Below are 72,089 nucleotides of genomic sequence, written 5' to 3' on the forward strand. Positions count from 1 at the left end.
AGCAAGGAACATTCTGATGGCCTCAAGTCTAGCAACGGGAGCAAAAGTTTCTTCAGTCTATTCCCTCTTGTTGAGAATACCCTTTACAAACAAGTCTGGCCTTGTTTCTAATCACTTCCCCATTTTCATTCAACTTGTTTTTGAAGATCCATTTTGTCCCTATGACATTCTTATCTTTTGGTCTAGGAACCAACTCCCAAGTGTTATTCTTTTCGATCTGCTCAAGTTCTTCATCCATTGCCTTGACCCAACATTCATCTTTGCATGCCTCTTTTATGGTTTGTGGTTTAGTGGAGGAGAGCAATGCCAAATAGCTTGAGGCTTTAGCAATTTTTCTTCTTGTTTGTATACCTGCCTCTTTCTGCGCCAGAATTTGAGTTTTTGAACGATTATTTTGAACGTATTTGGATGGAGTCTTCTCTTCTATCCTTATCTGTTCCTTTGGTGCCTCTTGAGCTTCTTCTTCATTATAAGTCTGATTTGATGTTGAAGGATAGTCCTCATCATCTTCGAAATTTTCAGAATTTACTTGCCTATGAACGTTTCCTTCTTCATCAACTACTACATCAATGTTGTCAACAATTCTTCCAAGTCTTTTATTGTAACACTTATATGCTTTGCTATGGGGAGAATAACCAAGGAGAATGCCTTCATCTACTCTAGGTTCAAACTTGCCAAGATTTTCGTCATTATTTTTAATATAGCATTTTCTTCCAAAAATTTTGAAATGTTTTACCGTAGGAGTCTTACCATACCAAAGCTCAAGAGCAGTTTGAGTGTTGTTCACCCGGACATTTGTCTTATTGAGAATAACAACTACAGCAAATGCAGCTTCTCCCTAGAAAGTTGCAGGAGTTCCAGACTCATCCATCATAGCACAAGCCATTTGTTGAATTGTTCTATTCATCCTTTCCACTACTCCATTTTGCTGAGGAGTCCTTGTAGTAGAGAATTCCCTTCTTATTCCATGTTCTTCACAAAAATCGAAAAATTCATTTGAGGTAAACTCCCCACCTCTGTCAAACCTAAGACATTTAATTTTGTGATCTGATTCGTTTTCAACCAAGGCTTTGAAAGATTTGAATTTTTCGAAGGCCTCGTCTTTGTGCTTCATAAGTCCTATCCAACACATCCTTGAAAAGTCGTCAATGAATAATATAAAGTATTCTTCTCCTCGAGGTGACCTTTTCCTAGATGGACCACATACATCAGTATGGACAAGTTCAAGCGACCTGCTAGCTGATCCTTCCTTCTCAGGGAAGTTTGTTCTGGTTTGTTTACCAAACTGACATGATTTGCATATTGTATTATCTGGAATTTTGATGTCTAGAAGACCACGAACTGTCTGGTATTTGCATGCTTTCCTTATCTGTGAGAAGCTTAGATGCCCCAATCTCCTATGCCATAGCCAGTGTTCATCATTCTTGCTTAGATAGCATCGATGTTGTCCTTCTTTGAATATGTATAAATTATTTGGAGTTCTTATGCCTTTGATCACTGTTTTTCCTGTATCAAGATCACGAACACTACATCCATTTGATCGAAATATTACCTCAGTTCCTTGATCGCACATCTGACTGACGCTCAATAGATTATGCTTTAAGCCATCAACATACATAACATTTCCAGCTTTGACCTTTTCTTTTAACTGAACAGAACCTTTACCTTTTATGAGCGCAGGGGTGTCATTTCCAAATGGGACCTTCTTCTCCTTCTCTAAGGCACTATATGACTGAATTTTTTCTTTATCGCCCGTCATATGTTTCGAACATCCACTGTCGATGTACCATTGATTTTCTTACCCTTCCGCATATAAAGCTATACCACATCTCTCTGATTGTGGTTCCTTCATTCTCCATGTTTTGGCACTTGAGGCTTGCTCCTTCTGAGTTGTCTGCCGAAACCTGCTCCTGCATTTAGAATCCTCATGACCGAAATTGTTACAAATAGAACATTCTATTTCATTTTCAGGAGAAGAAAAGTTATTGTAGGTTCTTTTCATGATCCCAGACATACTCCTCTGTTTTTGAGCTTCTCTAGTCATGATTGCCTTATAGGTAACACATTGAGCTGCTTTGTGACCAAAGTTATGACAAGAGAAACATTGGCCATTGAAGAAACTCCTGTGATTATCAAATCTACCAGCCAAATGATTGTAGTTTCTATTGACATCCATTCTTGAGGAAAATTGAGAAGGTTTTACCTGAGGCTGGTTGTAGCTTCTTAAAGTAGATTGCCCCCGATTTACCTAGTGATTTCTATTAGGCCTTTGCTCGCTCCTCCTTGCTGCATCGAGATAACTTTTGGAGGTGGATGGTTTCTGCACTTGAGATGCTTCTTCATTATATCCCAGACCTGTCTTGATTAGTGGAGAACGCTGCACATTGATAATCTCATCTAGAGTTTCAGATCCTTTAACAAATCTAAGATTAAGAGCTTTTGTTTTCTCAATCTCTTTTCTAAGACCCACAATTTCACATTCTAACTTTTCATGATGTTTTTCCCTTTCAGCCAGTTGGAATTGCAGAGTATCAATAATCATATTTTTCTCTTCTAAACAAATTTTGAGTTTAGAAATCTCTTCATACAGACCTTCTTCATCTATAGCATCCATGAAATCATCATCTTCAAAAGCCATTAAAAGTCTATAATTATTACTTTGTTCAATCCATCACTATTTGACAATCCATCACTGTCTTCATGAGTGTAATAGCTTTTCTTATTTACATTCTGTTTCTTGTTCCATCTAACAGGTTCCTTACCTTTGTCAAGCTTATCTTTATGAGGACACTTTGCAGCATAGTGACCGACTCTTCCACAAGCAAAGCATTTGAAAGGTAACTTACCTCTGAATCTTCCAGCACCCCGTTGAAGGTTCTTGACAAAATTTAATTCTTCCTCTTCTTCTGATATATGTCCTGACTCATAGTAATCTCCTTTGCCTGAAGCCTTGAATGCGGCTTCTCTCCTGTCTAATGGTCCTCCTTTCCTCATTTCGTAAGCAGTTAGAATTCCATGCAGTTGTGACATGGTAAGGTTTTGTAGATTCTGTTTTTCTTCTATTGCAGAAACTTTTGATTGAAACTTAGAGGACAAAGATCTTAGAACCTTTTCAACCACAACAACCTCTTTTATTTCTTCACCCAAGTTTTTCATACAATTAACAATCTCATCTATATGTAGGAAATAGTTAGCCACACTTTCACCATTTTACATTATGAGATTTTCATACTGAATTATGAGGGTTTGAATTTTTGCTCGTTTTACCTGTTCATCTCCTTCATAGCTCAGAACGATCTTATCCCATATTTCTTTTGCAGATTTGTACTGCATAACCTTGATGAATTTTGATTGAGATAGACATCCTAATAGAGTATTGACAGCCTTTGCATTTGTTTCATATTGCTTCTTACCAGCCGGATCTGTAGGAGTTGCTGAAGGAAAAGTGTATCCTATATCTATGATATCCCAGACTTCTGTACCAAGAGATTGAAGATAGGTTGTGACTCTTACCTTCCAATAGACGAAGTTGGTCCCATCAAAAATTGGTGGCCTGATCGATGCTTCTCTCTCATAGTTGCTCATGATGATAGATCTTCCTTCAAGCGATCAAGCTTCTTCTGAAGGACCTATTCTGATACCAATTGTTGGAAATAATACTGATAGGGGGGGTGAATCAGTATTATCAAATTCATTTCAATATACCTTCTAGATTTGTAATTTAATTTATTCTTTGGATGTTGACCATTAATTTGTATGTCAGTACCATATAATAATGAACATGAACAAGAAAAACAGACAGTCACACCAAAGAACACTAGATATAAGGTGGAAACCCAATGTGGGTGAAAACCACCTGCTGCAATATGTCTCTATCTTCTTTCAATTAGAAACTTCTTTTTACAATGATTTTGTACTGGTGCAGTCCTTTACCAGTACGCAGGCTGCAACCTGCAGAGAGCTACAACCCTCTCTCGTTTTCCAAACTCTCCTGGAAGGGAGCTACAACCCCCTTAGCTCTTGTACTAGCTGAGCTACTAGTACGTAGGTGTTCACCTACTGAAGGTTTCAACCTTCTCTTTTCTTCCAGGGACCACGTTTCATAAATTTTCAGACTGGATCCATGAACATCAAACAAACATCAAGTACATGTGTATCAACCAATCTCCTTTCCATAATCAACTACTGAATCAACCACTATCTTCTCAGAATGCAGTAACCAGAAAACAATACCAGTAACCAGACACCTATTTTGAACCCAGAAAATGGCAGTAATAGACAAAAGCAGCTAAAATAAGTTTCAAGAAAAGTCTGCAACTTCACCAATATAAACCTGCAGATATCCGCACTTTGTCTATGTCGATCCTACGGACCTCTGCACCTGCACCTATCGTTGAACTGCGCACCGCTGCAACTGAACCCGTGTCTGAACTACGCACCTCCACACTAAATCCGTGTCTGAACTGCGTACCTCCGCACCTTTTCCTTGATAGACCTGCGGATCTCCGCACTTTCTCCTTCACTGGCCTGTGGACCTCCGCACCTGCACCGTGTCGCACCTGCGGTTATAGAGTTTTTTAGCCTTCAAGTATACCCCAGACTATCAGATTTACAGATCTGATCATGCGCCAAGGAGATCTCGACCCATCAGTAGATCTGCCTTATAAAGCTCAGGTTTCTCCTTGATTCAGATCCAGCTATTACTCACCAACCGATCACCAGAATTTCAGATCTTTCTCACCTTTATATATTCAATGCATGAGTGTGCCCAGCCAAATGATCTCCTTTCCTTTTTATAGACTAGCCCTTACTCAAACCATGGTCCAAAACCATAGAATTCCAATACAAGGGACCCAAAACCTGGGTTCAATACTTTAGAAGCAAAACCACGGACGAAAACCATAGGATCAAAAACGTCGGACTAAATACCATGGATCACCCGTAAGTTTTCCCACATGCATGCGCTTTTCTCTGCATGAAAGTCTGTGAACTTTAGGTCTGCACCTTTTATTCAGAACACCTGCGAACATGTCCGCACCTTTTGAACGCCGTACCTGTGGACCCAGCCTAAGGCCGCATCCTTGTGAACAGGAACCTGCGGGCCTTTCATTTTCTACATTCTTTGTAGACTGATCATCAACTTTTTGCTACCGCCCTGCTGCACTATGATTTGTCATCTGTGTGAGTTGCCATCAAGGACAATACTTGTATCATAATGCCAACAAAGAAGAACCTACAGTTAAGGATGACTCCCCTAAATCCATGCCTCATCCGCTCTATCCTGATATCCCTTCTTATTTTACCACTTTTGATTCTCCCTATGAAAACTCATTTCTGGAGGTTTCTAATTCTGATCATTCACAGGACACACCAGATGTCAGGGTATCATTACATTATAAAGAGGACACATATTCCTTTAAAAATTTGTCCCATAGGTCATCTGTCATTTCTGAAAACACAAAGGGTGAAAATCCTTGTTTCTCATCTACCCATCTGCATGATTCATCAAATCATGAGGATGGCGATGAACAACCTAAATTTTCTGATCGTGGTTGTAATGATCTTTGTACTTCTTCATCTGATCGTGATGTTGATTCACTCGCTGTTAATTTGTCTAAGCCACTAGTCTTTGATGATCTATCTATTGACAGAGTGGAAACCCCACAGGTTGTCGAGGCACTTCAATCTGGGCTGTTGTTTATGCTAGGCCCTCACTTTCCTGAGGTTAGTTCCACTTCCGATCAAAAAACTTTCGAAACACCCAAGGCTCCTCATCACTCTCTGCTTCACATTGAAGATCAACCGAGCACATAGATTTTTCTTCCTCCACTCGAATCACATGATCCCATCGCTTATGCACTGGAGGAATCATACACAACAAGCATACTTGTAAGGCGTGATTTCATATACATATACATTGATGAGACATGGCGCGATGATGAACAGGATGAGCAAGGAGCGGATGCTAAGAGACATGTTCATGAACAGATGAACACATGAAGCATTCCAAGTACCAGCGAAGGGGATACATGCATGTGCAACATCAAGTGAATGTCACCAATACTATTGAAGACTCGACACCCCTTTCCATGTGGAGGTGAAGCTATGATACATGAAGAGCACACTCATCACTCAGCAACATAGCAGATCGACATGAACAACACATCCAACATGTGCATACCTGCAGCATCATGTCAAGTTGTCATGATTCACCTCGGCCACATCACTACATTGGGTCATAACTATGTAATCAATGTAATGTAATGTGGAAGTCCAAGAGACCCATAGATGAAGTCAAAGAGATATGTAGGTTGAACAGACATGTAAGTCGAACAGTCATGAGGGAAGTCGAATAATCACAAGGGTTAGTTTCACCCTGGGCTATATATACCCCTCATTTGTACATGCAAAAGACTTTTCACCTTGGCTCCTCCCACACAGCCTTGAGAGTTTGTAATATTTTCTTTGAGGAGCGAGCAGCAGCTCCAATGCCCCACTATCGAGGTTAGTGATGTAATGGTGTACGGATGTGTCTTGGAACTTTTGCTTAATTCAAAAGCTTGTTGACATTGCCGACAAGTTTTCATACATGTATTGTATTTGTTTGTAAGACTATTCTTTGGACGCTTGTAATGCATGTTGCTTTAACCTATCTTAAGATAGTTGAATTATTTCAGTTGTTTTAGTACATATGCTATTGGAAATGTGTTGTATCAGTTGTAAACATTGTCTCACCCATGTGGACTATTCCACTTAACGCTCGATAGGTTCATTCTCGTAATATTTCTATAACAATCGTCGCACTCGTGTGGACTATTCTACTGGGTTTTGTATGTGTTATATATTCACTTTGTGTTTGTGACTGCTACATCCGTGTGGAATACTCCACTGGAAACTATGCATGTCTTGATGTGTTGTGTGTCTCTAACAGAGTTGGGACTATTCCCTTTCAACTTGAGACTTGCCTTCACCCTCTCCCTCTGCAGTGAAAGAACCTTGACACAATTGAAACTAAGCACTCACCAGGCATGCGAACCTCACTATTCGAAGACTAGGTAAATCACTCTCATGTGCTGACAAGCAAGAGCTAAGGCATATCTTTTAAGATAATGGCACTCGGACCATCATACCAGATGGGACTCCTACACCAAATGGTGTGAGGTCTAGTTGGGACTTCATATCTGGGAGATGCCCTGAATGTTGGAGGATCCAACACCGTCAACATGTTTATATATACATATGTATGTATGTTGACTGACTAGATCATTATTATTTTATGTTGATTTTTATATGTATGTATGTGTATATATTCATATCGTTGTCTGACAGGATCACGATTGTTTATGCTAATGTTTATGCATATGTATGTATGTATCCATGCATCTATGTCCCTATCTGATAGGGTCATCGGGGATCATTATTGTGGAAGAATGATTTCTTATGTGGGTGAATGGAATGAAGAGGTTCCTGGTATTATGAGGAATCAATTCGGAGGAGTAGCCCTGAAAAATATATGAGGTTAGTATCATGTTGTTATGAGTTGAATTATTTTATTATATTATGTCTATGTTATGGGAAAGATATATTGAGGGATACATCAGCGAAATGAAAGCGGTGTGATCTGTGACATGCTAGGACAAGCATGGATAAGATAATGAAAGCAAGGTTGCTAGGTAGAGACAGTGTGGTTTTAGATGTGTCGTACTATTGTTGTGCATATGTTGTATATGTTGTACATGTTGCATATGTGATTTTGTGCTCATGCAGTGTCATGTATATATAGTGTTTGTACATGTTATTTATGCAATCTTATATACAGGGTGGTACAGATAGTGTTGTGTGAATATTGCATATGCAATGTTGGGTAAGATGGTGCTATGTACATGTTGGATATGCAGTGTTGTGTACATATTGTATTGTGTGCATGATTGATATGTCGTGTTGTGTGCATGTGGTGTTGTGCACATGTTGGATATGTAGTCTTATGTGTATAGGGTGCCATGTACATGTTGTATATGCAGTGCTATGTACATATGGTGTTGTGTGCATGTTGTACATTTGGTACTATGTGCATGTTGGAACGAGGTCCCCTGGATTAGATTTTGTTAGTCTTGTTAAGTTTTTAAAGATATTGTAAAATTCTCTACATTTTGAGGAGCAAAGCACAAGTAGTGTAGGTCAATAGGAGACAAAGGGGCTTTAGGAAGGTCAAAGCCCCTTAAGTTTGTTAAAATCAAGTTGTTTTGATACCCGCCAATGCTTCGCAGACCATGGTATTCTAATGAAGAAGAGTATAAAAGGAAGTCATAGAAGAGTCATATATAAGCTAGGAAGTAAAAAAAATTGCATGAGTTGAGTTTGATTTTGTCTATTTTGTACTTGGGCGAAAGGGAACGCTCCTACAGTTGTGTACGTAGAGACCTTGGTAAGTCGGCATCTAAGTGCGCAGGCCCCTGCAGCTATGTGTGCAGGGTTGGAAAGAGTTTGTATCTGATAATCTGAGCATAATAAAGACATATTTTGAAATGATTTCTATGTAAATGTGTATTACTGTTTATTTATGAAGTTGTTGTATTTATGAACTATTGAATGCATTTAATCAGGAAAAGTACTTAATAGATTCACCAAGACATAGATCTTCATATTTGTATGATGTTATGTGTGTTTAGCGCAATCGGCGAAGGACATAAATCTGTTAACTGTTATTTACTGTAAGTTCTGGATTTCAAGGGTTAGGTTTCGTGAAGGTCAAGGTAAGCCCTAGATCCATAGAAAACACACCATATGGCCCTCTATATGAAAAAAACTGGTTCTAGCATCCTCCAATACTGCCTCGGGTGAGATTATAGTCTGTGTTATGCATTTTGTTGTCGAAAGGGCCGATAGTGTAGGGGAAGAAGGAGATTGAAAAGTGGATAGATAGGAAGCTGCACAAGTTTGCATCACAAGGAAATAGGAATACGTGTCGAAATAAGAGTGGTTGTAGAGATATCTATATACAAAGGAACACAAAGTTTTCTTCTACTCTTTTCCGTGTGAACTATACAAATGGTTGCCTAAATTGGCGGATGGTAAACCTACCTAGAAGCTGAATAACCCCATTGTGTGGACTCCAGAGTTAGTGAAGTGCCTGGAAGGATCACAATACAAGGTTGCGAAGGCTTTCAATCACTAGATCGATAGTATTTTGGGTGGATTTATAATTGAGTTCGCGATTGATATGTCTGCCAATTATAGCGAAGCTGAATGCTGGTTTTTCAAAGGACCAAGAGGTAAGTATCTGAAGCCTCTGAAAAACCTGGATTAAAATGTTATTGTGAGAGAAACAATTCATGCCGCTGAATTGATGTTTAAAAGAGGCTCGACGGGAGCTACGCGAAGTGGGAAATAATTTAGAAAATATCTAGATACAATTGTTGAGTACAGTCCTCTGTTGGGAGCATTTGATAGACAAGGATAAAGTAAGAGTCCAAAGATGCCCAAAGGTGCACTGCAGTCGGTAGATCAGGGCACTATGGGAATTCCACATCCATCCACTCCACCTCTGCCATCACCTCCACCTCACACACCTATGCCTCCACCTCTGCCTCCACCTCTCTTGTTTAGTATGGAGAACACTATGAAGATGCCTATATTCAGGGGTCTAGGGACAAAAGACCCTGTTCAATTATGGTTTATAGCAAATGCTGTGTGGAAGTCACGACAGATAATGAATGATGATATGACAAAAGCGCAGCTAGTCACAAGACAAATGTTTTATCTTGTGATTTACGTCGAAGAATTTCTCTTAAACAACTAATCTAGCTGTGTCATTGAAAGACACAAAATATGCGCTGAATAATGAATTTAGAAAGCCAAAGTCTCAAGACCAGTATGTGACTTATGTCAAAGAAATTAAGTAGAAGGTGAATGAATCTACATGGTATATTGATCAAAGGCTGAAATGTCTGCTACAACAAGCTAATTTACAAATTTCATACGAGAAATATAAAGACTAGTATATTTTGACGTTGTTGCCTCATTTGAGATTACCATTATCACAACAAAAGCTTGGATCACAGGCTGAAGCATTGGAAATTGCTATGAGGTTGGAGGCTTCACCTATTCAGGATACGAATCTGGGAGTATAGTAGATTCAGATGCAGCTAGCTAGTCTGCATATGGAGTTGCAAGATCTCAAAAAGGGAAAATAGGTCAAAAATGAGACCCATTCTAAAGTGTGGTGCTTAAAGTGCAAAGGAAATGGTGATGACAAGGAAGATTTCTCGGTATATCAGAATTATCTAATTGGGGGAGGTCGTAACCCCTTGAAGCCAGAAACTTCTGCTAGATCAAGTAACGGTGTAATTCCATGGTGTGCTATTTGCCAAATAACAGGAAAACACTACTAACAATTTCCAATTGTTGTAGAAGTTCATACAGACTCCCCAACAACTATTATGCAATTTTTGTAACATTTTAGGTCATGATTAGCGCAATTGTTGAAGTTATGTGTTAATGATGGACAAAACTCTGACATATAGAGTACATGCTGAGACATGTCCATAGCTGGATCAAGGCGTACCTGTAGCACGCAAAGGATTCCAGGGACGAGGTAGAGGACAAGGGGGAGGAGATGGAAGAGGTCACGAACAGGTTATTTGTTACAATTGTGGGGAACCAGGCCACTATGCGTGAGATTGTCAAAACTCGTCACACCCCTATTGTCAATATTGCCGATAGTTTGGCTAAGTAATATAATATTATCCTATACTCATCGCAAAGACGAAAGAAAAGAAGAACCAACAACCCACTCAGAACATCCAGATGATGAGGTCAGAAACATGTGAGAATGGCCCAAGAGTTAATATAGTTATGTGAAGCGATATATCTACCAAGGAAGATAAAGCCACAAAAAAACAACCAAAATAAAATTTGTGGGTGCACAGGGTTTCTCACAAAGATACTAAATTTTATTTGCATAAGGAAAAAGAAACATTTATGGAGGCGAAGAAGATATTTGTGGATTTAGGGGCTTCCACATCAAAGAATCAGAATGCATGAATAGAGAATCCTGAAGAAGTCATTGTTGTGAAGGAGACTGATCCCTCAGTATTGAAATCCTTCTTCCAAAGCTGCATGAAGCTCTTAAGGGACCAGAAAGCAGTCGAGGGACTCTAAGAGTTAATAGAAAACTACACTGGCAAAGGTAAGTCGCCACCTAAATAATGTGCAATGCATAAAGTAGAAAAAAGTAAGAAAAGGACTGGTCGGGAGATGAGATTGACTACATAGATCAAAGAATTTGAAATGGATCAAGTGATCTTAGATTTTGGATTTGATGAAAATGAGTTACCTAAGAATACCTAGGAAATAATGGGAAATTCGATGCTACAGTGGTCCCCAATTCAGTTGCAAATGGCAAACCAACAAAATATGATTCCTATGGGACACCTACATGGAGTAACTATAGACATTGAAGGGGTGCGTGCTATAGCTGATTTTGAGGTAATCAAAATAGTGGATGTTAGTAATCCCTACCCAGTTCTGCCTAGAATCGATTTGGAATTTGATATGAATGTGGTCATCAAACTGAAGAAGCGTAGCATGACGTTTCAAAAGAAGGAACTCGGAGTCATTGTTCCATTAGATCCAGCCGAGGGTGCACGGTATACTGAACCAGTCTAAGATCACTGTGAGGAGGATGATATCAAACATATCTATAAGCTTACTACGTGGAAAAAGGATTGGATAAATCTTGTGGTAGATGGAAGAATTACTTGGGAAAAGGACAACTCTCGCAACTCAGATTCAGATGAGGACCTCGAGCTTTGGAAGAATAGATTGCATGAAGTATCAATGTTGTGATCCAATAAACTTACTAAATCACTCCAGTGTATATCCACTGAGGTACGCAATTTACCATATTATGATGGCTTAGAAGATGTAAATTTGTTTCTTAATAAATTTGAAAGGGATGTACCAGAGGAGCATCGGTTTCAGGCACTGGACATCACGCTGAGAGCTACACCTGCCAGATGGTGGGGCACACATAAGGAAAGATTTGAAGACTGGAAGGAGTATCGAAGGATGATGAAGTTGTGATTTGGCTATGCAAATACCTGCATTACTGAAAAATATATAGGGAAGGATGATCTGCATAAGCTTCTGGCTCATTGGTCAAAAGCATGGGGAGAGGAACCACAGCCTGAATGGGTACATATATTCTACCACACCTTGGATACTATTGTTACACAACATTTTGTCACTATCCCTGTACTCCCCATCTATGATCTTGGATGACCTCTACAGTGTACCCAACATGCTTTCCTATCATGAAGAAACTCCCATTGTGTCCCTCTTCATGAGCGGAACAATTCCCTTTTGCATCATTTCCCAAAAATATTTTGTTTATCCCAGTTTGCAAGAATGGCGCTAATGACCCATGTCCTCCTCGCGCTGACATGCAGGGTTTACAACTATCCCTAACACTAATCGGATTGACTGAGTCCTTTCTTAGTCGCACTGATCCTGTTTTGGAAAGTTTTTTAAATATGGAGCTGAAGCTTCTAGCTCTAGAAGCTTCGTAACGGAATTTTGGTAAATGGTTAGGCCGAATGGAATCGAGGAGGTCAATTTGGGCACCTTTCCCCTATTAGGATGGAACTAATCGAAGAGATAAGGCCTTCTCCCATGAGAAGAGGAACCATCTCCCATCCATCCAAGCTATAAAAACCTCTCTTTTTCCCAAGCAAAAGCTAGTTTTTAGTTTGGAGTTAGAATAATCAACAAGACATATATAGTCTCAAGTTTTCTAGTGTATGTTTGAGGAAGAATAGTGTGCTTGGGTTTGATTTGAGACTAAAGGGAAATAGGCCTTAAAATCTCTATTTTTGAGGTTGTCCATGAAGTTCTAGCAGAAGTGTGGGAACCTGGATACGTCAGAGGAGACGAGCAAAGTCAAGGCACTGGTTGTAATCTCTTCTTGATTTATATAAATGCAACTATCAATTGATTACCTACATGAAGTGTCATTTTATATCTTTATGGCTTAATGTTCCTTAACCTATTAAGAAGGTTGAATACAATATTGTATGCTATTACGTTTGTTGTTTGTTGTTGTTTTCTTGTTTTAGGTGTGCAGAGGAAGGAAACGAAAGATAGTTGGAACGAGGAAGTAGGATCATCACCAAGCGAAATAGCATTCTAAGAGATAGGCCCTCTTAGTTGATTCTAGATTAAGGAAATCTTCCATAAATTGTCTGTCTTTTACTAGACCCACTCTCTTAGGCTAGAGGAATTGTTTGTGTCCACACTTAGAATTTGCCTACATCACAAATTGGTGACTCCACTGGGGACTCTATCCTTTTATTTGATTGATTGTAATTTCATGGTTTTGTGTGAACCTTTCTAGTATCACCATTTCCCTCTAGTGTTTTCTTCTTTGCCTGGTTTACTGCTCTAAGTCTGAAATTTATAGTAGCAAGTTTGGTTTTTACCTGAGGAAGTTTTTATTTTTTCCTTTGAATCGTTGGCCAGCGCAGTTTTCTCTAAAACAGTCACGCCGATCGGATCGAGTTTCTCTAAAACATTCGCGTCGACCCCCCTCCAGCACTCATTGTCAATTAGGCAGTCACACCAATGCTTATAGATGGAGATTATGGTTTTCCCCAGATCTCGACCAGTGTGGCTTGCTCTCCTAATTTCTACCTCTTAGCTTGTTTTAGGCTATTTCTCCCTGACTGGAAAGCTTGATTTGGCTTGGTTTATGTGCTTGTTGGTTTGCCTTCTTTTGCTTGATTTCTTGAGTCTTTGGATGGTTAGTGGCTCTAGGACATCTAGCTTGTCATCCATCTCGCTGATTGTGAACTCAACGAGTTAGGGTGTTGGTGAATTTACTCCTTGCATTTCATTTGTAGTCCTCTTATTTCTTTGATCTCCATCATTCAAGTTTGAAAAGTTTCGTTTGACTATTTAAACATCTCTTTTCTAGCATAGATCACATTGCTTGTCTTTTTTTTGGTAAGGTCATTATGTCATTAGTTTGGAAGAAGTTATTTTTGTGTCTTTTCATCTGTTTCGGGATTTATTGTCTCGAAAAATTTTCCAGTGAAGTGTTTTACGAAAAAATCATTTTTGTCATTTCATGAAGAGCATAAAATTCTAGTTTGTTGCATCAATATGTTACATTAGTTAGCATCATTTAAGAGAAGAGTTTCATTTTCATTTGAAAAGAAAAAGAATTCTCTTTACCTTTGAAAGGACTGCTTGAAGTGCACTTGTTAGGAAAATAGGAATTGGGAAGAGTTTTTTCATTATTTTGTTTTCAAAAAGTAAAGTGGTGAAAAAAATCATTTTTCTTTCAATTGCTTGGTTGTTTGCATTTGATTGTGTTTTCTACCCTCTCTAGTATAAACAATTCATCGAATTGAAAGAGTCTTGTCTCATTTAGCTGCATACAGGATTTTTCAAGTCACATCGCTAAGGCCCAAAAACCGAGACATAATTCAAGATAAACTTTAAAATGAACTCAATTAACCTAAGGTGCATTTGAAACCTAATGATCACATCTAGAAGGTCTAGGCTAGAGACGTGTTCCAACATCTTTAAACCTAGCAGATGTCATTTGCTTTGGAACTAGACAATGCTAGTACAAACTTGTGCTCCTCATACCATCGAGTATATGAAGGGAGACCCTACTAGGCTGAAATCCCTTATCGATAGGAATCTGAGTCTGCTACCTTGTAAATGTGATACACCAAACACAAAATTCGGGGAGATCGCCTGCTCCTACTTCTTGGTTCGTCAAGAGGTATTATGTAGTTCACGGTTACCTAGTAATCCTTTTTACCTAGATCACCCTGAGTAGTCATTTGATCTTTTTTACTCTTTACGCTTAAAAGATCATCCAAGCACTTGTCCTTTCGAGCTCGCTTCAAATCAAAAGTGATAGAGTCACCTTTTCTTCTTTCTCGACTCTTAAAACATGAAAGAGAACCAGTTTGTTTATGTATCTTAAAAAATTGTTGCCCACGATCTCATAACATCCCTGTTAGTCTTTTCTAGACCAAATCATGAGTATTCCTTTTAAAGTATATTTAAAGCCTTGAAATTTATCTCTCTGTTCCTATTATTTGAGGCAAAGCCATCGTCGCTGAACCATCCGATTCACCTAGTTCCTCTTCCTCTCTTCCATCTGAAAGATTGTCTGAGAAGCCATCTCTTGAATTACCACAGTCACTTGAGGACCAAGGTGTTCAACTTGGAATTGTTTTGAGCATTCAACCTTTTTCATCTCATCCTCCACCTCCCTCAGATACTGGGTCACTTTCTGATGTTGACCCGTAATCTCCGGATAATCCTATCCAGACTCCTAAGAGTCAACCAACTCTTAATGGTCAGCCTGGACTGGATGTTTATCCTTCGAATCCTTTGTTCGACCGTGTTGTGATATCACCATAGCATCCGAACAGTCTGTACGATCAGCCAGGTATTCCTTTGGAATTATCCCCTCAAACATATTCGATCGTCCGTCATCGCTTGTTTCCACCCATCTAACCCGAAGGCCAATTTCCAGTCTCCTCTCCGGGTCATTCGGAGGTTTCCACTCCACACACCGTCGAAGAGGAAGAAGATCCGTTTCCTCCTGAAGGTTTCCCCTACACGAGAAGCATTCCCATCAGTGTTTATCGGAACTTACCTCCCAATTACGTGACTTTAGCATAGTTGGTCTCAGGTACACCTAGTACCTCTTCATTTTATCATAATCTTGTTTGGGCATCTAGCACTCTGCCTACCACAAGTTTCTTCATTTAGAATCTGACCCCCCAACAGACGCTGATTTCTACAGTTACTTTAGTCCCAGTGCAGCCCACCGTTATGAACCCTCTTGTCTCGTCAGTCCAAGTCACCTGTCTAGTGCAACTGACGGTCTCGATTCCTACCTCTATCAGTTCTTCGGTACCTCCGGTAAGTGTACAAGCTATGCCACCACCTAGGGGGCAGAATCTGAATGTCTCTATGGTGTCAGGCATAAATAATGTGAGAGTTCGCATGCTCACACGGTTGGGGTGAACCAACCTTCTTCTGGTGTTATTCAAAACCTTGTTGGTCCTATTGGATCAAGCAATGTCCAGTACCAACAAGTCCAAAATCCAGTTGGTCCGTTTGGGCCAACAGTTTCAAAACCCGTATTTCCATGGCCAGCAGGTGCAAAACCCATATGTCCAAGGTAAACAAGCTCAACAGCCTTTTAACCCGTATGTTTCTTATCAACAACCTATGGCTGGACAATTTCAAGGCTTTCAAGGTCAAAATCCACCCTACGGGCAAGGTAACCTACAATGGGGGAAAAATCAAATGCCCTATGGATAGAACCCTCCACTATGGTGACAAAATACTTACCAGCAGGGATGGGCTCCTCCAGTTGGACTCGCTTATCGACCTCCAATGCCTTTCAATACTCAATTTCCATTCTTGGCTACATTAGAGTTGTTAGATGTGTCTTGACTCACGAATGATCCAATTCTTCATTCACCCTATAGGCCTCCGGTCCCATCCAAGATCCCGAGCAATTGTTCGAAGTTCGATGGGAAAGAAAAAGAAGATCCTCAAGCCCATGTGATGACATATCACCTTTGGTACTTTTCGAATTCTTAAGTTGATGATTCTATTCATCTCCGTATTTTCCAACAAACTCTCACAGGCGCTGCAGCCAAGTGGTACATATGAGTTCTCTTGAAGAAAATTTTTCTTGGTAGGGTGGTTCTTTAATTCCCCAAGCCACTTGGAGTACACAGACTCTTGTTCTTCCTACCAGCTCTGTGACCCTCAGTCTACAGTGGAAAGAGCCAACTGTGATGCTCGATTCGGACAGATTCCTTTATGGGAAGGCTTGATTCCTCAAGCTCTCAGGTGCTCAATGTTGCCTGTGGTCAGCTCAGCCCTTTGTCTCCTCTGCTTGGCTTTACTACTCTTTGTGCTTAGTCCTCCTCTCAGGGTTCACTATTCATTGTCTCTCTTGGTCGCTTGGACTCTTCGCTCTCTCTCTTCTTCAAAAAAAACTGAATTCGACTGTCTCTGTTCATGGCTTTAGCCATTCGACCTCCATGCCTATTCGGTTCCTCTCCTTCCTGTGTCGATTCTCCTTCCGCCTGTATGCTGGGAGTTTCCTGTTCGGCGTCAGCAAGAACGCTCAAGAAGTAGCCACGTGTCCCCATCGAAATAGCGCCAGCCTGTTCGTTGATTCGTTTCTTTCTCCACCGTGGCGGTCAACGGATTCTAAATCTCCTTAAATCGTGGCTTAATCCCCTGTCGATTCCACTTCTATCTATCGGGCGCAACCTCAGTCGTCCGATCTAGGCTCCTCCAGATCCAACATGATTCACACGTCGAGCACGGTTGACTTGCTTGACCGATAGCGCATGATCACGGCAGTTTTTCTCTCACCTCCACTGCCACGCGTCGATCGCTGAGTGTGATTGCTCCGCTTTCTCCAAAATTGCTTACCGTTCAAGGGCACCCCGATCAATACCACTGGTTTCCAGGGCGTGGGTCCCGCCTTTGTACTTTAGCGCCTTTACCTTTTTCTGCCCGCGGTCCTCTGGTTCCCCCATGCGACCGAGTGCTTAAGGCTCCTCCTTTTCGGCCCTGTTTGCCCAGCGATGCGCGTTAGCACTAACGCGCATCGAAAATCAGCTCCTTTTCCCGATCCGGGGCTCCCAGGGGCTATTTTGACCTCCTGCGCAGTCTCCATGGGCCTCGATCAGTGCGCTTTGACCGAGGTCCTCGTCGTTCCGCGTCGGCTGCCATGGCCACTGGTTCAGGGTGTTTTCGATTGCTATTTTGGATTCTTCAAGGGTTTGTTTCATCCCGATATAGTCATGGTTCTATGACAGTCATTTATGGATCCAATTTGGATCACGACCTCCCAACTGAAAAGATTTTGTACCACCAAAAGTTGGTTTTCTTCAAGCATCGACTAAGTGAGGAAACTATTGTCTCACTTATCCAATCTCAATCCACTTCACACTACTCAGCTTCGAACCTTTAAGCCCAATTCTGAGGTATTCCACCTGTCCACAGCGTGTCGTCCTTACCTTCCTGTCCAGCACTGTATCTTCCTGCAACTCATTAAGATATTCAGGTAGTAGGTCATCAACAGAAGGCAATTGACTCTGCTCTTGAGGGTCCTCAATCATTGAAGGTTCAAACAACCTCAAGAAATCTGCATTCACGACTGAGTAGATGTGCATGTAAGCTGGCAGATCAAGGCAAAAATCATTTTCACCAATCTTCTCAAGTATCCTAAAGGGTCCATACCTGATAGGTTTTAGCTTCTTACCTTCACCTTGCATCCTTTCCTTGCTGATATCTAGCCAGACTTGGTCTCCAACTTGAAAACTATGCTCCATCCGATGCTTATCATGCCTAGTCTTGTACTTGGCCTAGCTCTTTTCCAGCTATTCCTGTACTGCCTGGTGGATCTCCTGGATCTATTCAATGAACCTAGTTGCTTTGTCCACATCACTGTGTCCATCAACCATGGTATCTTTACCAAAGACAAAATCCAAGGGAGACCTTGGTATGAAACCAAAGCAGGTCTCAAGAGGAGATCTCTGGGTAGAAGAGTATTTGGCTCTATTGTAAGCATGCTGCACATAACACAAGTGTTCATCCCAAAGCTTAGGATGTTTGTTGCAATATCCTCTCAGTAACTGGATCACTGTCCTGTTAACTACTTATGTCTGGCCATCTGTTTGTGGATGAAAAGCTGTGCTTTTCTTTAATTTGGTGTCCATTAGTTCCCACAGACTAGACCAAAACTTTCCCACAAATCGGGTGTCTCGATTAGATATAATAGAAGTGGGTAATCCAAAATGAACCCATACATGTTCAAAGAATAATTTTGCAGTTTGTTCAGCTGTAATCTGTTTACTACAGGGTATTAAAATACACATTTTGCTGAACCTATCCACAACAAAATATAGATAATCATGACCTTTCCTAGATTTAGGCAGTCCTCCAACAAAATCCATGGAAATGCTTTCCCAAGGGTGAGAAGGAACTGGCAATGGAGTGTACAAGCCTAGTTTTTTGTTGCTGGGCTTGCTTTTAGCACACATAGAACACCCCTTTACATATCTAGAAACTATCTCACTCATTCTTGGCCAATAGCAGAACCTTTGCAGTTGTGCAACTATTTCACTTACTCCAAAGTGACCTGATATCAGAGAAGTGCGTGCTTCCCTAATTATCTTTTCTCTCTCAGTTTGTGGAATGCAGAGTTTTCCACAATGGTATAAGAGTCGGTCCTTCACATGATAGTCCAATTCTTCTACTCTTTTGCCTTGACTCAAAGTTGCATATACATATTTAAAGTCCATATCCTGAGCATACTGTTATATGTAGCTTTCATGTAGCACAGAATTATGCTTAAGTATGGTTGTCTGCAACCTTGTTATGTATGCCCTTTTTATATCTGATGACTAAATGAAACTGCTATAGGAAACCCATCCATCTGTAATGTCTTGATTGTTGCAACTTAGTTTGGGAGTGTAGATATTGAAGTGGTTGATGATTAGTATGTATTACTGTTTCTTTACCCATTAAGTAATGTTTCCACTTTTTCACACTCTGAACTAATGCATACAATTCTTTATCATATGTAGGATAGTTAACTACTGCAGGATTAAAAGTATCAGAATGATAACATATGGGTTTACCATGTTGTGTCAGCACTACTCCCATGGCATAGTCACTGGCATCAATTTGGATCTCAAATGGTCTTTGTAGATCTGGCAGTGCTAGTACAGGTGCTGTAGTAATTTTTTCTTTCAAGGTGTCGAAGGCTTTCTACTGTTTGCCTCCCCACTAAAACACCTTGTTCAATCCTGTCAAAGCATGTAAGGGAGTTGCAATTGAGGAAAAATTTGAAATGAACTTCCTCCAATATTGTGTTGCTCCTAAGAAGCTTCTCATTTCTATAGCAGACTTGGGTTTAGGCCAGTTTACAATGACTGCCACTTTAGAGGGATCTATTTTCAATTCACCTCCCCCTACTATATGACCCAAATAATTTAGAGAGGTTTTGCCAAATTCACGTTTGGAGAGTTTAACATAAAGTTTTTCTCTTTTCAAAACATCTAATGTCTGCTTAACATGCTTTAAATGTTCTTCCCACGTTTTACTAAAAATCAAAATGTCATCCAAATACACAATAACAAAATCATCAAGAAAAGGTCTGAGTACATCATTCATTAATCTCATTAAAGTAGCAATGGAATTGGTCAAGCCAAAAGGCATAACCAGCCATTCATACAGTCCCCGCTTTGTTTTGAAAGCAGTCTTCCATGCATCTTGCTCTGCAACTCTGACCTGATGGTATCCACTGTGAAAATCCAGCTTGGTGAAATAAAGAGCTTCCTTCAATTGATCTAAGAGATCATCTATGTGAGTAAGGGGATAACGATTTTTTATTGTTATTTTATTCAGTGCTCGATAATCAATGTACATTCTCCACGAGCCATCTTTCTTTCTCACTAAAATAATGGGTGACCCACATGGTGATGTGCTAGGCCTGATGAACCCTTTCCCGAGCAACTCCTGCACCTGCTTCTTGATTTCAACATTCTCTAAAGAAGATAACCTGTACATCCCAATGTTAGGCAAAGGAACATCTTGCTGCAAAATAATATCATGTACTATTCCCTTTTTTGGTGGCAGACCTTGAGGTTCTTGAAACAAGACATCATACTCTGAAACAATTTTTTCTATATCAGCTTGTTGATCAGAATTACAGCCCTCAAATACATTGGTTTTATCAGTTTTATTTTCCTTTACAACCATTAGTAAGAACTGTTTGCGGGAATTTATCATTCTTTTCATCTGTCTTGAGTTTATGAGAGTATAATTATTCTTGAGCTTATGAGCTCTTACAAAGTATTTGATTCCATCTTTAACAAGTAGATACTTGTTCTCAGCTCTATAGAAAATAGCCTTTCTATCATACAAGTAAGGACTTCCTAAAACAATTCCACATATATCCAAAGGAATTATATCTAACTCAACCTCATCTACAAATGCTGACCCAAAAGAAAACTTGAGTTTGCATTGTCTAGTCACTTGTAGTTGTGTTTTATCATTCAACCATCCTAATGGGTATGGCTTCTTATGAGGTGTAGTTTCTAATCCCAATTTCTTTACAATTGCTTCAAAAATCAGATTTACTTGTGAACCACTATCAAACAAATTATCAATCTTCTGATTTTTGGAAACAACTCGAATATGGAAAAGCTCATGCCTTTTTCTCTCATGTTCTTCATCAATAATAGATTGAACAATATTACTAGTAGATGCTTCAGAATTCTTACCTTTTATACCTGTGGCTGCAATGATTGTTTCATCTCCCGAGTCTGACCCCAAATCTTTCTGAATAGCTGCAGCAATCTTCTTCTTCTTGCCCTCGGGCTTCTTAGGTCTCAGCTCTGGATGTAGAATCCAACAGTGCTCATCACCATGCCCCTCATTTTTACAGTGATTGCATGAGGCTTTTCCTTTCTCTGCAGTGTTAGCCTTCCTTGCTTTCCACTTCTGCTTTCGTTTCTCCTTGCTCTTGCTTACAATGGGTTGGGATGGTCCCCCAACTTCTGGATTTCCATTCTTTCCTCTAGCTTCTAGACGAGTAGCTTGTACAGATACCTCATCTATACTAGTGGGATTAAACATGAGGATGGTATGCCTCATGTAGCTGTGTATACCACAAATGTACTTCAAAAGGGTTTCTGGTGAGTCTAATGAAATACCCAACATCAATGCTCTCTTTCGGAAATCTTGAGTATACCCTTGTACACTTTGCCCTTTCAACTGCCGAAGAGTTTGCCAACTCATCATGGCTTGTTGCATGTAGGCCAATGGATAGAACTGCTTTTTGATTACAGTAACAAATTCACTCCAGACAGAGATGATCTTACCGTGCTTCCTCATATCAGCTTGGGTTCTGCCTTCCCACCATACCAAGGCAGTGCCCCTTAGGCAAAGGCTTGCCAGCTGAATCTTGCTCTTGTCTGAGTCTATATTTTGTACTCTGCAATACACATCAATTTGTCTAATCCAGTTGTCCAACTTTTCAGCATTTAGCTCTCCATCATATAGAGGCAAATCAAAGCTAACATCTAACTTAATCAAAGATGCCTTCTTATTATGCACAGGGCTACTAGGAGGTGTAGGGAAGCTTTCTTCTTTCTCCTTTCCTTTGTAGTGGTCATGGGAATGAGATTCATCTTCTTCTTTATCTTGATTAGAGCCCGATGAATCTTCACCCTTATGCTTTCTAAAGTCCCTATACATTTCTTCTACCATGGACTTTATAGCTAGGAAACTTTCTATGAATTGAGAGTCTGGCCCTATAAAACCTTCTTCTGACATTGTCTTTCGAGAATAGACTCTCCCAATTTCGGGATTAGTTTCCACCAACTCTCCTTCTCCTAGTTTGAGCTTTGATCTAGTGAGCATTCACAGCTAAACCAACACAAGCTTTTCTAACCTTACAGCCTAGAGCTCTGATACCACTTGATCTGAAAATCACCCTATGAGTGACCTCATTGAAGATTTATTAAACAAAAGGTATTATAGACCCATGTGCTGGTGTGTGTGTGTTCTGTGTTATTGAAACAACGGATCGATCAGATTGCCAATACACAGAAAATAAATGGAAAGATAGCAGAGAAATACAGTAAGCATTACAAAGACACAAACATTTTTTAATAAGGAGTTCACCCTATTCTCTAGGGCTACGTCTCTGATCCAGCTTTAGTGGTGGCCTTGTTTTATTGTGTCTTTTAGCAGATTAATTACAATGCAGGGACCCAACATGAGTTCTCCTGAAGCAGATTTTGCTTGGCAAGGTGGTTCTTGGATTCCCCAAGCCACTTAGAGTACACAGACTCTTGTTCTTCCTACCATCTTTGTGACCCTCGGTCTACAGTGGAAAGAGCCAACTGTGATGCTCGATCTGGATAGATTCCTCTATGGGAAGGCTTGATTCCTCAAGCTCTATGGTGCTCGATGCTGCCTGTGGTCAGCTCGGCCCTCTGTCTCTCTGCTTGGCTTTACTGCTCTCTGTGCTCAGTCCTCCTCTCAGGGTTCACTATTCACTGTCTCTCTTGGTCGCATGGACTCTTCGCTCTCTCTCTTCTTCAAAAAAAACTAAATTTGACTGTCTCTGTTCATGGCTTTAGCCATTCGACCTCCATGCCTGTTCAGTTCCTCTCCTTCCTGCATCGATTCTCCTTTCGCCTGTATGCTGGGAGTTTCCTGTTCGGCGTCAGCGGGAACACTCGAGAAGTAGCCACGTGTCTCCATCGGAACAACGCCAGCCTGTTTTTCGATTCGTTTCTTTCTCCACCGTGGTAGTCAACGGATTCCAAATCCCCTTAAATCGTGGCTTAATCCCTTGCCGATTCCGCTTCTGTCTATCGGGCGCGATCTCAGCCATCTGATCTGGGCTCCTCCAGATCCAATGTCATTCACACATCGAGCACGGTTGACAAGCTCGACCGTTAATGCACCATCATGGCGGTTTTTCTCTCACCTCCGCTGCCACGCATCGATCGCTGAGTGTGATCGCTTTGCTTTCTCCAAAACCGCTTACCGTTCAAGGGCACCCCGATCAATACAGTTGGTTTCCACAGTGCAGGTCCCGCCTTTGTACTTTAGCGCCTTTACCTTTTTCCGCCTGCGGTCCTCTGGTTCCCCCACGTGACTGAGCGCTTAAGGCTCCTCCTTTTTGGCCCTGTTTTCCCAGCGATGCACGTTAGCGCTAACGCGCATCGAAAATTAGCTCCATTTCCTGATCCGGGGCTCCCAGGGGCTATTTTGACCTCCTATGTAGTCTCCATGGGCCTCGGTCCACGCGCTTTGACTGAGGTCCTCGTCGTTCCGCGCCGACTGCCATAGCCACTGGTTCAGGGTGTTTTCGTTTGTTGTTTTGGATTCTTCAAGGGTTTATTTCGTCTCGATATATTCATGGTTCTATGACAGTCGTTTATGGATCCGATTTGGATCAAGGGGCATACATACTAATAGAGTCGGATGGGACTTGCCTCAAAAATCTTGTCAATGGGCTCTACCTCAAAACATTCTACCCCTAAGCACATATGTACAATGACTTATTTTTTTATGATGACCACCTCATCATGAATGTACATCAAAATCACTCTCTGATCTTGTGTAACAGATGGATCACCCGTCGACTTACCATCATGGGTTCACCGATGGTGCTTATCTATGGTCGCAAAACCTCGCCGCAACAGCCTGGGCCATATACTCTCCCGACGTAACACCCGTTCACCACAATGGGCTATATATCAAGACAACCACCAATAATCAAGTTAAATATGATGTCATCATAGGCCTTTTGGACAATGCCTCCTATCTAGGTATCAGTCACTTACATGTGTTCCTTGATTCCCAACTTGTTGTATCATAGTTGAACAAAGACTTCAAAGTACATGATCCATGCTTGTTTAGGAAATACATGCATGCACAAAGGTTAGCTTGTGGTTTTGATCATATTACATTTTCACATATACCAAGAGATTGAAATCATATAGCTTATCACATAGCTAATCAAATCCTAGACTGGCATGCATCACATATATACCATCATCGAGACACATAAACCATAGACATCATATCCATCAAATAAATTCATAAATACATCACATGTATAGAAGCATATGCATCATAACACATCATGAGATCAACAAAAAATACATATCTCGTATATATATGTGTGTGTGTGTGTGTGTGTGTGTGTGTGTGTGTGTGTGTGTGTGTGTGTGTGTGTGTGTTTGTGTGTGTGTGTGTACAAAAAATAGATACATCCATTAGGATGAGCCAGAAAAATAAGTCATAAAATAGGGGAGCATCATCATAATGGGTGCTTGCCCTGGTACATACATCCAAAAACATCAAGGGCTGAGACCCACCACCCCCGGTACCCCCCACCTGAGGTCCCCCAACCTCATATAGTACTAGGATTGGATGAGTAATCACCACTACCATAACAATACGACGAAGAGTCGGATGTCACACTCTATCTTGAGCCATATCTGTCTCCACCATATCATCCCCCAACCCTACCCAACCATCCTCAGACATCCCCCTCAGTAGGGTGGCCACTTGACCCCAGGCATCCTATGCCTCCCTTAGTTGTGCCTCTACAACCTCTGCCCGAGCCTCTATCATCTCTGCACGCTCCTGCAATTTGGTCATCTCCACTGAGGTGGAAGAGTTTCCTCCCTCTCCAGAGGGACAACCTATCTCCATCTGTCGGCATTGAGCTGGCCTCTTAGGGTCCTCTTGAACCCTGTCATCCCTCCATCACTGCGGCACAGTTGTTGCACCAGCTATACCCAACCATTGAGGATTGTTTCCCACCAAGTAGGCCAATGGTTGTCCGTGGGACCTAATATCTACAAGAAAATATTCATGGTATTTGTATCATCATAAATACATGAAAGCAAACACAGCTACAGAAAAACATAAACCACATACCTGTTGGCCCCCAAGCGCCTCCAAGAGGAATTCCCATGTCTGGGTCACCCCTGAAGTCCACTCCATGTTATGGGTACTCCAGAATCATCTAAGGGTTGGACCTAAACCAACCATCCACCATGGGGTTCCAGTAATGTCCCACCTCGCCTCCACCATCTCAGAGCATCATTGGAACCCACCGTTGAATCTATGGGTCTCTCGTCAGCCTTGGTGGCACCGCTAATATAAGACATAGCATCACCTCTCTCTCATATAGGATGCTACACCAGATGCTCTCACAAAAGAAACTCTAAGACTAACCCTGTCATACCTGTGTGAGTTGGGATGTCATCCCTATGTGTAAAAACTTGGCCTCGTCGAAGAAATGGCCCACATGCATTCTCTCTAAGACAACAATATGTGACCCAGACACTCGTTGAGGGGCTTCCGACCCAACAAGGCGTACGTTCATCTCCAAATAAACCTCGAATATATCTGTAATAGTCCTAACCTCGACAATCCCCTGATCAACAACATGGGGCCTATAATGAGCTCTCGCCCACTCATGAATATCTACCAGCCCTGTTGAAAGTGGCATTCGCAATACCTTTCCACAAGGCACCAGTCTTGTAACACAATAGATATCAACGGCTACAATAAAGGGAAACTCTTTGCCTAGATTTAGAACACCTCACACTCTGGGTTCCAATACTATATCAAAAAGTGCAAGAACTCATCCTACAACCTCAGTAGGGAGTTCTGAGCAAACTTCAGTAACCCCCATCACGCTAAAGTAGCGCTTGCCCCAGCATCACTAGCAATCGCAAGACAAAGAGGATCCAAGTCGTGCTCTCTCTACACCATGCCCATTCTGCCAAAAAGGATGCAAAAATAATAATAATAATAGCCTCACAGGCTCAAATTTCACCCATTTTACACTCCCACGCGTTTGTCCCCATAACATGTGTGCGTCCACACGTCCATTTTTCATACATAAGTGCGGTTCACCATGCCATCCAGACGCGTGGTAATTTGGATTTAAACAGGAATGCAACAACTTACATATATAATCATAAACACAGAGATGTAGCAGAAAAACACTTCATTTCATTAATAGAAACATACTGAACTATGCTTATAACAGAATGGAAATAAGATAGCTTGGGCAATGGTAGCTTATCTCTGAGAAGAGATGTGGCGGCTACATGCCTATGAACTGAGTTACAATGAGGCTCAAGGGCATTTTTATTATTGAACAATAAGAGAAAACCCTAAAGAACCAAAACCCTAACCTGAGGAGATGTAACAGCAAGAGTTTATGGGCCCCGTTGGGGTTAGTTGGGCAGCCAACTTCCAAGGGTCATAATTTGGTCATATTATCTTTGTTTGATGCATACGATACCTCATTGGAAATATCTCTTTGAGGACTACAACTGCTACCATAACAATTTGAGAATTGCTATTTTTCCAAAACAAAACATCGTTTAAGGCCTCAAAACATCTCTGGAAGTTTAGGTTCTGAATACCTGTCAAAATTGTAAAATGTGCTACAATTAAGGAAACAAATAAAACTGATTGGGGGGTCTAGGTGGAATAGGTGAGTGGCCACCAATATCCACCTGGATAATTCCTCCCCCCTTAAGAAGCAATGATCCCCATTACGTGCAGAGGCTCCATGAGGTGAGGAAATTTCTATTGAACCTGGTCCCTGGTGAGATTCTTTACAATCTCTGACATGTAAAGTAATGGTGGGAAGCATGGTCAAGGGCGGTCCACATTGAACACTCGATGCAAGCCAAGGAATGGGGGAATTTTGTGCTCCAAATCATTGTTTCCCATAGCCTTGGTAATGGTGTAAGGACCATATCGAAGTGGTCTGAGCTTCCGATGGGCTCTTGTAAAGCGTTATTTATGCAAATGCAACCAGACTTTGTCACCCACTTGAAACTTGTGTGGCACCCGATTTTGATCATGTCACTACTTGTACTTGTAATTTTCCACAATGAAGCAGCGAGATATCAGCCTGTTGGGTAGAGGTGCTCCGGGAGTCAGATCAAACGAATGCTTGACCTGACAGTGCAACGGTACTCCTATGGGTGAGGAGAAGATGTCCCTATATTCTTTCATTACCGTATCCACCTGCTTCTACTGCGTGGAGAAACCCTTCCTGAGGGCCATGGATGTGGCTACAATCTTCCCCTTGCTTTGAGAGCGAACTAGAAAGAAAATAAATTTCCTAGTCTGGGAGATGATCTTGTTGCATTTTTTAAAAGAGATCAAAGAAGTGGCGGTAGGTGGGGCTACCTCTGGTATCCTCTATAACATATTACCCAAAGAAATAATCATAGAGTGAGGTCTAGACTCATATACAGCATGTCACTTCCACAAGTATGTTTTTCCTAATAATACATCGCAAACATTGAGAGGAGCAACATCACACAATACCTTATCTGTGAAGGGCTTTGTTGGAGAGGTAAATCCCCTCTACGGATAGAGGCGATCCCTACTAGCCCAGAATGGGTCTAGCAACAATCAATCAATGCTACTATGCAAGTTCCTAATTGCAATTAAAAGATAGGCAATAAACACCCACTTGGATTCCAACGCTATTGTTTGATGAAGAGATGTCATCCTCGCTCCTTCGCTTTGGCCGGTCACGATCTTCCACGATCCCCGTAGATAGATACCTGCACACACGAAGAGAAATGCAAACACAAGCGTGAAATCTAATAAATGCAATTATACATCAGTCAGAAAGGATGTAATTCACATTAGCCATTACAAAGACAAATGAGAATGGAACCATAACAGTAGTCATCTATTATTATTCAATAACAGAGAAAGGTACAACCAAAGTTCTGACATTGAGTCCTTCTCAAGAGGGTCCAGCCAGCAAGTCTCTTAAGCATTCACCCTTGGAGGTAGATCTCCCAAGACAAAACTCTCTCTCACACAAGCAATACTCACAACCTTACTTAAGCTCTCTAGCAAATCCACACTTGTCACACCAACTACCTACTAGCAGCAGCACTCTAAGCACTATGAGTTCCACACTGTCCAAACTAGCTGCTCATGGCAATGGTAGAGGTTTAAATAGGAGAAGGAGTCTCCATGAATGGTGGGAGGATGAGCTTTTCTCCAAGGAAGGTGGCTCAAATGACGAACAGACATGCCATAGAAGGGAGGGCGACATTCACAAGGCAAACAACCAGGTCTGGAGTCATCTGGAAGGCTGGCTGTTAGAACAAACTCGCCCAAACTGGATCAGCGCGGATGTATAACTGCACTGGAGCGCTGACATCGCATCTGAATAACGGAGAAGGTTGTGTCAGCGCAACTCAATACAAACATAGGATGCGCTGTCTCATGAAATTCGACCAGCGCGGAAAACACGTGTGCTTCCGCGCTGGCAGCGCATTCGTTGCACTATGAGGCGCCAGTTAGCGCGGTTATTTTAATAACAGTCGCGATGATGGAAAAAACTTTGGCAAAGTGGGTCATTTGGCAACATTAGAGAGCATGAGCATGATTAATTTGAACTCATGACACAGTAGAGAGACTGACAGGGAGACAGTGACAAATTACTGTGTAACAGATGCCCCCTAAAGCATGAAGCCCGAGAGAGTGGGAGGGGTGAGATGCTTTACAAAACTCGCTGAACTGGAACACCACCAGGAAGAATCTGCACGTATGTACAACTGATATCTCTATTACATGTAGTCTAGGCATGGGCGCAGCCATCCAAAAGACATACGAAGAAGGTCTGTGGTATGGACGCAGCCACCCAACTGAAGAGACCATGATGATAATAAGGTATGGTCGCAGCCATCCCAAAAGACTCAGGTATGGGCGCAGCCATCCATCAACGAGTCATGTAATAATAATCCACAAAATCGCAACCTGGATTGCAACAGACAAAAATCCAGGGTCTTGCGCTCCATCCCGACCCGAACAAAGTACAAGTCCAAGCATGCGAATACATGAGCTGAAGTCGAACATGCATGAACATCGTCTGATTACCAGCCAATAATGAAAACTGTTAACAGACGCGAGAGGTACCACCAATAATGACAATGGTCCTCAAGGTACTTATAGGTACAATCCGCGGCGTGTGAATCAATGAGCTGGTGTCGAACACCCGCAGAATCATTCGATCGGAGGCCAATGATGAAAACCTCATGTTGAACACGAAGAACCTGCCATTGAGGCATGCAGGCTCTAAGGCACCTGAGGGGAATCTCTAAGTCACCTTCCTGGATAATGAGCTGAAGTCGACAGGAAGTAACCTTGATCGAAGGTGGGCCATAATGCTTCCCACATCATCGACATGAGACAGAGAAGGATAAGATATTTTGTGTGAGGTATCAGAGGGAGGTTGTAAATTGCAGAGATCAACTTCTCTTGAACATATCAGCGGCACGACAGTGGATTTGGCAGTATCTGACATCAAATGAGCAGAGGTCATGGTGACAAGGCAATGAGCAGATGAGAGGTCAAATAGGATAACCCAAACCCACGGAGGCTAGTGCAAAAACAAGATGAGATGTCCCCACCTAGACACGAATGCAGACAAGTGCCATGTTCAAGAGCGACATACTGCCGACACGACAATAATTATGACTCCATTTTCCCCACCATTCCTGGCAGGTACCCCAGTTATTTTTGGATGACAAGCTTGACGGGGATTGCATATGCTTGGAAAGCATCATTTCGACGGAGTCCGATGTCATTAAGTTTTAACGAGTCTGACAAAGAAAGAACTCGGCGTCTTTTCCTGTTTAGAGAGTCTGAAAAGACAGCAGAAAAGGAAACTCCAGGGGGGTCCTTTTTCGTAAAGTTGTGTCTCTCGAGCCCGAAAAAGTATAAAACAATGCTCGAAAGAACCGCCCAACCAGTATGATCGAGGAGTACTTTTCGTAAGTAGTGACTTCGACCCGAAAAAGTAAAAAAGCGGTCAGAAGTACGTCGTTTTGGAGCCAATAACGAGTTCGAAACGACAAACACCCGGCAATATTTTTAGTTTAAACGGTCGAAAAAAGAGCTTTAAAGGCGATTGCCTCTCATTCCTTTTAACGAGCCGAGAGGGGGACTCAGCCATCTTTTCGTCTTTAAACAGTCGGAAAAGAGCTGAAAGCAGACCTCCATTTTTATTCTCTTTAACGAGTCAAAAAGGGGAAAATACTCGGCAATCTTTTCATATTTTACGAGTCAGAAAAGAGCTTAAAGGAGACTCGTCCTAGAGGAATGAGTGGCATAAAGGGCAGCAACTGGTTCTGGTAATGGTGGAACTGCTCAAAACATGTAATGGTCAAGAGGCTGGCTAACAAAACCACTCATAACTGCGGTCCCTCAGGAAAGGTAAAACAACCAAGTGAAAGCATATGATCGGCCAAAGAGATGGTGGTGATGGAATGAAAACAACCAAGGCTCATCTAGCAGAACTTAGCGGATAAAAATGGCAATCACGAGATGTAAATTGGGTATGGGTTCATTTTTACACAAGCTTGAACCATGGAGAACTTTGCTTGGATTTAGTTTCATGTTTACACAAGCTTGAAACGAAAAACTATGCTTGTTATACGTTCGCATGCCCCCAGCATAATGACGCAAATCGAGGTACATGCCCCCCAAGCTTCATTGCATTCAACAAAGTGGATGGAATGAAGGTTCACTCTCGAGATCGATAAAAGACTCGACTTGTATTTTACGAGATCTTAATCAAAAGACCCGATTTGGAAAGGGAGGTGTTTCATTTTTTAATGAGGTTGACACAGTAAAAGAACTATCCTCATAACCCTTGTTTCATTTTTTAACGAGCTTGGCACAAGATCAGGAACTATGCTCCAACCAGACCCAATTTCATTTTTTAGGGAGCTTGACATAGGAAAGTGAACTATGCTCCGACCGAACTGCATCATAATGAACAGGAAGTCGGTGCTTCCAAGAGTGTTACTCTCGGTGAAAGGACCACATCTTGGAAGTCAGGACCTAATGCCCCCAGGACACTATGCACGACGGTGTCATCACTGGATACAGGCACGGGGTAGGTGGCCACGTAGTTGATCTGCGGTGGGGCAGATACAACTGGTGGATAAAAACTAGGAGGGGACGACAACTGCACAGGAGGCATTGGGGGACTAACGAACGACAATTGATCGATAGTCACAATTCTTCCATCGTGTGGAAAGAAAACCACACGAAAAAGCAAAGAAACGAGGGCCCCCATGGCGTAAACATAGTCGCGACCAAGGAGAAGACTAAAGTCTAAAACACCTTGGGTAACCAAGACGTCTATATAGACGGTTTTGCCTCCCAAAGTAATAGGGAACTTCGGGAGAACTCCTAGAGATGGACAGGCTCCTCCGTCGAACGCCAACAGATTCTGAGTGACTGGCCCAAGCTGCGGGGAACCTAAAGCTTTCCAAGTAGTGTACGGCATAAGACTGACAGACGCCCCTTCATCCAAAACAGTGCCAGGTACTGCCTTAGCACAGGCATGTACTGTGATCTGGAAAGGCATATGGGATGGAAGGCGACCGGCGATCAGGTGATTCCAATCAAAGGAAGTGACCAGACTACTTGGTGGGGGAATCGTATGATTGCCCCCATGTGCTAAAGGAACCGAAGGAGAACCTTCGGGAGCAGCTGGGTTAGGAGAGTCATTTCGGGACTCCGGAGAATCTGAAGAGACGAAAAGAACATGGGCGTGATTCTCTTCCGAAACAGAGTGAGCGAGCGGCGGACTTGAGTCGACACTCTTTCCGACCAATGGTTGGTCTGGAACAGGCTGGACACAGCCGGGTTCGGGAAGAGGGGCCTGGACAAGAGAAGAATGTGAACCAATCTCATTGTCGGGAGGCGGATGATCTGCAGCTGCAGAAAGACGTTGATATCCAACGGGGAGTTGGGGTGAGGGAGCTGGGAGACTTTCCAAGACACTGGAGGCTTTATCCATGAGTGGACAAAGGTGAAGGGGATGATTGCCTTCACAAAGTTTACAGGGGATTCGAATCTTCCCTTTTCCCTTACCATTCCCAACTGATAAGGTAGCATCGCCGTGAGCTTCAGAGGACGATGAGGGGTGGGCCGGATCACGAGACCATACTTCTAGTACCCTGGGAATACCAGGACAATCGCGAAGAAGATGGTCTCCTTGCATAATCGACAAGGAAACTTAACCTTCCGCGGAGGAGCGGAAGGTGGCCCGACTTCAGGGGGACTCGAAGGAGTAACAGTTATACTTGTAGCCTCTCCCTTAGGAGACTTCTTCTTCTTGGTCTTCTTCTTCTTCTTCTTAGCCACCTGGTTACTCGAATCGAGACTTTCACCAGGCGAAGTACAAGAGGAAGACGTAGAAGTAGGCGTCGAAGGGGAGAGATCCACCTTAGGATCAACATGATGTTGTTCAGGTGGAGGGACTGAAGGACTAGCAGCCGATACGGCAGGGACCAAAGAGGTTGAGAACAACCAAACAGGCAACCCGACAGTTAACCCCGGAAGGGATAACGTTGCCATATAAGGAGCACCAACATTCCCGAGAGGAGGGAAATGACCAGGATTCCCGTCAGGAGGGGAACTTGGGTTGGTGAACCCCGGAAAAGTTGCCATGGCAAACAAAAGAAAGCCTACTCAAGCTAACGCACACAAGATCTAACCAGGTAATGTTAATCATGGCCAAATAAACTTTTAAGACACAGGAACTAAACTTGACCTTTTCATGTTTTAAGAGTCGAGAAAAGGACGAAAAGATGACTCTAGTCTCCTTCAAATGTTTAATGAGCACGAAGTGACAAGACGCTCACTGGCACCTTTTCTTTTAAGGAGTCCGAAAAGGATCAAAAGTGACTACTCTAGAGACTCTAGGCAAAGGGTTTACCAGGCAATCCGTAAAACTGCTTATACACCTTGGCAATCGTATGAGAACCAAGGACTTTCCGTACTGCAGTCAATCTTCCCGAATGCTGTGTTCGGTGCATTACGGCTCGCAAGGCGGCAGACTCGGCTTCCTATGGATCAAGGATAAAATCCTAGTGGGGTCTCCCCATATACGCGACGGTACGTGGGAGCAAAATCCATGTTAGACCACTATCGAGTCACAGAAGGAGGAATCACCCAACCGTAATGTGAAACAATAGTGACTATGTTTAAAGACGTCGAAACACGTCTCTAGCCTAGGCCTCTAAATGTTTGCGTTAAGTTCCAATGCGTTTTTAGGTTTATTCAGTTTATTTTATGGTTGATCTTGAATTAAGTTTCGGTTTCAGGCCCTATTGTGTGATGTCTCACAATTACCTAGATGAAAACTACATGCCAAAGAATATCATTTCGTTCGATGAATTCTAACTATGAGAGGGTTAAGAGTTTTCAACCAAACAAAATGAACTCAATCAATCAAACAATCTAATGTAGCTAATGGCAAAGAAATGAAACTTTTTCTTTTGAGAACACAAATCAATGAAATGCTCTTTTTCCCATTAACTATTGAATGCAAAAGATATTAGTTTGATTCCTTTTTCAATGGCACTGTGCACTTAAAATGAATTTTGAGAGACAGCAACACCGAGTAAAGGGAAATAAAATCACTCAATGAAAAACACAACAGGCGTGAAAAGAGCCGATTGAACCCAAGCAACCGTGATCCGTGTCTGGGTAGTGAGAAGTAATCGAAACAATCCGAGAACTAGTTCAATGACAATCACCTAAACAACCAAGCAAAGAAAGAAAAAAGAGGAAGGTTTTCGCAATAGCAAAGGCAAGTAGCAACGAATCTTTGTGAACGAGTGATAAAACAAGGTCAATCCAGCGAAAACGGGATGATGGCACTAGGTCACAGGACATAAAACAAGATTCGTCCGACAAGACTTCGCAAGCAAGTGCTTCACAATTCAAATAATAAAAATCAAGTCATAAACCAGGAAGAAAGAGTAGGAGATAGTCAAACCAACAGGCTCAGGAGGCAAAATTGAGACAAATTCAATTCTACAGGATCAGCGCGGGTAACCCGCAGCAACAATGCGCTGACCAGAAAACATGCGTAGCAACAAAGCGCTGTCAGCGCGGAAGTACACGACTTAAGCGCGCTGGTTCGATTTCAGAACCGTCGTGATTGTTTAACGTACAAGCGCGATGACCACGAAGTCAAAGAAACAGCTAGGCACTGTCAGCGCGACTGTTTTGATATAAACCGCGCTGATGCTAAAAAACAGGCAGAATCAAGCCAAAAGCTCCCAAACCAAGGCAAGAACTCTTTAAACAATTAAGACACCTCCCAGATTGAACCAGGAAGGTTAAAAGCAGAGGACTAACCCCTAATTTTTGAAAAGAGAGTAACAATCAAACTCAAAACAAGAATGAACAAAAGGAGACAAAGGCCAGCTCCCCAACGGAGTTGCCAAATTGTTGGAGAGGTAAATCCCCTCTACGGATAGAGGCGATCCCTAATAGCCCAGAATGGGTCTAGCAACAATCAATCAATGCTACTATGCAAGTTCCTAATTGCAATTAAAAGATAGGCAATAAACACCTACTTGGATTCCAACGCTTTGTTTGATGAAGAGATGTCGTCCTCGCTCCTTCGCTTTGGCCGGTCACGATCTTCCATGATCCCCATAGATAGATACCTGCACACACGAAGAGAAATGCAAACACAAGTGTGAAATCTAATAAATGCAATTATACTTTACTCAGAAAGGATGTAATTCACATTAACCATTACAAAGACAAATGAGAATGGAACCATAACAGTAGTCATCTATTATTATTCAATAATAGAGAAAGGTACAACCAAAGTTCTGACGTTGAGTCCTTCTCAAGAGGGTCCAGCCAGCAAGTCTCTTAAGCATTCACCCTTGGAGGTAGATCTCCCAAGACAAAACTCTCTCTCACACAAGCAATACTCACAACCTTCCTTAAGCTCTCTAGCAAATCCACACTTGTCACACCAACTACCTACTAGCAACAACACTCTAAGCACTATGAATTCCACACTGTCCAAACTAGCTGCTCATGGCAATGGTAGAGGTTTAAATAGGAGAAGGAGTCTCCATGAATGGTGGGAGGATGAGCTTATCTCCAAGGAAGGTGGCTCAAATGACGAACAGACATGCCATAGAAGCGAGGGCGACATTCACAAGGCCAACAACCAGGTCTGGAGTCATCTGGAAGGCTGGCTGTTAGAACAAACTCGCCCAAACTAGATCAGCGCGGATGTATAACTGCACTAGAGCGCTGACATCACATCTGAATAACGGAGAAGGTTGTGTCAGCGCGACTCAATACAAACATAGGATGCGTTGTCTCATGAAATTCGACCAGCGCGGAAAACACGTGTGCTTCCGCGCTGGCAGCGCATTCGTTGCACTATGAGGCGCCAGTCAGCGCGGTTATTTTAATAACAGTCGCGATGATGGAAAAAACTTTGGCAAAGTGGGTCATTTGGCAACATTAGAGAGCATGAGCATGATTAATTTGAACTCATGACACAGTAGGGAGACTGACAGGGAGACAGTGACAAATTACTGTGTAACAGGCTTAATGTTGTAGGGAAGGCAGAACTGCTGGCTAACTCAGAGATCTCATCCTTGGTGAAGCCACCCGATGTTGTACGGTTGCAGGTGTGGTATGGTCAGTAGTCCCAACCGCTTCACAACCTCTATTGAAATGAGGTTCTTTTGGCTGCCACTATCTACAATGAATTGTAGTGGAGAACCCTTCACCCACATTTGCGAGTGGAAAAGATGCTCCCCTTCCTCTGGATCTTGGCAGTGGCAACAATGTCACTGAGCTTCGCATCAATAATCTGCTTCCCTTTGTCATTCCCCTTGTCGGGTTCTTACTCAGGGTTGGAAAATGCATCTGATTCTAAAGCCTTCAACTCGGCCACTAGCGACTACTTAGCCCGACAATCACTTGTGTTGTGAGTGGGGCTCTTATGGAAGTCACACCACTTTCCTGTGTCCTTCTTTGACTTCATGGTGGCGTTCTTTTCTTTTAGCTTCAACAGGTTGTCTTGGGTCACCCCACCTTGGATTTGTCCTTTGTTCTTCATATTCACAGATCCAAAGTCTTGCTTCTTTTGTTTAAACTTCTTCTCGATCTTGATAGTGTATCGGTACGCCATGCCAAGCGAGGAGATGTCTAGGAACTCCATCTCATCCTAGATGTACCTATTTAGGTAGCTGCGGTATTTGAGTACCAATTGTTGCTCAGAATCCTCGATACCCAGCTTCATACGAAGGGTATGGAAAGTATTTGTGAACTCTACCACATCTTGGTCCCTTCCCTGCCGTAGCGTGGTCTGCTTTATGTATTTATCTTCATAGCGCCCGACAGGGTAATACTGTTCCTTGATGGTGTCTCAAAAATAATTCCAAGTGGGTGTAGCTGAAAACAATGAGGGTTCACTCTCATCCTTTTATTCACAGTAGGTTTCCCACCAGTCCTTGACATGTGGGGCAACTTTGAGAAGTGAAAACGGAATCTTTTCCTGACTGTAAAAATCATGAATAGAAAAATATCCTTCTAGCATATTTAATCATTTATCTACGACATCCGCATCTATCTGACCCTCAAATATGAGAATGGAAAATTTAAGTTGTACCTTAAAGGGTGTGGCGCTTCCAAAGTAACTGCTGGAAATAGATGTGTCACCCCTCGGTAGCCGTTGAAGGATCTGGGCAAAGTTGTCCATCATCGCATCCCTTTGTCACTCAAGGGCTTCTTCGAGCAAGATTTTGATAGGATCTCCTGCCCCCTAATCTTTCTTTTCATCTGCCATGGGAGGCAGTCAAGATTTGCGAGGATGGTCTTGTAAAGGTTCAACCAGTTCAAGCCCTAACTCCTTATATCCCGATCTTGTTGGGGACATGCAAAGAAAAACAAAGAAAGAGAAGACCGCTCTAATACCACTAATCCGAACTTAAATAGGAACACAACAACTTACAGATATAATCATAAACACAAAGATGCAGCAGAAAAAAAAAAAACTTCATTTCATTAATATAAACATAGTTAACTATGCTTACAAATAGAATGGAAATAAGATAGCTCAAGCGATGGTAGCTTATCTCTGAGAAGATATGTGGAAACTACATGCCTCTAAACTGAGTTATAATGAGGCTCAAGGGCATTTTTATTATTGAACAATAAGTGAAGAACCATAAACAACAAAAACGCTAACCTGAGGAGATGTAACACCAAGATTTTATGGGTCTCATTGGGGTTAGTTGGGCAGCCAACTTCCCGAGGTCGTAACTTGGTCATATTATCTCTGTTTTGACGTGTATGATACCTCGTTGGAAATATCTCTCCGAGTAATACAACTGTTGATGCAAATGTCATAGAAATCATCGAATTTCTATTTTTCCAAAAAAAACGTCGTTTAGGGCCTCAAAACAGCTCCGGAAGTTCAGGACCCGAAAAACTGCCAAAAATAGTAAAATGTGCTACAATTAAGGAAATAGATGAAACTGACTGGGGGGTCTAGGTGGAATAGGCGGGTCGCCACCAACATCCACCTTGATCATGCAGTCGGTGCGTCTGTCAGCCATCAATATATGGGGACGTCTACCCCACAGTGGCACATGTGTTCAGCACACAAAATGCGCGGTTGTTTCATTAATATTCGCACGTATTGCATGTCTATCACCCTGAAAGTCATGGTGTTGTCAGTTTGATGACCCTGTGACTATTTCACCCATAGCCACACAGAATGTGTGACTTCATTTCCTATACCCGTGTGGAGCCCACGCCTAATCGTCGGTCGCCCGCAGGGACTAGGGACAGCGCGACTGTCTCGTAGTTGCCCACACGGTCGACCTTTTTAGCCTAAAAGTAGGTCCGTACAAGCCACCCTATACGACCTACCTAACCTAACCTACCAAAATCATAGAGATGGGATTATGATCTCTTACATATCTCTCCTCGTGTGCTTCCCAGGTGCGCAGGCTTACCAGAACATGAGAAAACAACACCTGGAACCACTCAACACTCCATAGCAACAAGTACAATGAGGTGGAATATGGCTCACTTTTCCCTATATATCATCCTCTTTTTCATCTTCTGGAGCCTATTACAGGAGCTATGTACCTCCATTCTCAAAATTGTCAAAGACATAAGGATCAGGACCATGTCAACTTCATCGCCAAACTCATTTTTTGGGCCTGAAGCGGGCTCAGAGTAGCCATTTAAGTGTGCTTTCTCATGTTCTTCAATTCATATTCTTCAACACGTTTCAACTTATATATGTTTTTATCAAGATGTTTTCACTTGAGGTATTGGTTGTCAAGGTCGCAGGTACTTCAACAGCTTCCCGTCAGAACCAATACCTCAGCGGTCATCAATAGTGAAGGTATCATTCTCCACCTAGCATGATAGGATTCCTATAAAGCTTTGCATATATTGACATCATTTCTCTGAAATGAACAATAGGGTCCATCATCTCGACCATGTTTACTTCCACCTCCCATTACACATGGTAAACGTCCATGTTAGTCGATAGAACCTTTCCATTCATGGATCACCCCATGTTGTAGACCCCTCACACCATTGGATCCATGACAATGCACTTAGTCCTGGAAGCCACCTCACTTGCATGCCTTGAAGATTAACCTCATTCTTCTATTCTTCACTTATTTCTTACCAACCCCACTATCTGGCCACCTCATTTATTTATGATGTATCAAATCGAATGCACTACCACGTTCTACATTTGGACTATCATCCCTCCATTGGCATAACCCATTTGCATCACTTCATCTGCCTCATCAACCCCACACCGAGACCAACAAATGGGGCCCTCACCCTCTACACAAAACACCTTACCTTTATCATCATGTAAGTCACCGTTTTTATGGGACACCCATCTCCATGTTTATACATCCCAAATCACCTTTCCATTCTTTTGGAAAGTGTACAAATATATTTTAGGAATATGGTTCCCACCCATTTTTCATGTCTCATACTCGATGACAGTCCCTAGTCGCCCCTAGTTGGAGCTCGTTGATCAACACCCCATCCATTGATCATTCACCACGCTAATCAAAACATGCTCACATCTACCCCAGATGTCTTATTGACTCCAGGGATCTCCCCCCCAGAAGAATCGGTTGACTGTCACCACTTGCATTATAACTCCAACCTCGAGCAGTTGGCAAAATATCATTCGTATTGTTTGCTTTCAATACCATACCTTATTGACCCACCATATGACAGTCATATTTCTCCATCATGATTCCCCGAATCAACATTTTGGGCGATTGATGCCTCTTTCCTGTCGACTTCAACACCCATCTTCCAAGATCAAGTCAGTACCTTGGGTGCTCCCCCCCTTAAGGGACATCCACAAGTGGAATAGTGGGAATCACTATTTCCCATTGATGTCATCGATCCCCCTGACATTCGACACCAACAAAATATTTCCTGCCAAGGTGGTATTGTACTTCGTGACCATTGCAGTTCTCTCAATTAGTCGAAAACCCACGCATTGCTTAGCACCTCATTCAACATTGCTTACATTTTTATGTGTGGGGGGTACCCAAAGTCAAAAACCCATGCATCAATGAGCACCTCACTCAGCAGTGCTTCACCTTTTTTATGCATGGCGGCACCTAATTCAATATATTTTCCAAAAGCACCCTTTAGGGTTATCATCATCATCCATCAACATGTCAACCACTACAACACTCACTTGATAGGAATATTTCATGTATGATTGTAATAGATAGTCACTAGTCATCATAAAAATCATGGGAAATCCCCGCCTTGTATAGGCACTTTTTTCAGAGCATGGTTATATTGATCCTCAGTCAAGGTTTTCCCCTACTCATCTATGCAACAAGTTATTCTCTCTCTCAAGCAGTTGATTAGATTCTCAGTCAGAAAAGAAAAACATGATGTATTTCGGCTATACTTATGCTCCTAACCTCATACATCAAGGGGCAACTATTAACACCCAAAAATCATACACACATTTGTATAATCCAAATGGCACCCAAAGTCATCTAACAGAAGGTATAGGTGAATATTTTCCAGCTAAAGACATCATGAAAACTCAAAAACTTAAATTCTCCAAAGGTCTTATATATAAAATTGAATTGTGTGGCCTATCTATAGGCCAAAATTGACAACGCGCAACATTTCCTTCAATAATCGTGCTAAAAGAAAAGTGTGACTCAAAGATTCAAGACCACTTCACACACTTAGAAGATGAGATTCCCTGACATGTTCCAGTCAAGGACAGCCAAATTTGAGTCACCCTGAAGATATGTAGCCCCCAAGGGATCCTTTAGTCCTATTCATGGGTCATTTTATCATTGATGGACCAAGAAAGGGAAGAGGGATTCAAAATTCTATATAAACAAGCCATTGGAAGACCAAATACAAGGCAATGTTATGTTGGCAAAATTGTTCTCATGCAATCCTGCATTCCATTGTTGAAGAAGAAGTAGAGCATTATTGTGTCGGCCAAATTATTTCTCAATAATCCAACACTCTAGTGTGGAGAGTATTTCACCATTAGGAGAGCCTTGACACTTCTTTGAGAGAGGAGAAGCTTGCAAAGAGAGTGAAGAAAGGAACTTCCTTGTTGAGGATTTTGAGCACCATTGTTCAAAGAATTCTCTCCAAGTGTTTAGTATTCATCTATTGTATTCATCTTCTACTTTCAATAGTCAATAAGAGGAGCCCTTTTCCATTATTTTGTTGACTTGTTTTCTTTAATCAAGCATTACTTATGTGTTTTGTTTATTAGTTTTTAGTTTCTATTATGTATGCATTGTTTCCACCATTTGCAATGCTATGTTTTCTCATGTCTTTCCACTAACAACAACCAATTCTATCTGTGATTTCTTTGCAGTGAACAACCAACTACTAAGAAGGTGTCTTTTGGTACCCCATTGCTACAAAAACACTACCATAATACTAGAACATCTCTATGAATCATTAGATCATCATGAACATGTCATTGTTGATCTGAACTTAAACAGGAATGTAAGAAATTAAATATATAACCATAAATGCAGAGATGCAGCATAAATAACACTTAATTTCATTAATATCAAATACTGAAATATGCTTACAAACAAAATGGAAATAAACTAGCTCGAGCAATGGTAGCTTATCTCTAAGAAGAGATGTGGTGGCTACATGCCTCTGAACTATGTTACAATGAGGCTTGAAGGTCTATTTATTATTGAGAAACAATGGAACACCCTAAACATCCAAAAAGCTAACCCTAGGAGATGAAGCGCCAAAAATACGGACCCAGTTTGGGTAGACTAGCACATCAACTTCTCGGGGTCGTAACTTTGGCATACGATCTATGTTTGATGCACAAAATACCTTGTTAGAAAGATCTAGTTGAGGAATACAACTTTAAAATGGAAAACATCAATTAAAAAGTCACGTTTGCCCCGGTTTTCCCAAAAAAACACCTTTTAGGGCCTCAAAACAGCGTCGGAAGTTCACGACCTGAAAAATTGCCAAAAATAGTCCAATGTGCTACAATTATGGAAACTAAAAAACTGAAAGAGATAGTGGTGGGGGTCCAAGTGGAATAGGTAGGTGGCCACCAACATCCACCTAGATCAGTCCTCCCCCACTAGGAAGTAATGGTAAGCTTCTACTAAACTTGGTCCCTCGTGAGCCACTTGCCTTGGTGCAAGAGTTGACCAGCTTTTAAAACCCGATATAGTTGGATCTTCTGCTGGCGAGTGTTCTTGATATGTGTGTCCATAATCTGATCAGTTGTGGCATGTTCCATGTTGTCTGGATTTAACTTTGGCCTCCATGAGATGGGTAAGCTTCTACTAAACTTGGTCCCTCGTGAGCCACTTGCCTTGGTGCAAGAGTTGACCAGCTTTTAAAACCCGATATAGTTGGATCTTCTGCTGGCGAGTGTTCTTGATATGTGTGTCCATAATCTGATCAGTTGTGGCATGTTCCATTTTGTCTGGATTTAACTTTGGTTGTGTGAGTTGTTCTGCAATGTATGATGTGTCCAATAATGGTGGGAAGTATGGTCGAAGGCGGTTGATCCAAGTAGATCTTTAGATACAATGGCATGGAAAATCTCAAAATTCAAAGTGGTAGAAAAGCAAGTATCTTGACAACAAATCGAAGTGCTCGTCGCCCTGATTCCAACGGTGTGAACGGCACTCCAATCTGAGTCCGTATGATGAAATTATGGCAGAAAGAAGGTCACCTTGTTCCTTTGGAAAATGAGGGTTTTTTTTCCCTAAAAATGGCTTTAAGCCTTTAAAAGGCAAAATCGCAATCGGAGAAGGAAAAGGGGCAGACTTAAGGAGGCACAGCGGAACCCCCGATCAGCGATCTCTGATCAATCGGAGTCGGGGGCCTGCTACGTGCGATAGCGACTACCGATATCAGCATCGATGATCGGCATTGGCGGATGCCAAAGGCAAGACCCCTGGGCCGATGCCGATGCGACAAGGCCGATGTGATACACTGATATCGGCGATCGGTAGATCTGCATATTTGCAATTGGCAATCCCCCGATACACCGGGCCTTTGGCATCAGCGATTTGTGATTTACGATCAGCTCGGACCCGACAGGCAAATAGGGCCGATTTAATATATTTTGAATTCTGGATTTATAGGCTTTCGATCGGAATTTTCAATGTTACCATGTATTGTCTGTTTTAACAGAAAAAGGCTATTCCGAGGTTTTTGATGCACCTGCTGATCCTTCTATGCAAACGGCTTCTATTATAAACAAAACAGACCCCGATTTTTAAGCGGCGTTGTATTATAAAACCCAATGCACGCAGCAAAGCACAGGGAGAGGATTTTCGGGCACACAATTCAAGGCAGCATCTTGTAGGAGGGGTGATTGATCATTTTGTCTGAATTGGGCAAATTTTATATGGTTTCTACCCTTCTCGACACCACAGATGCAGTGGTGCTATCCATTTCTTCATCTGAGTTCTCCTTTTCACAGCCATTTCCCATAATGGAGGTATAAGCCTCTTTTTATGTAACTGATGAATGTATTCTCTTCTTTTCATGCCATTTAACGAATGAAGGCCTCCCCATTGATTGAGCAAGGCCCGGAGACATAGTCCAAGTTGGACGAACTCCATTATCAAGTCTTGTTGTCTTCTTTTCGTGCTTGATGTGTTTCTTTCTTCTTTCTTATGCGCACATTAAATTCCTGTGTTAAGCTGCAATTTCTACATGTGATTCTTTTCATATATCTATAAGTAAAAGATCGTCTGGATCAAGTGGTATTAGAGCATGGCTTTTTAGATGTGAATTGCGTGTTTTTTATGCTAACAAGAAACAAGCTCCAAAGAGGCGAAGGGGAGCTAGAGCCTTTCGATCTCGAAGCAGGGTGTGCACATCGAAGGAGAAACATGGCAGAAGATGAAGCTCATCTTGAAGAGGAGCGCAATTTCCGCAAGACCTTCTATTCAATGGCAGAGAATATTAGTCAGTTGGTTTTAAGGCTTGAGAAAGCATAAGAGAGAAACCCAGAAGAACAAGGTTTAGCACATGGAAATGGTGGAGAAGAACCCCCTCCTTCTCCTTCCACAAGTGAAAGTTCTTCTTCCTCTCACCACCATAATCGTAGAAATCCCAGGGATGCATCTAAGAAACCTTTCTTTTTATTAGATGTTAAATTTGATCTTCCCATGTTTAATGGTGAAAGTAATGCAGAGAAGTTTCAATAATTGGATTAGGCAAATTGAGCTATACTGTAGGATTCAACAGATCATGGAGGATGAGGCAAAGATTCAGCTAGCCTCTCTACGGCTGAGCAACACCGCTCTCGTTTGGTGGGAGAGCAAATTGCAGAGTAGTAAGAATGTGGGTAACCTCTTTTCCTCATGGCCTAATTTTATTTCTGCGTTAAAGGAACAATTTTATCCCTTGGGATACAAGCAAAATGCTTTAATGAATTGGCAGTATTTGAGGCAAGGCAAAGGCCAGGATGTTCAGAGTTTTATAGACAAGTTTAGAAAGCAAGCACTTAATCTAGGTATTGCACTTGATACACCTGAAGTTGTAACTAAGTATATTGGCTCATTGCATAGCTACATTAGGCATTCATTGTTGTTGATTGAACCAACCACTATTGACTCAGCCAGCGTAAAGGCAATTCATATTGAGAACAGGGGAAAAAATGAAAGAGATGATCAATCCAGAAAACCACCGTTCAAACCGCCCAATGGCAAATCTAAAGCGAAATGGAAAGGAATGGAGAAGAAAACGGCAGTAGCCAAAGAAGGAGAAAAGTTGTATTGCAATCACTGCAAAAAGGAAAGCCATAATGACGATCACTATTGGAAACAGCACCTAGAAAAGAGACCGAAGAAGTATGGAGGAAAGGGCAAGCAGAAGATAGTGGCAACTGCGCAGCAAGACCTTGGATCAAATTCCGGAGATGAAGCTTTAATCACAGCCGCGAGAACAAAAGGTACTCTTACACCTCATGTTAATTCTGAATCGCATGAAGGCACTAGTTCAGTAAATGAGTCCCTTCCTAATGATCGAAAGAGAATTGAACTGTTTCATATCAAAGTTGTTGTAAATCGTACTAAATTAGAAATTCTGTTTGATACCAGATCCCAAGAAAATTTAATTGTTGAATCCTTGGTAAAGAAACTCGGCTTAGAGACAAAACCACATCCGAAACCTTACCCGCTTGGATGGATACATGATAAAGCAAAACTGAATGTAACCAAGCAGTGTAAAGTAAAATTTGTGATCACTTCTAAGCTAGTGGATGAAGTAGAACTTGATGTGAAACCATTGGATATCTATGGCATGGTGTTGGGGAGTCTGTATCTATATGATAGAAAAGAAATATTTTTCTTTCATGAAAACAAATACCATATCACAAAAGATGGGGTAGAATATATAGTAAGGGCTCATCAAAATAAAATCAATGCCAGCCTTGTAAGTGCTGGACAAATGAAAAGGCTGGTGAATTCCAGTAAGGGTTGCATGCTTATGGTTGTAAGGGAAAAAGAGGTAGAATTAGCTGACACTTTCCAGGGTTGTGATCAGGAACATAAACAGGAATTATCTGAATTAATTTCTAATTATGATGAGCTGTTTCAGGAATCGAAGGGATTACCTCCGAAGAGGGAAATCCAACATGAGATCCATTTGTAGCATGACGCTCCTTTACCAAATATTGGCATGTACAAGATGTCGACCATTGAGATGGAGGAAATCAAGAAACAGGTGCAGGAATTGCTAGACCAAGGGGTCATCAGGCCGAGCACTTCTCCGTGTGGCTCACTGATTGTCTTAGTCCCAAAGAAATATGGCACATGGAGGATGTGCGTGGATTATCGCACGCTAAACAAAATCACGGTGAAAAATCGCTACCCCCTTCCACGCATTGATGACTTATTAGATCAGTTAAAGAATGTTGTTTATTTCACCAAATTGGATTTGCGTAGTGGTTATCACCAAGTTTGAATTGCAGAGCAAGATGTGTGGAAAACCACCTTTAAGACCAAATAGGGGTTGTTTGAATGGATGGTGATGCCATTCAAACTTTGCAATGCTCCAGCCACTTTTATGAGAGTCATGAATGATCTCTTTCGGCCTTTCATTGATGAATTTGTTCTTGTATATTTAGATGATATACTTGTCTTTAGTAAAAGTTGGGTTGAACATGTGTGTCATGTAAAGAAAGTGCTTGATGTATTGAAAAATGAAAAACTCTATGTAAAGTTGTCAAACTGTGAGTTCGAGAAAACCTCTTTGGGTTACCTAGGTCATGTTGTTGGTCATGGTCAGTTAAAAATTGATCCTTCTAAAGTTGAAGTAGTTGTAAATTGGCCTAAGCCTACTAGTGTAACCGAGGTCCGCAACTTGTTAGGTGTAGTCGAGTATTGGAGGAGATTTATTGCTAATTTCTCTGTTATTGCAGCACCTTTTCACACATTGACAAGTGTGAAACAGGTCTTCCAATGGGGAGGAAGACAGTAGAAGTCCTTCAAAACATTGAAGGAAAAGATCAACACCACGTCGGTCTTAGCCTTACCTGGTCTCCAACAGCCATTCGAGATCGAAACCGATGCTAGCGGTTATGCCATGGGAGTTGTACTGATGCAGCAAAAGAAGCTGATTTGTTACCATTTTGAGAAGTTTTCTCAGGCTATGATAAATTATCCCACTTATGACAAGGAGCGTTATGCCTTGGTGCAGAGTGTGAAAAAGTGGAAACACTACCTGATTGGAAAGGAGACCATCATCTATATGGATCATCAGCCCTTGCAGTACCTTCAATCACAGACCAAGTTGCAGCAATCTCGTCATTTCAGGTGGATGGGTTTTCTTCAACAGTTTCATCTGGTAATAAAGTATAAGAAGGGCACTAGCAATAAAGTGGCCGATATGCTATCTCGCCCTCCTATTTCTGCTTCTGTTATTTTGCATAATGCTTCGTTGCCTTCTGAGAATTATGCTGAACAATATGCTAACGATGATGACTTTAAGGAAATTTATGCAAAACTAACCCATGGTTCCATGGTGGACAACTATCACTTGCAGGGGAAACTGTTGTATCACCTTGGCAAATTGTGTATTCCCATAGGGGAAAGAGTACATGTAATTCAAGAGGCCCACACCTCTCTTGTGTTTGGACACTTTGGTGTCGAAAAGACTTTATGTCATGTACAAAGATTTTGTCTTTGGCCTCATATGAAAAACATTGTGACTCGCTATGTAAAGGTTTGTGTGATGTGTTCTGTTTCAAAGTCGTCTAATAGAAAACTCGGGCTCTACACACCACTCCCTATTCTGAGTCGCCCATGGTAAAGTGTGTCAATGGACTTTGTAGGAGGTTTTCCTTTGTCTAAAAAGAGTCACGACTATTTGTATGTCGTCATTGACTGTTTTAGCAAGATGAGTATTCTTATGCCTTGTAAAAAGCAGATCACTGCAGAGCAGATTGCTTCTCTTTTCTTTCAGCATGTTTGGGTCCATTTTGGATTACCCACATCGATTTTGTCAGATTGGGACTCTCGCTTTCTTAGAGAGTTTTGGACCAGCTTGTGGAAGATGATGGACACTAAATTGAAAAGAAGCACAGCATTTCATCCATAGACTGACGGACATACAGAGGTTGTAAACCATACTGTGGTACACTTGTTACGAGGCTATTGTGGGATGAGAATCTCCCATATGTGCAGCATTCCTACAACCGAGCAGTGCATTCATCTACGCAGCATTCACCATTTGAGACATGTTTTGGTTACCTGCCAAAGGACCCTTTTGATATGGTCTTTGGAAGGGAAGATGGCTCCAGTGGACGTAATGATAGGGACAAAGCTCAACAGTTCATTCAGCGAATCCAATTGATTCACCAAGCAGTACAAGAGCAGTTGAAGAAAAGTCAAGCCCATTACAAGGCTCAACATGACAAAGACCAAGTCGACCATCAATTTCAAGTGGGCAAAAAAGTGTGGTTCCACATCAGCAAGGACAGGATGAAGGGAGAAGGGAAGAAGTTGCGACCAATCCGGTATGGTCCATTCACCATTCTGGAGAAGATTGGAAACAATTCCTTTCATCTTGATTTGTCGATATATATGCAGATGTACTCAGTAGTGAATGTGGAGAACTTAAAGCTGTATGAACCACCATTGATCATGGACACCGATGAGGTGGGCACAGTTCCTACAGTTGATGATTTTGCACTAGAATATCTCGATGAGTTACCTAAAGACATCATCCTTGACCGAAGAACCAAGACTTCACGGCGAGGAGAAGTGGAATACCTTCGAGTTGGTTTCAAGGGAATGCACCCTAGCAAGGCCAAATGGCTGGAACAGGAAAGGGTGAGGAAACAACTCCCTCACTTTCCAATTGACTAATGAAAGCTTTTGGCGGTCCAAAAGCTCCTTAATGGGGAGGATTTTTCTAGGTAGATATTTAGATACAATGGCATGGAATAGCTCAAAATTAAAAGTGGTAGAAAAGCAAGTATCCTGACATCAAATCGAAGTGCTCATCACCCTAATTCCAACAGTGTGAATGGCACTCCAATCCGAGTCTGGATGATGAAGTTATGGTAGAAAGAAGGTCACCTTGTTCCTTTGGAAAATGAGGGTTTTTCCCTAAAAATGGCTTTAAGCCTTTAAAAGGCAAAATCGCAATCGGAGAAGGCAAAGGGGCAGACTTAAGGAGGCGCAATGGAACCCCCATTAGCAATATCTAATCAATCAGAGTCAGGGGCCTTATATGTGTGATAGCGACTACCGATATCGGCATCGGTGATCGGCGTTGTCAGATGCTAAAGGCAGGACCCCTAGGCCGATGCCGATGCGATACGCCGATATTGGTGATTGGCGGATCGGCATATTGGCGATCAGCAATCCCCCGATACACCAAGCCTTTGGCATCAACGATTTGTGATTTTCGATCAACGCGGGCCTGATAGGCAAATAGGGTTGATTTAATATATTTTGAAGTCTGGCTTTATAGCCTTTCAGTCGGAATTTTCAATGTTACCATGTATTGTCTGTTTTAACAGAAAAAGGCTATTCTGAGGTTTTTGATGTGCTCGTCGATCCTTCTATGCAAACGGCTTCTATTATAAACAAAACAGACCCCGATTTTTAAGCGGCCTTGTATTATAAAACCCAATGCACGCAACAAAGCGTAGGGAGAGGATTTTCGGGCACACAGTTCGAGGCAACAACTTGCAACAGGGGTGATTGATCATTTTGTCTGAATTGGGCAAATTTTATATGGTTTCTGCCCTTCTCGACGCCACGGACGTAGTGGTGCTATCCATTTATTCATCTGAGATCTCCTTTTCACAGCCATTTCCCAGAATGGAGGTATAAGCCTCTTTTTATGTAACTGATGAATGTATTCTCTTATTTTCATGCCATTTAATGAATGAAGGCATCCCCATTGATCGAGCAGGGCCCGAACATGTAGTCCAAGTTGGACGAACTCCGTTATCAAGTCTTGTTGTCTTCTTTTCGTGCTTGATGTGTTTCTTTCTTCTTTCTTGTGTGCACATTAAATTCCTGTGTTAAGCTACAATTTCTACATGTGATTCTTTTCATACATCTATAAGCAAAAGATCATCTGGATTAGTGATCCACATTGAAAACTGGGCATAGAACAAGGAATGGGGTAATGTTGAGTTGAAAAGAATTGTCTCCAATAGCCTTGATAATGGTGTAAGAACCATATCATTGTGGTTTAAGCTTCCAATGGGGTCCGGTAAGGCGTTCTTTCTGCAAATGCAACCAAACTTTGTCGCCCACCTAAAACATGTGTGGTAATCGATGTTGATCATGTCATTGCTTGTACTTGGCATTTGACTTTTCCAAGATGTTGAGAATCTCTTGGCGGATGTGATGGATACGTATAATAAATCGGGTCGCTTTATCAGCCTCAAACAATACATGTGTGGATTATGTCTGTGTAGCCGAATGAGGCATGGCAACATCATTCAGACACAATGGTTGAAATCCTAGACCCACTTGAAAGGGACTACAAACAGTTGAGCTATGGAGAGCTTTGTTATAATTATGTTGCACATAGGGAAGACTCTCATCCTAGGTTCATGGATTCTTGGAGTTGTACATGCAGAGTATGTGCACTATCATCCTATTAACGACCTCCGTCTAACCATCAGTGTGGCAATGGAAGGCAGTTGACTTGGTGAGATAGGTGTCCAGTACTGTCCAGAGGCTTGACCAGAATGTGCTCATGAACTTGCTATCTTGATCTGATGTAATGGTCTCTGGGATCCAAAACTATACCCACACTCGTTAAAAGAAGATTTTGGCAGTGTCCTCTACTATGATACTCTTCTTACAGGCCGCCAATATAGCCATCTTAGAAATATGTCCAAAACCACAAATACACAGTCATTACCATGCTTGGTAGAAGGGAGGCCAAACATATAGTCCATGGAGATGGATTCCCATAGCTGGCTAGGAATAGGCAGAGGAGTATACAAGCCTTGCTTCTTGATGGTTGGCTTGGTGATGGCAAAGACAACACAGGATCTAATATATTTCCCAACATCCAGTAGGATTTTTCGCCAATAAAATTACTTTTGTAGTACAACTACAGTTTTCTCCACACCAAAGTGTCCTGCGACCCGACTGTAGTACGCCTCCTAAATCAGCTTGGTACACTCGCTTGAAGGAACACAAAGGTGGCCCAAGTAGCATAATAATGTGTCCTAGAAGTGGAAATCAAGAACTTGCTTTCCATCTACTAGCATCTGGTATGTGGAGGCGAACTCTAGATCATTTTTGTATAGTTGCAGCCATCTAGAGGTCTTATGGCCACAAGATTTGAGAACAGTAATCAGTGTTGCAACTGGGGGCTGACTGAGGAAGTATGCAACATGATTGGTGCTTCCCTTTTTGTATTTAATGTTTTAAGTGGAATTTTACAGTTATGTAGACCACTTCTAATGGCAATCATTCTGCAAATTCGCTTATGTCAGTATAAACTGAAGAGGTCGGTGATCTGTGTGGATGACCATCTCCTTCCCCATAATGTAATGCTTCCATTGTTGGAAAGCCTACAAGATGGAATACATCTCCTTATCATAGGTGGTGTACTTCCAAATTGTATCAGAAAGTGTCTCACTATGATAGGCCAATGGATGCCTGTGCTGGGTGAGGACTACACCAGTAGCATAGTCAGAGGCGTCTGTCTCAATTTCAAATGATTGTTGCAGGTCTGACAGTGTGAGTACCAGTGCAATTCAGAGGTGGTGCTTCAACTCAACGAACACCTTCTATTGGGACTCAGATCAGGAAAACTTTGCTTTCTCCCCTCCCTTAGTAATCTAACTCAAAGGCCAAGTGATATAGGAGAATCCCAACACGAACCTCTGATAAAAAATTGCAAGGCCCAAATTTATGCAAGGCTCTATTAGAGTGGTTGGGGCTAGTCAATCCAGAAATACTTTGATCTTAGTCAAATCCACATGCACACCATGCTCATCTATGATGTAACCCAGATATTGGACTTGACTCATGCCAAAGGTGCATTTCTCCAATTTGGCACACAGTTTATGCTTCTGAAGGGTTTGAAGGACCCGTCGAATGTGTCGCAAGTGTTCTTCCAAACTCTTGTTGAAGATGAGGATGTCATCCAGATAAAAAACCACAAATGAGTTGGTGAAGGGCCACAAGATGCCATCTATTAGCCTCATAAAAGTAGCAGGGGAATTTGTCAACCCAAAGGGCATAACCAACAATTTGAAAAGGCCTTCCTTGGATTTGAAGGTGGTCTTCCATACATCTGTGGCCCTATTGGAACCTGGTGATAGCCAAACTTCAGATCGATCTTCTTGAAATACTTGGTCCCCTTGAGTTCGTCCAGAAGTTCATCAATCTATGGGATTGGCTACCTGTTCCTGATAGTAATTTTGTTTAGTGCCTAATAATCAATGAAGAGCCTCCAAGTCCCATCCTTCTTCTGTACAAGTGATACAAAATGGATCTAGAATAGACCCCTAAGTCTAAATTGTTCCTCATAGAGGAAAATTAAAGTCAAGGGATGCTCTTGGAAATAGCCTTATTGCATAGATTGTTTCATTCTGAATCCAACGCAATTTGAATGGGCCAAAACGAACTCCGGACGAAGAAGTTATCGTAGAAAGAAGATTGCCCCTTAACCTTAGAAAAGGAGGCATTTCTTACTAAATATGCCCTAAAGGGTTAATATTAGCCTTATGCGCTAAAAACCCTTGTTAAGCGCTAAACTTTTATAAAGCGCGTTCGCATTGAAATTCGAATAAAGCACGTGGACAGTAGCGGCCAGACGGACCCAAAGAATTTATAGAAAATAGGCTAAAACCTTTGAGTTCTGAAAGGAAAGCAGTAAGCGGTATTTCGGGCGGGCTTCAAGCAGTAAGTGGTATTGGATGGGCTCTGCCCGATCCCATACATTGGCCGACATGTAGCACGCAGGAGGAGAGAGGAAACCACTTTTTCAGGCTGTTAATCCCTGTGTAAGTTATGCGTTCGAAATGGACTGTCAGTCGTCGGATTAGAGGTCGCGGCACGCCAACCGTCGAATCGATGAGCAAGATCAACAGTCAGGATTTGATCGGGGTGATCAGCGATCGGGTGATCGGCGGATCCCTGATACAAATGGTCGTTACATGTGATTGTGACTTGCGATTGCAATAAGCGATAAAGGGCCAGACCCTATGGAGTTTATAAGCATGATTTCATAAGTTTTGAAATCAGGATTTTCGGATTTTCTGTGTATTATCCAAGTATTGGGTTTTTTGGCCATTTCGCCATGTGACTTGCAAATGTGATAAGATGACAAACCCAATAGGTTTATAGGGGTGATTTTATAATATTTGAAGTTCGGGTTTTCGGATTTTCTATGTATTCCTTTGTATTTGGGTTTTTTGACCTCCCACCTGCGTGATCGTGATTTGCAATGACAGGACAGACCCGAGAGGGATATTGATGCGATTGAATCCATTTTGAGATCCGGTTAAACGCTCCAATCATGTGTTTTCGATAGTTTTCTTGTGTATTTCATTATTTGGCTATTTCTGCAGGAGGAAGGCCGAACGTTTGGGTTACTTGTGCCCGTCGATTCATTACAATGGGAAACTGATTCCTTTATGGCAACACATAGTTTTTCTATGATGGAGGACTGCAACCGATGTGTTACAAATAGACAGAGAGCACAGAGGTGGAAGGTTGCTGAGAATACACACAGAGGCAGAGAGATAACACAATGAGCAGAATTTATAGAGGGTTGCTTGGAGGTCGAGCGAACCCAGAAGCTCGTGAGAGCTAGAGCCAAGAGCCAGAGCCAGAGCTAGAGAGCTCACAGCAGACTTCTAAGAGCCATGGAGCTGTAATGAAGCTATAAAATAGCAAAGAGATCAAATGATCAAGTTTTTGTTGGTGTCTAGAGTGTGTTGGAGACAGAAGAAGGAGTTCCAGAGGCAGTTAAGAGAATTCTGAGGGAGTCAAAGAAGCCAGAAGCTCAGAGCACTGACTGAAGGAGTCAAGTCTAGAGAAGCCTATATCTGTCTACAGAGTAAGGACATCTAGGGGTAAGATGGCATTCTAAACCCATAGGTTCAGTTGTAAACCAATGGATTTGAGCGTGGAGCTTGTAAAATAATTTAAGCCATAATCCTAGAAAGCCTAGTTGAGTTCACTAGAGCTCAAGGAGACGTAACCCAAGAGGTTTGGGTGAACTCCATATTATATTGTTGTTATGTGTGTTTGTTTAGTTTTTGCTTTACTTACTGTCACATGTATTTAAATATCAGCATAAGCAACAGAACTTAAAGCACTTGACAGTTAAAGGCAAACTAAAGGCATACACCATTTTCAAGCACTTTTTAATTCTGCAATTGATTAATCATAAGGTCTTGGGAATATATAAGCTTTGGAGTGGGAGAGGTTCTTGTAAACTTGACAAGAAGCCTAAAGTGTTCCATTTTCAGATCAGGTGGTATCAGAGCCTAAGGCTGATTAAACCCACCTTCAAAGAAGGTTATATGAGAACTAGTTATACCATGAAGCAGGTGGTATCATGATGCAAGTGGTATCAGATAAAAATGCTTGATTAACACAGCAAAGATTTCTTGTCTGAAAGGTGTTTAAACAGTCAGAGGTTGATTCTATGCTTGTTTGCAAACTGACTATTGTTTGAGTTTGCAAAAGTGAAGGGAAAGTTATTGATAGCTCAGTTTAGGAGAGGACAAAAAGGAAGAAGGCCTGAAGGCATTCTTCTTATCCCAAAGGACCTCAATGTAGTCCTTGAAGCACAAGAGGTTTGTTGCAAAAGGTTACTTGTATAAGCTCTTTGTTAATCTTGTTTGAATTTCTTTGGTTCATTTTGATAATGACAACTTCTACAAGTGAGTCCTCAAATTCCTCCTTCATCACAAGATTCTTTGATGGAGACATGAAGCAAGACTTGTTCATCATGATGGACAAGGTGAGAGAAATGCATGAGGATGGAAGGAAGAGAAGCATACTTAGATAGCAGTTGAATTCCGTGGAGGAAGAGAAGCAGTTACTTTCTGACAAATTGCAGGAAATGGAGAGGCAACTTCATATTGCAAATATGAACCTGAAAAGGATGCATGAGTTGGAGACACAGCTCTTTGTTTCCAAAGAAGCCTTGGTCAATTATCAGCTTGAAGAAGAGGTAAACAATTCATGTTTGTCTTCAAATTCCTCTAAGAATGTTTATGTTGGTTCTTTTGAAAAACATACCAGAGGCATAGGTTCCAAGTTAATGTCCAAGATGGGCTATGAAGGAAAAGGCTTGGGCAAACATGCACAAGGTATTGTTAAGCCAATAATGGTTGAGGAAAGGCCTAAGTATTTGGGTCTTGGCTATGGACAGTCTTATGGATAAAGTTCCAAAGCTGCCATGAAGGCCATTGAAACAGTTCCAAGGAGTTTCATTTCAGGTCTTCTACCTCAAGAGTGTGAAGATTGTATTATTGGAGAATGCAATAGATTGAAACATCATTTGCAAGATGCAGGTGTTCATGAGCATGCACTTGAACTAGAGAGTTGTGGAAACTTTGAAACCATTGAAGAGATTGATGATGTTCCAAAGGGAGCCACTTCTTCATTCAATTCACCTCCTCATGAAGGCAATAAAGGTGAAAGAGGAAGGTATAAATCTGGTTCTAACCATATTCCTTTTGATTCTGTTCAGCATGATAAATTTCCATATAAATATGGGAAAAGAATTACATGTTCCTTTTGTGGTTTGGATAACCATAATGTTTCTAGATGTTGGAAGAGAATGGCCACATACAGGAAATTTTTGAAGGAAAGGAAGCAAGAAGCCAAAGGTCCATTGTGTTAGAGTCGGTCTGGTCATCCCTCCGTCAGAGATCAAAAATCTTTTTGCATTTCATTTTTAGGTGTCTCGCTCGTTTCACTCAGTTTCATTCCGCTAGGGGCATGCCATAAACTCTGTCGGAAGGGATTTTGTCATTCATTCCCCTCATGCTTTGCACTGCTGGCTCAGGTCTGTTCATCAAAATCTAGTTTTCATGTCTTTTGACCAGCAAGAGTTATTTTCAGTCACTAGGTCTAGGGTTTCACAAAATGTGTCTTCATAATGTCCAATAAAGTCAGCAGGCCAGAGGGAGGTTCTTTCAAAGTTTTCATTTAAAGATTTTCATCATCATATGGATGGATTATGACTCTTCTTCAAAACTCTGTTTTGAAGAAAATTCAAACATTTTGTCCTTTTGTAATAATTTTCAAAGTTTTCGGTTTTTCAAATCTTCAGGCGCAGCCCTGGTCTCCTTTGCCAAATTCCATGTCAGCTATTCCTGCAAAAAATTGCCAAGAATTTCATCATTTCAACCAAAAAAATCAAGGAGGAAACAAAAAGACAGAGTTGTATTAATTGTGAAAAAGTGCCAATTTCAAAACATTACAAAAAAGGGTTTTGAAGAACCAAAAATAAAATCAATGTCTTTATAAGGTTTTGCCATGAAGATGAATGTCATTCTACATGCCAAGGTCAAACAAAAGCATTTCAAAGTGAATTGGGTGAGCAAGTGCGTGTTTTGGGGTGAAATTGCTTGCAACTAGCCGGTGCGGAGTACAGAACAGGTGGCGCGGTGCACTGGGAGGAATTGTCTAGTGTTATGCTGAACGGGCGCGGCGCACTAGGAGCATGCGGCACACTGGGTATGTGGTGCAGCGCATACACCTGAAAGCCCGAAATTGTTTCAAATTTCACCAATTTGCTCATAACTTGCGTGGATTTTCCAGGGAGTGTTGCTATTCTGATATTTCATCCAGTTTTGTGATTAGTGATGGTGGTTTATGGATGACAATGGGCGAACACATATATCAAACCCTCCTTCTATAAACATAAGCAAACTTGCTGCCAGGGTTTCAGAACTCACTGTTTTGCCACCAAAATCATTTCTCCTTCCCATTGTTCCCTTGTCTTCACCAATCCCTAATTCCCTATCACCTAAGTTCATTATTCCATTCTCCTACATGCTCTGTCCCAAATCCTCTAACTTCACACCTCAAACCCTATACAACAATCCCAAACCCTAAACCCTATTCCCATACATAAATCCCTCAAACCCTCTCCCATATTTCCCTATCAAATTTCTCCCAACAATTCCCATTCCTCACTATTATTTCCCCTTCCTAACAGTCCCTGTTTCATTTTTTTTTCCTTTTGCTGGCAGACTTTGCACTCTAAAGAGCAGTTAAATACTTTTCATATATTAGCATCTTCATCTTCAAGATAGTTTGAAAAAATAGCAGTCATGGCATCTGAGCATTCATCGGACTATGAAGTGGAAACCCAAAGTGACTCACCCTTGGAAGAACAGGCACCCCGGAGGCCTCATAAAGGTCGCAGACACATTAGAGAAGAATCGACCACCCTTACAGAATTGCAGGCCTGCCCTCTTGCCATGTTTTTTTTTTAGCATCAGTCATGCTATGAGTTTTGTCAAAAGGTGGCTAGTGTTCAATTTCATCATGAGCTGGCTCGTCTTTTTGTGTTGCACTTACATGGAGATCAAGCTACCTTAGCCGGTGTCACCTTCACGCTTACACCAGAATCTGTCTCATTAGCAACTGGCATACCGAACATTGGAGAACCATGGCACAAGAAACAAAAGATTGACCGGCAGCATTATGAGCCATACATTAAAACCAGTTTCTTGAGGCAGCTCAAGGGAGTGTTCCCATTCCGATATCTGAAAGATGAATATGCTCCACTAATGAAGCTGATCATGAAATATTTCAGCTGTGAGGGACGATTCTCTCGTCTCTATGCTTATCACATCAAGTTGCTCATGCATTTCACCAGGGTACGAATGATGAACATTCCGTATTTCTTTTGCCGAAACATAGAGAGGATGACCACACTTGTGCAACATAAAACCCCTCAGCAGCAACTTAACAGTGACTATAATTTTGCTCTTATTAAGATTTTGGTGGTTCATCAGCTTGGAGTACAGGGCATCACTTGGGATGATTTCATCTCTCGTGACTTCTTCAAAGCTTCACGAGGATTATTAGAGGTTAAGCATGAAGGTGGACCTTCTCATCAGTATGACCGTCGTGAGACCGCTAGTGTGCCGGTATTCATCACATATCAGAAAGGCACCAGACATTTGTTTGCAACGGCAAAGCGAGTGTTATCTCCACCCGGGGTGGAAGGGGCCTCGCTTCCTCCATCAGCATCACAGGTACAGGACAAAGGCAAGAGGCCAATGCAGGATGAGGGGCCTTCAGGTGAAAGAGAGACTGACTTCATTCTCATTCATGATGATGATACAAATACGAGCCCACAAAGTGCCAAGCTTAGGGAGATCATCCAGGAGAAGCAAACAGAGATCCAAGCCTTATCCCTTGACTTGGAGAGAGCTCAGTGGACCATGAAGTACTTGGAGCAGAGGAACAGACAGCTTAAGGATCAGCAAGCAATCATGGAGCTACAAAACATTCGCGAGAATCGCCAGGCTGCACAAAGGAGAAGAATTGAGCTCACGTCGTTGGAGCAAGAGATTAATGAGGATCGGGAGGCCAATCTCGAGAGAGTTAACATGCACTTAGAGAGGCTATTGGACAAGGCCAACAAGGACCATGCTTTGCTGAGACACATAGCTTTTCACTACATGGCACGAAACAAGGTCTGCAAGGCCCGAATCAGGAATTTAAAGGCAAAATTGAAAAAGGCAATAAAGAAGCAAAAGAGGCAAAGGGAGCTCAATCGTCTTCAGATATTGGCTGAAGCCTCCTTAACCTAGCATAACACTTAATGAAGAAGCTCCAGCCCAAATTTCAAGAAATTTGGGGCATTTTTGGTATTTTTGCAAATTTTTGTACAAAAAACAGGGTTTTTCTCCCTGTGCGCCACGCCACGTGGCGCGCGCTTATGATAGGAGGCTCCAAATGCAAAAAAAAATTATATTTTTGGATTTTTCATGAAAAATCATGACTTCTGGTGCATGGCCAAGAATTTTGGGCAAGTTTTGAGTCCTCGGGAGGTCAAAAACACCCTAAAAATGACCTCTCTACCCCTAATTTCACACACAGGAAGCAGTCTTGGGAGATTGAGGTTTTGGAGGGGAAAATGGGCACCAAACTTAGAAATTCCACTTGCGTTGGAAAGTAGACAGGTAGGGATTTCTAAAAAGAACACTTGGGCTCAATTTGGACTTCAGGAAGTGCCTCAAACTCAGTCTCAAAGTGGCGTGACGCACAAAGAAATTGGCGCGGCACACAGAGGTTTTTTGCCCAATTTTTCACCTTCCAGCTCAGAAATTCAGCCAGTTTGACTAGTTTTGCTTTGTGATGTTATTTTTGATCTATCTTGATGTAATTGGATAAACATGATGTAATTTTGGCACTTATTTACTTGTTCTAGAGGATTCATTCACTAAAAAGTGAAAATTTAATGAATGAATCAGTTTCCTACCTTATAGAGGCAAGTTGTTTTGATTGCCTAAATTTTAGTGCTTTGTTTAGAATTGGTTGAAACAGCTCCTAGAATGATGAGCTCGACCCCTAGAGGCAAGGGAATTGGTTGGGCTAGCTATATCTTGTAATTTCTAAGTCATTTTCAGGGTTGGACACTTGGGATTGCTTTGGCATATCATTGTACATTCTATCTCTGGAATTTTGGCTAAGGAAAGACCAGGGTTTTGTAGCACTGTTTGGGATCCATGTGGCTTTATGTTTTGATGGTGTGCTTCTCTGAGTAATTGTAAGTTCATTAGTGTTATGTATATCATTTTCCTCTCTTTTCTTCTGAATTTGAACAAATGAGTGATTAAGGTGGAATCCATTAGCTGTTATGCTCTGCCTTTGAATTTGTTTAAATTTCCATGTTTTCATCTGTTTAAGGAGAATTCTTGAGACTCTCTTGCTCTCCTTAGCTCCTCACCAGTCTGATCTATTCATTCACTCAATTTAAAGCATCAAAACGATTTCCTTCCTTGCCCCAATCAGAACTCTGCAGAAACTATGCCTCATCCCCGAGCCCAATTTGCCTTTCCCTATTTCCAACACAAAACCCCTAAAAAACTCAAAACAAACCCTTGTACTTTATACCTAGCCTAAAATTAGCTTTTATTTCAGTCATCTCGAGCCCCATCTCTTATCTTTTGCCGAGATCGACCCGAAGAGAGCCCTCTCCTGTCATTGTAGGGCTAGCTACAAGGCTGAGCGTGGTTTGATGTGGACCTAGAACCTTGTCTTTTCAGCCTGAGACAAATCTAGGCTCTAACACATTGGACAAGGCAAATCATGCTATCAAGAGGATGCACATGTGTTGCACTTACTGCCATAGGCAAGGACACATTGCTGAAAAGTGCTCGACTCTGAATCCAACAATGCTTCCACGAAAGTTGAAGAAGGTGGAAAGAGAAAATGGCAGGAATGGAAAGGAAGTTTCCATGATTGATGTGTTTCAGGATGATTCACATGTTGATGCTGATGTGCAGACAAAGGTAGCACCTTTGAAATGGATTGGTAAGAAATGATTAGAGTTCTTATCCAATTAAAGATTGCATGTCTTTTGATTTGATGCATCTCTTTGCATTTCTTTATTAATGGAATGCAAGTTGCAGGATTTTACCAAGAAGGTGAATGGAAAAGTTGAGTAGGAGACTCACTTTGTTGCTGCAACATTATATTCATTTCAGCTTTGAAAGTACAGTGTGCTTTGTTGTGTGTAGAACATGATTGTTCAAAGATCTTTGTTTCAGCCGGATGTATAACCCAGGAAGTTTGTACACCTCTCCAAGCGGCGGGGTGCGGGGGGGACTTGTCCCCCCCGCGGGGGTCTGAGGGTCTGGGGGCCAGCGGTCCCTCGGCGGGGGCTCGGGGGCAACACCCCCAGAGCTAAAAACATATGTAAAATTGCCTTGTAAAAGTATAGTAATTTCTAGTCAATCTGGGCCATTCATTAGGCGGATGATCTGACGATAGAACTTATGTTTAGTTTAGGGTTTTTTTGCCCTAGAAGGCAACCCCTCTCTTTGTATGAGGGCATTGTATTTGAGGCTATGTAATAGATGTGTATTCTCTGAGCGAGAAATAGAGATGTGAGACTGTGAGAGAAAAAAGAGGATATTACAGCGGATCTACTGTAGGTTGTGTCTCTTCATTTTGCTAGATAATAGAAAGGAAGGATTGGCTGTTTGGGGTGGACGTAGCCCAAACTAGGTGAACCACGTATATCTGTGTCTCTCTTATTTTATGTGTTTTCTATGTTTATATTTTTGCAATATTTTATGTGTTCCATTGCTTTAATTTTCTAACAACTGGTATCAGAGTCAAAAGTCTCTTTGGCTTATAAACTCGCAGGAAAGAAGGGTTCCTGGTTCGAGTGGGAGCAATGACGAAAGATGGTAAGTTTAGGGTCGAGAAATTTAATGGCCAAAACTTCTCGCTATGGAAGATGCAGATGGAAGATTATTTGTATCAGAAAGATCTATACCTACCATTGGGCGGAGAAACAAAGATGCTGACGGGTATGACAGATGAAGAATGGAACCTTCTCGATAGAAAGGCACTTGGAACAATACGGTTGTGCCTCACAGCGTCGGTTGCGTTCAACATTTTGAAGGAAACAACGACAGAGGGTTTGATTAAGGCATTGGAGAAACTATATGAAAAACCCTCGGCCTCAAACAAGGTATTTCTTATGAAACGGTTATTTAATATGAAGATGTCGGAAGATGGATTTGTTGCAGACCATTTAAATGATTTTAATACTGTTACAAGTCAGTTATGCTCTATAGGGGTAAACTTTGATGATGAAGTTAGAGCTTTGTTATTCTTGTGCTCATTACCAAAAAGTTGGAATGGTTTAGTAATGGCCATTAGTAACTCTATGTCTGGATCTAGTACTTTAAAATTTGATGATGTTGTCGGTGCTATCCTTAGCGAGGAAATGCGATGGAAAAGATCTGGTGAGACATCGGGTAATTATTTGAGTGCAGAATCTAGGGGAAGAAAAATGGAAAGAGGAAAGAGCTCAGGATATCGCAGTAAATCAAGGAAAGCAGATCCAAGTCCAGATCGGGGATAGTGTGTTGGAAATGCGGAAAGAAAGGACACCTAAAGAAAGACTGTAGATCACGGAAGGGAAAAGAAGGAGATGCACAACAAGAAAACAATCATGAAGCAAATGTGACAGGTGAGGTGTTACAAGATGCTTTGATTCTTTCTTTCGAAAATATTAATGATTCCTGGGTGGTAGATTCAGGGGCCTCATTCCATGCCACGCCTGATAAGAAATACTTTCATGACTATGTTCAAGGATATTTTGGACAAGTTCATTTGGGTGATGATAAACCCTGTAAAATTATTGGAATGGGTAAGGTTCTTGTAAAACAGCAGAATGGAAACCAATGGCTACTAAAGGAGGTAAGGCATGTTCCAGATCTAAAGAAAAATCTGATTTCAACAGTGCAGTTAGGCGGTGAAGGTTGTGTGACAACTTTCACAGATAAAGCTTGGAAGGTCACCAAAGGAGCCCTCGTAATAGCAAAAGGTGAAAAGGTTGGTACATTGTATTTATGCAATGGTATTTCTAATTCTGTTAATGCTTTAACTTCCAAAAGAGCAGATGCAGCATTATGGCATCATAGGCTCGGACACATGAGTGAAAGGGATGAAGATTCTTCACTCAAGGAATTTGTTGTCGGGTTTGAAGAATGTTGATTTGGACTTCTGTGAGAATTGCATTTATGGAAAACAGAAGAGAGTCAGATTTCTCAGAGTTGTGAAAGAAAAGAAGAGTGAAAAATTAGAGCTTGTGCATACAGATGTATGGGGACCTGCTCAGGTATCATCTCTTGGTGGCTCTCATTATTATGTTACTTTTATTGATGATGCAAGTAGAAAAACTTAGATTTATTGTATTAAGAATAAATCTGATGTATTTGATACTTTCAATAAATTGAAAGCTTTGGTTGAGATTGAGACAGGAAAGAAATTGAAGTGTCTTAGATCAGACAATGGAGGTGAATATTGTAGCAAAGAGTTTGATAGGTACTGTTCTGAGCATGGAATTCACAGAGAGAAGACGGTTCCAAGAACACCACAAGAAAATGGTGTGTCAGAAAGGATGAACAGAACAATCATGGAGCGTGCAAGGTGCATAAGATTGCATGCAGGATTGCCTTTACAGTTTTGGGCAGATGCTGTAGATACTATTGTCTATCTAATAAATAGAGGGCCTTCAATTTCCTTGGATGGTGGTGTTCCAGAGGAAGCATGGACAGGTAAAAAGGTAAACTACTTTTTTTAAAGCCTTTTGGTTGTGAGGCCTTTGTCCATATTGATAAAGAAAATAGAACAAAGCTTGAGGCAAAGTCAAAGAAATGTACCTTTATTGGATATGGCGTTAATGATTTTGGTTATCGCTTATATGATTACGAAAATCACAAAATCATTAGGAGTAGAGATGTAATATTCAAGAATCAGCTCCAGGAAAAGAAACAAGAAAAAGAAAACAAGGAATACGCAGTCCTTGATGAGATCATAGAAAAAGTAAAAGTGCCTGAAAAATAATGTTAATCAACAACCACAATAGCAACAGGTGCCCCAAACCCCTGAGAGTGGTGTTAGAAGATCTACCAGGATAAGTAGACCCCCTGAACGATACTCTCCTTCATTATATTATTTATTGTTGGCTGATTCTGGTGAACTCGAATGTTATGAAGAAGCAATGCAAGTTGAAAGCAGGAAGAAGTGGGAGGTAGTCATGGAAGAAGAGATGGACTCCTTAATACATAACTAGACTTGGGACTTAGTCAGGTTGCCTGCAGGAAAAACTACATTGAAGAATAAATGGGTTTACATGCTGAAGGAAGAAGATGGAGGAAAACAGAGGTACAAAGCTAGACTTGTGGTGAAGGGGTTTACACAGAAGAAAGGTATTGATTTTGATGAAATATTTTCTCCTATTGTTAAAATGACTTCAATCAGAACTATTTTAATTCTAGTAGTAGTTGAAGATTTGCATCTTGAGCAGTTAGATGTAAAGACAGCCTTTCTCCATGGGGATTTGGAGGAAGAGATATATATGCAGCAGCCACAAGGATATGAAGTGAAAGGGAAGGAGAAACTAGTGTGTAGGTTGAAGAAGAGCTTGTATGGCTTAAAACAGGCTCCAAGGCAGTGGTATCTAAAATTTGACAAGTTTATGTCTGAACAAGGTTATACTAGATGTCACTCTGATCATTGTGTTTATTTGAAAAAGCAAAATGATGGCAGCTATATTATATTGTTATTGTATGTAGATGACATGCTTGTTGCAGGGTCTAACATGCAGGAAATAAATGTGCTCAAAAGAAAATTGGCAAATTCATTTGCAATGAAGGATTTTGGAGCTGTAAAACAAATCCTTAGTATGAGAATAACTAGAGATAGGAAAAATCGTAAATTAACATCGTCTCAGAATGAGTACATACAAAAGGTGTTGAAAGGATTTAACATGCACAATGCAAAACCAGTTAGTACACCTTTTGCTAGCCATTTCAAACTTAGTAAGGAAATGTGCCCAAAGACCCAAGAAGACATGGATTATATGTCTAAAGTTCCATATGCATCAGCAGTTGGAAGCTTAATGTATGCAATGGTCTGCACAAGGCCTGATATTGCACATGTATGTTAGAAAATTATATATTACGGAGCAATGGAACACATAAAATATTGCAGAAATATAAACACGGAGAACGCATAAAACAAGAGAGACACAGATATACGTGGTTTACCCAGTTTGGGCTACGTCCACCCCGAAAAGCCAGTCCTTCCTTTCTATTATCCAGCAAAATGAAGAGACACAACCTACAGCAAATCCGCTGTAATATCCTCTATTTTCTCTCACAGTCTCACCTCTCTGTTTCTCGCTCACAGAATACACATCTATCACACAGCCTCAAATACAATGCCCTCATACAAAGAGAGGGGTTGCCTTCTAGGGCAAAAAACCCTAAACTAAACATAAGTTCTACCGTCAGATCATCCGCCTAATGACGGCCCAGATTGACTAGAAATTATTATACTTTTACAAGGCAATTTTACAGCTGTTTTTAGCTTCGGGGGCACTGCCCCCGAAACCCCCCGCCAGGGGGGGGGTCCCAAAGGTCGCAACCGCCCCCCCTGGACCCCCCCTACAGCGAATATTTTACGGGCGGCATTGCCGCCCCCATTTCGAACTGGGGTCCTATGTGGCGATACCTTTGAATATAGAAGATAATCAAGCTCCACACCCAACAATGTAGTGGGAGTTGTAAGCAGGTACATGAACAATCCAGGAAAGGAACATTGGATGGCAGTGAAATGGATTCTCAAATATTTGAAAGGTACCACAAATCAAGCATTATGATTTGGTGGTTCAAACATTTCTTTACAGGGATATGTTGATGCAGATATGGCAGGTGACAAAGATAACAGGAGGAGCACTACATGATATGTATTTACTGTTGGTGGAACAGCTGTCAGTTGGGTTTCAAAAATCCAAAGTGTTGTTGCACTTTCAACAATAGAAGCAGAGTATGTTGTTGCTACAGAGGCTAGTAAAGAAATGATTTGGTTACAAAGGTTTATGGGTGAATTGGGTAAGGAGCATGATATGGGCACGTTATACAGTGATAGCCAAAGTGCCATTCATCTTGCAAATAACTCAACATTTCATTCCAAGACTAAACACATACAGCTCAAGTACCATTTCATACGATCAATGTTGGAAGATGGAGAGTTGAAGCTGGAAAAGATACACACTAACCAAAATCCTGCAGACATGCTAACAAAAGTTGTAACCAGGGAGAAACTGAGAACATGCTCAGTTTCAATTGGTCTTCAAGGATGACGATGAAGACGAGAAATAGCCAGGTCCAAAGAGGAGTCATTTTCCAGCAAATTAAGTAGCGGTGGAGTTGCTACAATCATTCTCCAAGTGGGAGATTGTTGTGTGTGGAGCATGATTGTTCAGAGGTCTTTGTTTCAGCTAGATGTATACCCCAAGAAGTTTGTACACCTCTCCATGCGGGGGGGTGTGGGGGGGACTTGTCCCCCCCGCGGGGGTTTGGGGGGGCCAATCCCCCCTGACTAGGGGGTCTAGGGGCCAACGGTCCCCCGGCGGGGGTTTGGGGACAACGCCCTTGAAGCTAAAAACATATGTAAAATTGCCTTGTAAAAGTATAGTAATTTCTAGTCAATCTGGGCCGTTCATTAGGCGAATGATCTAACAGTAGAACTTATGTTTACTTTAGGGTTTTTTGCCCTAGAAGGCAACCCCTCTCTTGGTATGAGGGCATTGTATTTGAGGCTATGTAATAAATGTGTATTCTGAGCAAGAAACGGAGAGGTGAGACTGTGAGAGAAAACAGAGGATATTACAGCAGATCTGTTGTAGGTTGTGTCTCTTCATTTTGCTGGATAATAGAAAGGAAGGACTGGCTGTTCGGGGTGGACGTAGCCCAAACTAGGTGAACCACGTATATCTGTGTCTCCCTTGTTTTATGCGTTTTCTATGTTTATATTTCTGCAATATTTTATGTGTTCCATTGCTCCGTAATATATAATTTTCTAACATTCTTAAGCAAAAGTTGAAGGATGAAATGCATGCATGAGAACGATGTGCATGAACACATGGATGTTGATGATTTCCTTGTATTTGAACATGTATGTGTAATTAACTTGGATGGTTGATTGCTTTGTTTTTAAACATGCATGTAATGCAATATTGACTTGAGAAAAGTTGATTTGGTCTCCAAGATGGAGATAATGATGAAGTGCTTCATCTTTGAAAAAGAGTCCTAGAGGTCTCTTTCTACATGCTTGACTTGAAGGGTCATTGTTTTAAAGGCATTTTTTGAGGGCTTGTTATGTAGTCCATCATTTGTATGCAGATGTAAGACATGCAGGTGTTCACAATATGTGAAATCTGTTTCTTTTGTTGAAGCAGGAGTTTAGGCCATCCAGTTGTTGTCTGTATTTCTATTGTTGTTGAAAGCATGTCAAACATGTACAAGTGAATTTTTTTGTGAAGCAGATGTAACTTCACATTTGTTTGATCCACCTTGGATCAATGATCAAGGAAGAGAAGTTCAAACTACCTTCTGTGACCTTATCAGCAGGAGTTCTACATGAAGTCGAGGAAAACAGTTCTTCCCACGAGGACCAGCACATCCAGGAAAGAAAGTGGTCAAAGGCTTTGGTTCAGAGGCACTATGCAAGGCAAGTCTATGGAGGCTGAAAGAAGAGGGTGTTGTTACTCTCACTTACTGTTCTGATTAGTATTTCAGTCTTTTGGGGACCAAAAGTTTTTTTTAGTGGGAAGGTGTGATCCAAAATGGATCTAGAATAGACTCCTAAGTCTAAAGTGTTCCTCACATAGGAAAATGAAAGTCAAATGATGCTCTTGTAAAAAGTCTTATTGCGTAGATTGTTTCATTCTAAATCCAACGCAATTTGAATGGGCCAAAACAGACTCCGGACGAAGAAGTTATCGCAGAAAGAAGATTGCCCCTTAACCTTAGAAAATGAGGCATTTCTTATTAAATGTGGCCTAAAGGGTTAATATTAGCCTTATGCACTAAAACCCTTGTTAAGTTCTAAACCTTTATAAATCGTGTTCGCATTGAAATTCAGATAAAGCACATGGGCAGTAGCGACCAAACGAACCCAAAGAATTTATAGAAAATAGGCTAAAACCTTTGACTTCTGAAAGGAAAGCAGTAAATGGTATTTCGGGCGGGCTTCAAGCAGTAAGCGGTATTGGAAGAGCTCCGCCTGATCCCATACATTGGCTGACACGTAGCACGTAGGAGGAGAGAGGAAACCGCTTTTTCGGGTGGTTAATCCCCGTGTAAGTTATGCACCTGAAATGAACTGTCAGTCGTCGGATTAGAGGTCATGGATCAACGGTCAAAATATGATCGGTGGATCGACGATCGGCATGACCAAAGGGAAGACCCCCGGGGCCATTGTGATAACGATATTGCAATATGTGATAAAGAGATGGGCTGATGTGCGATCGCACGCCAACCGTCGAGTCGATGAGCAAGATCAACGGTTAGGATTTGACTGGGGTGATCAGCGATTGGCGGATCCCCGATACAAAGAGTCGTTACATGCGATTGCGACTTGCGATTGTGATAAGCGATAAAGGGGCGGACCCGATGGAGTTTATAAGCATGATTTCATAAGTTTTGAAATCCAGATTTTAACATTTTATGTGTATTATCCGAGTATTGGGTTTTTTGGCCATTTCGCCATGCAACTTGCAAATGCGATAAGATGACAAGCCCGATAGGTTTATAGGGGCAATTCTATAATATTTGAAGTCTAGGTTTTCGGATTTTCTTTGTATTCCTTTGTATTTGGGTTTTTTGACCTCCCGCCTGTGCGATCGCAATTTGCGATGATAGGACAGACCCAAGAGGGATATAGATGTGATTGAATCAATTTTGAGATCCGGTTAAACGCTCCAATCATGTGTTCTCGACAGTTTTCCTGTGTATTGCATTATTTGGCTATTTCTACAGGAGGAAGGCCGAACGATTGGGTTTCCTATGCCTGCTGATTCATTGCAATGGGAAACTGATTCTTTTATGGAAATGTGTGGTTTTTCCATGATGGAGGACTCTAACCGATGTGTTACAAATACACAGAGAGCACAGAGGTGGAAGGTCGCTGAGAATGCGCACAGAGGCCGAAGATAACACAGAGAGTAGAATTGACAGAGGGTCGGTTGGAGGTCGAGCGAACCCAGAAGCTCGTGAGAGCCAGAGCCAGAGAGCTCACAACAGACTTCTAAGAGCCATGGAGTTGTAATGAAGTTGTAGAACAGCAAAGAGATCAAATGATCAAGTTGTTCCTAGTGTCCAAAGTGTGTTGGAGATAGAAGAAGGAGCTCTAGATACAGTTAAGAGAATTCTGAGGGAGTCAGAGAAGCCAAAAGCTCAAGAAGCTCAGAGCACTGGTTGAAGGAGTCAAGTCCAGAGAAGCCTATATTTGTCTGCAAAGTAAGGACAACCAGGGGTAAGATGGCATTCTAAACCCATAGGTTCAGTTGTAAACCAATGGAGTTGAGCATGGAGCTTGTAAAAGAATTTAAGCCGTAATCCCAGAGAGCCTAGTTGAGTTGACTAGAGCTCAAGGAGACATAGGCCAAGACGTTTGGGTGAACTACATATTATATTGTTGTTATGTGTGTTTGTTTATTTGCTACTTTACTTACTGTCACGTGTATTTAAATATCAGCATAAGCAACAAAAATTAAAGCACTTAACAGTTAAAGGCAAACTAAAAGCATACACCTATTTTCAAGCACTTTTTAATTTCGCTATTGGTTAATCATAAGGTCTTGGGAATATTTAAGCTTTGGAGTGGGAGAGGTTCTTGCAAGCTTGAAAAGAAACCTATAGTGCTCCATTTTCAGATCAACAAGTACAATTGGTCTCCCACAAGGCGAGGAACTTGGTCGCATGTGCCCTTTTTTTCAGAAACTTCTAGATTTGTTGCTTAATCTCTTCATTTTCCAGAATGGAGCGGTGATATATCAGACCGTTGGGTAGAGGTGCTCTGGGAGTCAGATCAATCAAATGATTGACCTAACAGTGCAAGCATACCCCTGTGGGTGAGGAGAATATGTCCCTGTATTCTTCCACGACCGTATCCACCTGCTTTTGTTGCGTGGAGGAACACTTCCTGGGGGCCATGGATGTGGCTACGATCTTCACCTTACTTTGAGAGTGAATCAGAAAGGAAAAAAAAATCCTAGTATGTGAGATGATCTTACTACATTTCCTAGCAGAGATCAAAGAGATGGCATAGGCGGGTCTACCTTCGGTATCCTGTACAACTTATTTCCCAAAGTAATAATCACAGAGTGAGGTCTAGACTCATATACAACATGTCGCTTCTACTAGTATGGTTGTCCTAATAATACATTGCAAACTTCGAGAGGAGCAACATCACACAATACCTCATCTGTGAAGGTGATCCGAATTTAAACAGGAATGCAACAAATTACATATATAACCATAAATACAAAGATGCAACAAAAATAACACTTCATTTCATTAATGTCAAATACTGAAATATGCTTACAAACAGAATGGAAATAAGACTATCTCAGGCGATGGTAACTTATCTCTGAGAAGAGATGTCGCGGCTACATGCCTCTGAACTATGTTACAATAAGTCTCAAGGGCATATTTATTACTTAAAAACATGAGAAAACACTAATCAACCAAAACCCTAACCCCATGAGATGTAACGCCAAGATTTAATGGGCCCCGTTGGGGTTACTTGGGCAGCCAACTTCTTGGGGTCATAACTTGGTCATATTATCTCTATTTGGCATGTATGATACCTTGTTGGAAAGGTCTCTCTGAGTACTACAGGTTTTGATGTAGGCCATTGCCTTTAGCTACAAACCTACAATTGACCTCAAAAAAATGTTGTTTAGGGGGTCAAAACTTCTCCGGAAGTTCATGACCCGAAAAAATGCTTAAAATAGTAAATGTTGGAATAAACAAGGAAACAAATGAAACAAACTTGATGTCTAGGTGGAATAAGTCAATGGCCACCAATATTCACCTGGATTATTCCTTCCCCCTTAGGAAGAAATGGTCCCCATTACGTGCAAAGCCTCCATGAGTTGAGGAAATTTCTACTGAACCTGGTCCCTGGTGAGCAACTTGCCTTGGTGCAGGAGTTGGCTAGCTTTGACAGCCCGATATAGTTGGATCTTCTGTTAGCGAGTGTTCTTGACATGTGTGTCCATAATCCGATCAATTGTGGCACGTTCCATGCATTCTGGATTTAACTCTACAGAAAGAGACAGAGGAAAAGGAGTGATTGCAGCTTCAGTTGCGAGCCATGGAAGAGGCCCTGGAAGAACTGAAGCACGACAAACATAATCTTGAAACATAGAACGCTGAATTGATGATGCATCTACATGAAGAGAAAGAGGATAAACAAAGTTTGCTACAATAGTTGCAAGCTAAGGACGAGGCCTTAGAAAATCTGCAGCGTGACCCATGTGAGGTAAAAAGTAATTCTCTGAATTCATGTATGTGTCTTGATGATAATTTCACTATTTTTGAAAATCATACCACAGGAATTGGCTCCAAACTGTTGAAGAGAATGGGGTATGAAGGAAAGGGCTCGGGCATTAATGGCCAAGGCATTGTCAACCCCATCAAAGTAGAAGAATTACCCCGTCAGATAGGACTTGGGTATATCAGGAAAGAAGTTTGGGAATGCGTCGAGACAGCTAGCGAACCACCAACAACAGATGATGAGAAGCCCTCATCAGTTATTTCCAAATCGACAGAGGAGGTAAAATATGTTGATTTCCTTTCAGTTTCGTCTTCACATAGTATGATTTCTGTTGGAAATGTGGAGATAGTAGAAGAAGTATAAAACTTCCGAATAAGTAGAATTAAGTAGATATTTTATTAATAATTGAATGATGATTACATTTTTGAGAGAGGCTCGGGCTATATACTACCTTAGGGGCCTCTTGGTGAATGGGCATGATCTTTGATCATGCCCTTTTGCCTAATAAACTACAACTAACTAATTTTTACATAACACATCCCTTCTACCATGATCCAAAATATTTTACTTATAGATGTGTTAAAGAATTACATGCATAAATTGTAATAATTCTATTTATCATACATCAGCAAAAATGACGCCATTTCAAGGTTTGTATGGATATGAACCCCCAAAATGGAAGGATCTAGCTATTGTCCAAACAAATCTACCTATTGTTAAAAATCAACTAGAAGAAACCCAAAAAATTGTCCAAATACTAAAAGAAAACTTGAATAATGCGAGGAATCATATGAAGCAACAAGCAGACCGAAATAGAACCGAAAGAGAGTTTGAAGTCGGAGAATGGGTGTTTGTCAAGCTTCAACCATGCAAACAATTTTCCTTAAAACAAAAAAGAAAAAATAAATTGGCACCAAAGTTCTATGGACCTTATCAGATCAACAAAAAGATCAGCCAAGTTGTGTATGGTTTAAACCTCCAGAGAAAAGTCATGTTCACAACATCTTCCATGTCTCTTGCCTTAAAAGGGCACTAGGCGACTATCAATCCACGCAAACAACGCTTCCCTCTATGGACGATGAAGGAAGGGTCATTCTAATCCAGAAGGTATTTTATCTACTAGAGAAAGAAAGCTTCGACGTCGTACAATAAAGGAATACTTGATTAAGTGGAAGGATTTACCAGAAGAAGAAGCTTCGTGGGAGACTGATGCATTTTGTTAACAACATCCATCGTTACGTATGCTTTGAGGAAAAAGAATTCTTTCGAGAGGAAGGCAATGTTATGTAAAAATTAGTTAGTTGTAGTTTATTAGGCAAAAGGGCATGATCAAAGATCATGCCCATTCACCAAGAGGCACCTAAGGTGGTATATAGCTTGGGCCTCTCTCAAAAATGTAATCATCATTCAATTATTAATAAAATATTTACTTAATTATGTTTATTCGGAAGTTTTATACTTCAGGATGCTAGACATATAATCCATGGAGATGGATTCCCACAACTAGCTGGGAGTAGGAAGAGG

Source organism: Pinus tabuliformis, chromosome 6 (genome assembly GCF_031772625.1).
Source record: "Pinus tabuliformis cultivar Carrire ecotype Pingquan chromosome 6, CPIR1, whole genome shotgun sequence".
Taxonomy (NCBI): Eukaryota; Viridiplantae; Streptophyta; class Pinopsida; order Pinales; family Pinaceae; genus Pinus; species Pinus tabuliformis.